Source organism: Lactuca sativa, chromosome 5, assembly GCF_002870075.4.
Source record: "Lactuca sativa cultivar Salinas chromosome 5, Lsat_Salinas_v11, whole genome shotgun sequence".
NCBI lineage: Eukaryota > Viridiplantae > Streptophyta > Magnoliopsida > Asterales > Asteraceae > Lactuca > Lactuca sativa.
Window position 1 is genome coordinate 43875809 of NC_056627.2, and position 72089 is coordinate 43947897.

The 72089-nt window shown below is 37.8% G+C and overlaps 2 protein-coding genes and 1 non-coding gene across 4 annotated transcripts; 1 reads left to right on the forward strand and 2 right to left on the reverse strand.

Annotated features, from left to right (window-relative positions):
* Positions 1–33346: 33346 nt before the first annotated feature.
* LOC111891537 (probable methyltransferase PMT2) lies at positions 33347–36464 on the reverse strand. Of its 2 annotated transcripts, none has more exons than XM_023887583.3 (7): positions 36270–36464; positions 35164–35791; positions 34889–35099; positions 34572–34809; positions 34110–34484; positions 33930–34007; positions 33347–33806 (listed from the first exon to the last, which is right to left on the reverse strand). In XM_023887583.3, the coding sequence occupies exons 2-7, from the start codon at positions 35782–35784 to the stop codon at positions 33572–33574; spliced, it is 1758 nt and encodes a 585-aa protein (XP_023743351.1). In that variant the 5' UTR covers positions 35785–35791; positions 36270–36464; the 3' UTR covers positions 33347–33571. The 2 variants fall into 2 exon arrangements, with proteins under 2 accessions (XP_023743351.1, XP_023743352.1); XM_023887584.3 differs by lacking the exon at positions 36270–36464 and adding an exon at positions 36030–36247.
* Positions 36465–36552: 88 nt separating this feature from the next.
* Positions 36553–36633, forward strand: TRNAL-CAG (transfer RNA leucine (anticodon CAG)). Its single transcript has one exon. It is a non-coding gene; the product is annotated as a tRNA-Leu (tRNA).
* Positions 36634–38726: 2093 nt separating this feature from the next.
* On the reverse strand, positions 38727–39835 carry LOC111891541 (60S ribosomal protein L34). Its single transcript, XM_023887590.3, has 4 exons — positions 39680–39835; positions 39517–39596; positions 39028–39137; positions 38727–38951 (listed from the first exon to the last, which is right to left on the reverse strand). The coding sequence occupies exons 1-4, from the start codon at positions 39756–39758 to the stop codon at positions 38858–38860; spliced, it is 363 nt and encodes a 120-aa protein (XP_023743358.1). The 5' UTR covers positions 39759–39835; the 3' UTR covers positions 38727–38857.
* Positions 39836–72089: the final 32254 nt, after the last annotated feature.

Here is a 72089-nt window from a genome sequence, read left to right on the forward strand (position 1 = left end):
GCCTGTACGCCCCGCGTACTCCGAGGCTCCAGCCTCTATTTAAAGGATCCGAAGACAGCCTTCTTTGTTGTTCATTTTCTTCTCTTCTCTCTAGTCTTTTGCATCGTTTTTCGTGCCGAAGCTATCCCGAAGCCCCGGTATTATACTCTAGCCCCGAGGCAAGTCCCGAGACCCCGAAGATCCCGAAAAGTGCGGTTCCCGAGTCGAAGCTCTGCCCGCGAGAAGTTCGATTTTCGAAGAGATCTTCCAGATCTGCTGTGGATTACTACTTTTATAAGCCGTAGTGCTGTCCGATCATCTTCTGATCAAGTGAGTGTATACTACCTTTCATAAACACAATAATAATACGAGTTTGGTTCGAATGTATTAAGTATATTGTTGTTTATAAGTGTGAGTGTGTAGTTATTTCTTCTAATACAATAATACGAAGTATTTTATATAAAAATACGTGCTATGTGTATATATTTGGTTGTGTTATGTGTGAATGAGTATTCACTCTCTTCTATCTTATAGATCTGCTTATTTCTTTATGAGATATGTGTTATGTGTGTGTGTGCCTCATATGTTATGTGATATATGTGTTGATTAAAGCATGCTATGCAGGTTTTCTTTAAACTATGTATACAAATGTATATTTTTATCTACTAATATGTTGGGTAGAACATGGGTAGACCGTTGGTGTGTAATAAACAGATGAGAGGCCTCGTTGTTGTTTGATTGAGTCATCTAGCGGAGTTTAGATGACGACCACTGGCTATTCTAGACAGTCTTGTGGAAACATTAGCAGGTTCGCCACCTGTAGGTGTTAATGAACTTGGGTGTTCATTCGCTGTACTCCATCCCCCTCATGGTTACCTTATTTGACTTATATTGCTGAGGTACCCCCGAAGCATGTGTTGTCGCCCCGATGAAATATTCTTAGACTAGGTCCCTTATGTTAGTTGTTTTAGGGACATTAAAGTGAGAATAACGGGAATGGGTAATTGGGTTATTGTTGGTTGGTGAAAATTAAATATGATATTTATTGTGGGTTGAAAACCCTATATGCTCACCAGGCTCCCAAGCCTGACCCACTCAGTTTTAAATTGTATTACAGGTAGTGGCGGAAGGGCATGAGATGGATGAACCATCAAGTTGTTTTGTTTACAAGTCTGCATATGTTTATATTTGTTATATGACTTGTAATGTATTCGTTTATGCTTATTGGTCTGTATCGGAACATGACACCCCGAGTTTTGATTATAATGAAAATACATTTCTTTTATGAAATGCTTCGGTAAACAATGTTTTATCATGTTTTGTTTTTGGGAACAAATTCCGCAACTCTTTCAAATCAAAAGGATTTACTCTGAAAATATTTAAAAGCATAAATGAAAATCGGTCTTTTCTGGCCGAGATTTTGGGGATGTCACAGTTGGTATCAGAGCATTAGTTTAAGCGAACTAGGAATTTGTTGGATTTCTAGACTTAAACTTAGAATGCTAAGTGAAGTTTTGAGATGTGTGTCTGTTGTGATTTAGACACGAGCACTAGTTTATTTTAGGAAAGTTGCCTAAAATGATTTATGTGCTAAATGTTATATGTTGCCATATATGATATTATTTGTTCGGATCTATGGTCTGTTGCCGACCGGATCTAGAAACCTTATGTGTGTAGGATTCTAAGCGTACGTCTACGATATTAGAACTAGCATATAAACGTTTCGGAGTGATAAGGATGATTTGAATATCTATCATGATTGAGGATCTAATTTCACCTTATTCGGTGTAGATCAAAATGGTGAGAACAAGAAGTGGAGTTGGAAATGCTGACGAAAACAGGAATCAACCACCAGTGATTGAGCCAATACCTGTCGTAGCAGCAGCACCTGAGCCAATAACCATGGCTGGTGTGCAATTGATGATTCAGACGATGTTGGATCGTCAGATGGATGAAACTAGACGGTTGCTTCAACAAAATCGTGAAGAACTGTCGATTCGTGTGGAAGAGCCTGAACTGAATGAAGGGCACTCGGAAGGTGGAAACTTCAGTGGGTCTGTTGGTCCAGCCAACCCACCGATAGTTAGGCAAGATAACCATGATGGAAGGAATGATGGAATGGGATGCAAGTACAAGGACTTTTTGACTTGTAAACCATCGACCTTCAATGGAAAGGAGGATCCGATTGGGGTTATGGATTGGATCTCCGAAATGGAGTTAGCCTTTATGACATGTGGCTGTAGAGGCAAGTTGCAGACTGTCTATGCCGTGCGTCAATTCCGAGGTGGAGCCGTTCGTTGGTGGAACACTCTAGGGAAGACCTTAAGCCCTAGCGAGCCACTGCAATTGTCATGGGCAGAGTTCTTGGTGCAGTTTAAGCGCAAGTTCTGCTCGGCTCAAAATCTGTTGGAGTTGGAGAACAAGTTTTTGACATTGACGAAGGGTAGCATGTCAGTAGATGAATACACCAATAACTTCACCGATAAGATGGAGTTTGCCTTGCGTATCGTTCCAGACGAGCTGACAAAGGTGGATCGGTATGCGAAGGGACTTCCATGGGAGTACGAGGTGCCGGTACGTCAGGCACTTACTCTAGAGGCAGCTATCTGGGCTGCCAAGTCTGTGGAGAACATGATAAAGGGAAGAACCACCGACAAGGTTGAGATTGGTGAGAAAAGGAAGTTTGAAGGAACATCTGGTTCCAGTAAGAAGAGCAAATTTTCGAAATTTGATTCGAAAAAGTTTGGAGGAAAAGGAGGCAAAGCGAAGTGGTGTGATAAGTGTAGGAAAAAGCACTTTGGGAAATGTAGTGAGGATGTAACCTGCTACAAGTGTGGAAAGGTTGGACATTTTGCCAATGAATGTCCGAACAACAAAAGGATGTGTTTTGGGTGTAATGAAGAGGGGCATATTTTGAAAGACTGTCCGAAGAAGAAGGAGGCAGCTAGGCCCAACATTCCACCAAAGCCGAAGGCGAGAGCCTTCCAGATGACACTTGAGGCTGCGAAAGATGAAGCTGATGTCGCTTCAGGTACCTTTCTCGTAAACGAATTACCTGCTCATATATTGTTTGATTCTGGAGCCAACTACTCCTTTATTTCGCATGAGTTTGGTAGAAAGCTAGCTTTGCCTGTTGATAGACTAAATAATGCTTTATTAGTCGAAGTAGCTAGTGGCAAGTTTGTACCTGTTAGCCATCGTATGAAAAACGTCTTGATCGACCTTAATGGGAATAAGTTTCTCGAGGAATTATTGCCTATCGAACTAAATGGTTTCGACATCGTCTTGGGAATGGATTGGCTTAGCGCCAATGATGCCGAAATTTTGTGCAAGAAGAAGATAGTTAAAGTAAACCCGCCTGGGAAAGATTCGTTTATGGTGTATGGGGACAAACGCAGAGTGAATTCTGGAATCATTTCTCTAATGAAAGCCAGAAAGTGTTTGACCAAGGGATGTACATCATATTTAGCATTCGTGATTGATGCTAAGAAGGAAAAGAAGGTGATGCAGAGCATTCCAGTGGTGTGTGATTATCCGGAAGTATTTCCCGAGGATCTTCCTGGATTACCACCTGATAGACAAGTGGAGTTCAGAATAGACTTGTTACCAGGAACCACGCCAATAGCAAAAGCACCTTATCGATTAGCACCGACGGAGATGAAGGAGCTAATGATGCAACTTCAGGAGTTATTGGACAAAGGTTTCATTAGACCTAGTTCATCGCCCTGGGGAGCTCCGGTGTTATTTGTAAAGAAGAAAGATGGAAGTATGAGAATGTGCATCGATTACAGAGAGCTGAACAAGGCAACAATAAAGAATAGATATCCGTTGCCGAGGATTGATGACCTGTTTGATCAATTGCAAGGTTCGAGCTATTTCTCGAAGATCGATCTTAGGTCAGGATATCATCAGCTGAAAGTAAGAGAGCAAGATATCGAGAAGACTGCATTCAGAACTAGATATGGACACTACGAGTTCTTGGTTATGTCGTTTGGACTAACCAATGCTCCAGCAGCGTTCATGGATTTGATGAATAGGGTTTGTAATCCTTTCCTTGATAAATCCGTGATAGTGTTCATAGACGACATTCTGGTCTACTCGAAAAGCCAGGAAGAGCATGGCAGACACTTGCGAGAAGTGTTAGAAGTTTTGAAGAAGGAGAAGCTTTATGCGAAGTTCTCCAAATGTGATTTTTGGATTCGTGAGGTCCAATTCTTGGTTCACGTGGTCAACCAAGAAGGGATAATGGTTGATCCAGCGAAGATTGAAGCTGTGACGAAGTGGGAACAACCGAAAAGTCCCACGGAGATTCGAAGCTTTTTAGGATTAGCCGGATATTACCGAAGGTTTATCCAAGGCTTTTCTTCGATTGCTACTCCATTAACAGCTTTGACCCACAAAGGAGCTACTTATGCTTGGAGTGAGAAGCATAAAGAAGCATTCGAGAAGTTAAAGAAGAAGCTATGCGAGGCACCGATACTTTCTCTACCCGATGGAGTCGAAGACTTCGCTGTTTATAGCGATGCGTCTGGTGTTGGATTGGGTTGTGTTTTGACCCAAAGAGAAAAGGTGATAGCATATGCGTCTCGACAGTTGAAAGAGCATGAAAAGAATTACCCGACTCATGATTTGGAGTTGGCAGCGGTAGTTTTCGCCCTGAAAATATGGAGGCATTACCTCTATGGCACGAAGTGCAAACTTTTCACTGATCATAAGAGTCTCCAATACCTCTTTATTCAGAAAGAATTGAATATGAGGCAACGACGCTGGCTAGAATTACTTAAAGACTACGACTGCGAGATACTTTACCACCCCGGTAAAGCTAATGTTGTTGCTGATGCTCTCAGTCGGAAAGTCAATCTTGAAAGGAAGAGGCCAAGAGCGTTGAAAATTGAAGTTGTCTCGACTATTGTGGAAAGTATAAGGAAAGCTCAAGAGGAAGCTTCTGAGAAAAATGACCGAAAGGAGGAACGTTTGGGTAAAACGTTGGTGTTTGGTACTAACGGTCATGGACTGAAGGTATTCCAAGATCGTATTTGGGTACCTAAGTCAGGAGGAATTAGGGATCTTCTGATGGAAGAAGCTCACAAGACCATGTACTCGATTCATCCGGGTAGCACTAAAATGTATAGGGACCTGAAACCCTACTACTGGTGGCCGACGATGAAGCTTGATGTTGCAAAGTATGTGGCCGAGTGTGTGACTTGTGCGAGAGTCAAGACACAACATCAGAAACCTTACGGGAGTTTAGAACCATTGCCTGTGCCTATGGGTAAGTGGGAAGACATTGCTATGGATTTTGTCACTAAACTGCCCAGAACAAAGAATGGTCACGACATGATTTGGGTGGTCGTTGATCGATTCACTAAGAGTGCGCATTTCATAGCGGCCAGGGAGAAATGGTCTATGGAAAAGCTTGCGAATTCTTACGTGAAGGATATTGTGAGGCTTCACGGTGTTCCGTTAACGATTGTATCGGATCGTGATAGCCGTTTCACCTCAAGGTTTTGGAAAAGTCTACAAGAGGAAATGGGTACCAAGTTATGTTTAAGCACAGCTTACCATCCGCAGACTGATGGTCAGAGTGAAAGAACGATACAAACACTTAAAGATATGCTGAGAGCATGTACCTTGGAATTCCTAGGTAATTGGGATGAACATTTACCGTTGGTAGAATTTTCCTATAATAATAGTTTTCACTCGAGCATTAAGATGGCACCTTATCAAGCTTTGTATGGACAAAAGTGTCGTACGCCGTCTTGCTGGCTTGAGGCTGGGGAAAAGCAGTTTATGGGACCGGAGTTGGTTCATCAAACTGCTGAAAAGTTGAAAATAATTAGGGAAAGAATGTTAGCAGCTCAAGATCGTCAAAAGAGCTATGCTGACAAGAAGCGAAGACCGATGACTTTTGAGGTTGGAGATTCGGTTTTGCTTAAAGTCTCGCCGTGGAAGGGACTTATAAGATTTGGTAAAAGGGGAAAGTTGAGTCCAAGGTTTATTGGACCGTTTAGAGTCCTTCAGAGGATTGGGAACCAAGCTTACAAGCTCGAATTACCCGAAGAACTGAATGGAATTCACAACACCTTTCATGTGTGTTATTTGAGGAAGTTCACGGGAGAAGTTCCCGATATAATTCCAATTTCTGAATTGAGAATTGATGAGAACAAAAGGTTGATTGAAGAACCAGAGGCAATTGTTGACCGAAAGACTAAGAAGTTGCGACGCAAAATGGTTGGGTTAGTGCTTGTCCGATGGAAACACACGAATGGGCCGAATCTCACCTGGGAGACGGAGAGTGACATGTTGAGTCGCTATCCGCATTTGTTTGTTGATGTGTGATTCCAGGGACGGAATCATTCTAAGGTGGAGAGAATTGTAACGCCTGTGTTTCGGGCTTGCCATTTGTAGCAATGTAATAGTCTAGGTTAACCTCTGTAACCCGTTTTGAAATAATAAGATTGTATTATTTGAGTATTGTGTGTTTTGTGCTTAATTGCTTAATTATGTGGTTTGATTAATTAAGAATAAAAAACCATTCAAGTATTACATGGTAAAATAAACTTAATATATTTGGTTAATGTTGTAGTAGTTGAAACGAGGTTTCCGAATATATATAGAACGCCCAAATCTGACTTCGTATGAGGAAGTTATGATTTATCGAAGTTCCGGCTTAGCGATATACAGCCTGTTTTACTCGATTTGAGATCGAGCGGTTGTTAGCCGAAGCAATCTAAATGAGAATCGAAGATCTCCTTGTTGGTATTGAAACGATAAAAAGTTAGGCGAGAACGGACGTCAAACGAAGAAGTTATGAATTTATAACGAAAGTTTCTGTCCCGGCCTATTAAAAATAATTAATAAAAATAAATTCAAAATTAGCCGACGGAGTCTAAACGAAAGTCGTAGAGCATGGTCTCACCTTCGCGTGGATATAAAGAACGTCGAAAACGGAGTTCGTATGAAGAAGTTATGAATTTCCGAAGTTTATTAATCATTTTATATTTATTTTTAATTCAAAATCGGAAGCATTATCCGAAGCCGAGTCACCGGTGTGATCCGGAGTACGCCCCGCGTACGAGGTTACGCTACCGCGTACTCAGCATAGTGTCGACACTTCGGATGACGCATGCAATGACGATTTCGGACGCGTACGCGCTGCGTACGCCTGTACGCCCCGCGTACTCCGAGGCTCCAGCCTCTATTTAAAGGATCCGAAGACAGCCTTCTTTGTTGTTCATTTTCTTCTCTTCTCTCTAGTCTTTTGCATCGTTTTTCGTGCCGAAGCTATCCCGAAGCCCCGGTATTATACTCTAGCCCCGAGGCAAGTCCCGAGACCCCGAAGATCCCGAAAAGTGCGGTTCCCGAGTCGAAGCTCTGCCCGCGAGAAGTTCGATTTTCGAAGAGATCTTCCAGATCTGCTGTGGATTACTACTTTTATAAGCCGTAGTGCTGTCCGATCATCTTCTGATCAAGTGAGTGTATACTACCTTTCATAAACACAATAATAATACGAGTTTGGTTCGAATGTATTAAGTATATTGTTGTTTATAAGTGTGAGTGTGTAGTTATTTCTTCTAATACAATAATACGAAGTATTTTATATAAAAATACGTGCTATGTGTATATATTTGGTTGTGTTATGTGTGAATGAGTATTCACTCTCTTCTATCTTATAGATCTGCTTATTTCTTTATGAGATATGTGTTATGTGTGTGTGTGCCTCATATGTTATGTGATATATGTGTTGATTAAAGCATGCTATGCAGGTTTTCTTTAAACTATGTATACAAATGTATATTTTTATCTACTAATATGTTGGGTAGAACATGGGTAGACCGTTGGTGTGTAATAAACAGATGAGAGGCCTCGTTGTTGTTTGATTGAGTCATCTAGCGGAGTTTAGATGACGACCACTGGCTATTCTAGACAGTCTTGTGGAAACATTAGCAGGTTCGCCACCTGTAGGTGTTAATGAACTTGGGTGTTCATTCGCTGTACTCCATCCCCCTCATGGTTACCTTATTTGACTTATATTGCTGAGGTACCCCCGAAGCATGTGTTGTCGCCCCGATGAAATATTCTTAGACTAGGTCCCTTATGTTAGTTGTTTTAGGGACATTAAAGTGAGAATAACGGGAATGGGTAATTGGGTTATTGTTGGTTGGTGAAAATTAAATATGATATTTATTGTGGGTTGAAAACCCTATATGCTCACCAGGCTCCCAAGCCTGACCCACTCAGTTTTAAATTGTATTACAGGTAGTGGCGGAAGGGCATGAGATGGATGAACCATCAAGTTGTTTTGTTTACAAGTCTGCATATGTTTATATTTGTTATATGACTTGTAATGTATTCGTTTATGCTTATTGGTCTGTATCGGAACATGACACCCCGAGTTTTGATTATAATGAAAATACATTTCTTTTATGAAATGCTTCGGTAAACAATGTTTTATCATGTTTTGTTTTTGGGAACAAATTCCGCAACTCTTTCAAATCAAAAGGATTTACTCTGAAAATATTTAAAAGCATAAATGAAAATCGGTCTTTTCTGGCCGAGATTTTGGGGATGTCACAAGAGTACATCTATAAAGTACCTGATAGTATTAAATAAAACACACAATTATATACAAAACTCACATCACTATCGACTGAGGCGTCGAAGTACAAAGTTTCATTACTTCTAGTATTTGTCCAAACAATAGAACATTGAGTTAACTAAACTAGAAACTCATCAGTAAAGGGGTTTAATCCATTTTATTAAACCAGTATAACTTAAAGGACCTTAAGTGGTTAGTTCTATAATACCGTATTTTATACCTGAGGGTTATACATATCATTAATATCCGATAGGTAGTTGGATGTGTGATTTCCGCCTTACTTCCTGTTCCTTGTTTGGTTGTGGGCTTAGGGCAGATTCACACAACTAACTATCCGTTAGATATTAGATTATATATAGCTAGTGTAAAATAAGTGATTATAGAAGAAACCATTGTGGTTACCATTTTTATTAAAGGAAATAAGAGTTATTCTTATAAGAATGTTTTCTTCAAACATAAAGGACTATTACAGTTAACTCTATGAGTACTAAAGGAATACGTCTCATTTCCTGTTCCTTGTCTGGTTGTGGAATTAAGTCAGACTCACACAACTGATTATTTGTTTACTCTAGGTTTTATAGAACTAGTATCCATTTAGCACGCATAGAAAGGACTGTAGAGCCATTTTTACCTAACTTTCATGATTTTAGAAGACATAGGATCTTCTGGAGGAACAGGCGAACTTTTCTAAAAAAACTTTCAACTTACTTTACATCATTAAAATACTTATGAACTCACCAACATTTTATGCTGATACTCTCTTTCAAAATAACTTTTATTCTCAGGAAACTAGCAGACAGGTACGCGCACTGGGATTAAGAAGATGAAGTTTAGTAGCTTCATGTCTTACTTTGTCATTTACCTTTTGATTCAATCTTTGGTGGATCACTACTTGTAAACACTTTAATATTAATCCAATAGTTGTTTGTTACTATGATTGGTATGATACATGTGTTGTGATACTAAACATGACGTCCTCTGCCCCCGAACGTTTCTGCCGTTCTGGTTTGGGGGTGTGACAGATTGGTATTTGAGCATTGTTTATAGTGAACTAAGTGTATCAACCTATAAAATATATACAACTATAAATGCAATGGGGCCGAAGTGCTATGAATAATAATATATTTTAAGAATATAACAACACTTTATAATAGTATACATAAATGCTTATACATATATACATACTAGAACAAGTATCACAAGAAGAACAAAACATAAGTATTTAAAGATTGAACACTACGGTCGAACCTGGACAGTTATGTAATCATATCTGGGATCAATATAGCCTGATCAACTATATTCATTTGAGATATGACCAAAATGTGTCTGGGAGTGATGTGAGGTTGCAACAGTCTTAAAACTTACCTAACTCTATTCAAGGGACTTCTAGATCAGAACAAAAAGTTAGAATACTATGGGAGTATTTTATGATACTATAAAACAAGCAAAAAGTTTAAAACATACCAAGTTCACTATATTAAAAATACTATAGGAGTATTATAGGCACTATAAATAACTTATGTGAGAACTTAAAAGACCCTTCTGGTAGGTCTATGATTCCAGAGTGTATACTTCCAAGGTTCTATATAATTAAGATTTTATAGACTTAGAATTTGTGATCTATGCTTCACTACCTGTTCCTTGTTTGGTTGTGGTTTTGGAGTAGGATCACTTATTCGCAGGTCTATTTAATCTTAACTTCATATACAACTTGTATACATTGCGCAATTATAGGAGGACCCAGTAAGGATCTCCCCATAATGTTACCCTTAATCTCATAGATTCTTTAGACACTTCCATTCTCGCATGACAAACCCAGATAGGTGTAACCACTCCATCATAGCAGTCAGTAGCGGAGACATGGAGAAACAATGAGAGATTTCCAAGAAGTGATCATCCAGAAAAACAAAAATGTATTACGCGTCACACTAATGAATAAATAATTACCTTACTTGACTTTGTGAGCTAGTGAATACACTACTCACACTATGTGTTAGAATTATTCCTTTGCATGAAACCAGTATCAGTCATTCGATTCACAGAAATTCATTCGAGATAGCCATTTCTTATTCATAGGGTTTATTTTAGACTGACTCCCTTTATGAATTGTTTCCGGAACCCTATGAAAGTTTAAACCAGATACACTAAGACCAGGGTTAACTTAGTTTAAATATCACTCGTACCATACCTACTTCTACCCACTACCATGGGCACATCTCAGGAATGTTGTCAGAAACATTGAGAATAGTCCAGCAAAGCATGAAACTATTTATTACATTTAAATGTTGGAATACTACTAGCGATGAACATCATTACTCATGAGATCATTCTTCGCCATGCAACAGAATCGTGTCTTCACCAGGAAGAAACCAACCAGCAGGCGAGGCACTAATTCTGCAGATAGACTCTGCTACTTTTCAGGCTGCGGTCATAGCTGCGGTCACAGCCGTCATGGCAAATTTCAATGCTAATGTCGCCAGCAGTACCGATAGTGCTAATCGCAGTAACAATCAAGGGAACCATCGGATGTCGGTTGACAAGGACACCCCAGACCACAAAATTAAGAACAAGAAGTGAAAGTCCTGGGATAACAAGGAAAAAAGGTCAGCTCAAGGTTCTAACAGGAGACAACAGCCTATGGCTACCCCTGTGGCCACAACAGCAGTCACGACATCTAGCTCTTCAGCTACCACTACAACCCTCGTCAAACAATATGCTGGAAATCTCCCAAAGTGCGACAGATGCACTTACCAACACAATGGAGCTTTTCGAGAGATGCAATGTACCAATTGCAGCAGAAAGGGGCACACTGTCCATTTATGCAGGGAGCCGACACAGCCAACTCCCCAAGTAAACTTGGCTTGATTCAAGTGCGGCAAAGCGGGACACTTTAAGAGGAATTTTCCAACAGAGAGGGAAGACACGGAAGCTCGTTTCTGCGAAAATCCAACTCAGCACATCACTTCAACCACCGATACAAGTATAGTTCAGGTATGCCATGCATGTGGTGAAATGGGACATGCTAAGAGAGACTGTCCAACAGAGAGATGTGACGGAGGAGAAGGAGGAAACTAACAACAAGACATAAAGGAGCAGTGAAGAATCCCGCTTTGAGATTTTGGTACTTCTTAGAATTAATTATTTATTTAAAACTTAATTTATAATTATATAAGATCAAAACTTGGAGAAAAATTTAAAAGTAATTATGATAACTCACTTATATGAACAAGTCACAACATTCACAAGGAACTAAAAATCCGTTCAGGGAAGCTATGATGGCTTAGTTTATACATCAGGGTTGTGTATAGCTGAGAGGTTGAAGACTTCGAGTTAGTGATTCCGCCTTAATTCATGTTCCTTGTTTGGTTGTGGATTTAGGGCAGAGCCACTCAATCGTCCGTCTTATTCATCTTAATTATACATAACTAGTATATGCAGAGCGATCATAGAGGTACCGAGAAGGATCATAATATAGAGTATCAACACTAGGTATCAAAACACTGCACTATTAGTACTCACTCATCGCGATACGACATTGTGACAGTGGTAGCATCAGGGAGAAAACAGAAAGCACTAGAACATTTTCACCGAGTACATTTTCGAACACACTCAGAACACACCATTGTATAACAAACGTTTCTTTCAAATTGACCTAACCTTTGTTTCGGTAAAGACTCCGTTCTCATCATTCGTTATGAGTTGGTGTGGTCCTCGCCATACTAAGTTCATATGTTTCCATCGCCTTGACAGTCAAATTCACGAAACCCTCGTCATTCGTAACGTCAACCCGATTTAGACCTCAGAATCATCTCGCTCATATTCCAAACCCCAAAGTACTCATGCAAGGAGTACCTTGCCCTCCGAAACCTTACCACCATATATCCAGCAAACCTTTCTGAACTACGACTCATCCAGCAGATCAAGTTCAAGCACAGAGGCTAAGGAAGAATACAACCCACCTATCACTAATAAGTGTGTATGCAAGAGTAGTATATAATTATGATTATGCAGATTTAGTATGCGCGTTTCCGCCCTATCTCCTGTTCCTTGTTTGGTTGTGGACCTGGAGCAGAGCCACACATCCGCTTGTCTTACTAATTTTAATTATATACGACTTGTATACACGAGGTAATGATAGATGGACTAGGTATGAATCCTATCAGGATTGTAAGGGCAAAGTTGCCTGGGTCTACGAGTGGGTATTCTGCCAATCAGAGGCAGCAGATTGCATTGAGCTTCATAGTCAAGCTTCCCAAGACAACAGGTAGACACGATATCATTTTGAGTGACCGTTGATGGATTAAATCTACACGCTCCTTGCAAATTGAAGAAAACGGACACAATAGTTAAGTTAATGGGATGTGTGTCCGAGGGATTATTTGGACTGCTCGGTGTTAAAGTGGTTGTTATCTCTATTCGAGATAATAGAAGCACCTTTTCGAATTTGGCAGACAATTTAGAAAATCTCTGAGGGCTAGGCTAGTCATGAGCACAACCTACCATCCATGAAGCGACAGACGGAATAATAGGACGATTCAAACATTAGGGATTGTGCGGGAAAATGCATTTGACTGACCTTGGTAAAGCTTGGGATACCCAGTTGCCAACTAGTCAGGTCCTTTACCATACTGGCATTTGGAGTTACTCCGTTCGAAAACCTCCATTGGTTGTAAGCGCAGAACCTCTCTGCACTGGACTAAGGTAGGTGTCACGCAACTAGTTAGTTGAAAAATATCAGACAACATATTCGCCGATCCAGAAACCATTCGAGGAAACTGCCAAGCAGAATGTGCGAATCTACAAACAACCTAGAACTTCTAGAACCAACCAAGAAAAATACACCTTCCATAAGAGATAAACCTTTGGAACTCTGGTATGATGATTAAGTCAAATGGGGATCACACATTAAGAGGGCATCGTGTGCTTCAGATGCATGGAATGCTAAATCCAAAGTACTCAGGACCATGTGAGGTTCTCAATAGAATCGGCCTAATAGCGTGCAGGTCCCATCTACTTAGGGAATTTGATACATTTCACCCTATCCTACCAAGTCTATAGAGATTTGAACAAGCGATTGTCTGTCGGGACTTTTTATTATTCCAATCGATTAGATCGATGTTAGCAAAAGCCTCGTCTTGGTAAAGAAATCTGTAAAAATCCAATTCAGTGAAGGAAACCCTAGGAAACCCTAGTCAGTGGAATCCAGCAAACGAAAACAAAACCGTACCTTGTAGCAAAATCCTTCTACCGCGTATTCTGAGGACCTGATATCCCTAGAGATAAGATGAATCAAATGAATCATGAGTGCCTATACCTTCCATCTCATTCATGTATATTGCTGAAGCTCTAATTTCGGGACAAAATTCCCTTTAACGGGGGGATGATGTGACAACCCGAAATTTCTATCTTGTAAAGCCATCCAATCCAACCAAAAGTCAAGCTTAAGTTCATTGCCGTCTAGCCTTGTTAAGGGTCATTCTAATGAATTTTAAGCCTAGTACATCCAAGGAATGAGTATTAGGAAGTATCTACTAAAGTTCGTGGAGTTGCAGTCGAGCCAGAAACTCCATCACAAGGAGTTCACGGACACAAAATAGAGTTTACGGCCGTAAACTCTATTTGGGCCGTAAAATCCTTCCCATAAGTATCTTTATACTTCATTTTTCTTCATATCTTCCACTTTCAAGTCAAGAGCACCCATTCTCTCTCAAGTATCATCAAGCCTTTCATCCTAGATCTTAAAAAACGTAAGTATTTCTTCCATCTTTGAGTGTTATTCTTCTTAATCATGTATCATCCTTTGATTCCATCCATAAATATAGACTCTTTTTTCTAGATCTCCATAATCATCATCTTTCACCAAGAACACACACTAGTTCTTTGGGCCATATTAACCTCTTTTAGCTTCCAAATTGTAAGTATCCTTTCCATATACTTGATCTCTATCATAAGCTCTTTATTTCTTCATTGAAACAACCAATTTACTATAAACATCATGAGTTTACGGCCATGGAATCTCCTTTGGCCGTAAACCCATGGTTTGGACAAATTTTGGCCGCAAACCCTTCTCATATCCAAGCACTAGACCTTGAACCCTAATGGATGATAGATAGGACCTTAAACCACTATCTTTTGCATAATCTTCTTCAGTTTACGGCCATAAACTCCTTTCTTGGCTGTAAACTCATCTACCTTGGCCGTAGACACCAAGTGTGTGGTCGTGAACCCTCTTTCATACAATCACATGTGATTCAACACTTCATTTCAAGTGTTTCCTAGTCCCTAAGGTTGTTTCCTTGCATATTTGTTTTTTTATTACATTAATTGTATACATATATGCCTTTATATGTCATATAGGACTCGTTTGTGTCTCGGGATTTTATTCGTTGAACTTCTCATCCTTACGCGCATATTCGTATTGAATCACCCACATAAGGTGAGTTCATACCCCTATAACCAATCTTTTAACTGTTTTTAATGGTTTTAGGGGGGATACAAGTTGAACACAATGTTAATTGTATAAATGTTTTGTTATAAACATCTTTAAAGGATTGCTTATGTATTATTAGGTGATCAAAACATTTCAAAAACTCTTTTAAAGCTATGTTACTTTATAGTTTACAAAACTCTGTTTTTTTAAAGTATAATCATAACTTAGTAGATAAAATGAGTCGTTTCTTCAAGTCAGTATCAGTTCAAGTAAACATACTAGTAAACTATAATATGTATAGTTTAGGGGTTCAGTTCATACAATAACTAGTACAGAGAAGAACATACTATAACAAGTACATGGAGGAACGTACTATAACAAGTACAGGGAGGATCATATTATAACAAGTACAGAGATGAACATACTATAACAAGTACAGGGAGGAACATACTATAACAATGATAGACGAACAATTCAAGAATTACACACTTATACGATGTTCCTAGTACTCTAGGAAGACATCGTATCCTTAAATCATTGTTTGTAACAAATTAAAGTGTTAATATATATTTCCGGGTTTGCGTTAACACCAGTACGATTACACGTACCTGGGTTAGTAGGAACAAGGTGATAAAACATAATAATATATCTTTCCGGGTTTGCGTTAACACCAATACGATTACACGTACCTGGGTTAGTAGGCACAGGGTGATAAAACATAATATTATATCTTTCCGGGTTTGCGTTAACACCAGTACGATTACACATACCTGGGTTAGCAGGCACGAGGTGATAAAATATAGTAATATATCTTTCCGGGTTTGCATTAACACCAGTACGATTACACATACCTGGGTTAGCAGGCACGAGGTGATAAAATATAATAATATATCTTTCCGGGTTTGCGTTAACACTAGTACGATTACACGTATCAGGGTTAGCAGGCACGAGGTGATAGCAATATATTGAATCGAAATTAATTATATAGAGTACATCTATAAAGTGCCTGACAGTATTAAATAAAACACACAATTATATACAAAACTCACATCACTATCGACTGAGGCGTCGAAGTACAAAGTTTCATTACTTCTAGCAGTCATCCAAACAATAGAACATTGAGTAAACTAAACTAGAAACTCATCAATAAAGGGGTTTAATCCATTTTATTAAACCAATATAACTTAAAGGACCTTAAGTGGTTAGTTCTATAATACCGTATTTTATACCTGAGGGTTATACATATCATTAATATCCGATAGGTAGTTGGATGTGTGATTTCCGCCTTACTTCCTATTCCTTGTTTGGTTGTGGGCTTAGGACATATTCACACAACTAACTATTCGTTAGATATTAGATTATATATAGCTAGTGTAAACTAAGTGATTATTGAAGAAACCATTGTGGTTACCATTTTTATTAAAGTAAATAAGAGTTATTCTTAAAAGAATGTTTTCTTCAAACATAAAGGACTATTACAGTTAACTCTATGAGTACTAAAGGAATACGCTAAGGGTTTTATACAACGACGATCTAACAAATAATGGGATGTATGACTCCCGCCTCATTTCTTGTTCCTTGTCTGGTTGTGGAATTAAGGAAGACTACACAACTGATTATTTGTTTACTCTAGGTTTTATAGAACTAGTATCCCTTTAGCACGCATAGAAAGGACTGTAGAGCCATTTTTACCTAACTTTCATGATTTCAGAAGACATAGGATCTTCTGGAGGAACACGCGAACTTTTCTAAAAAAACCTTTCAACTTACTTTACATCACTAAAATACTTATGAACTCACCAGCATTTTATGCTGATACTCTCTTTCAAAATAACTTGTATTCTAGCAGATAGGTACGTGCACTGGGATTCAAAAGATGAAGTTTAGTAGCTTCATGTATTACTTTGTCATTTACCTTTTGATTCAATCTTTGGTGGATCACTACTTGTAAAAACTTTAATATTAATGCAATGATTGTTTGTTACTAAGATTTACTGAGAATACCTGTTTTACTGATTTCTTGAGAATACAATTAGTTTTGAAAGAGTGTCAAAAATTAATTTGGTGAGTTCATAAGCTTTTGAATGAAATGTTGAAATCCTTACTTTATAAAAGTAATGTTTGTCCCAGAAAATCCAATATTTTCCTTTTAAAATGTATCGTAGTCTTAAATGCCAAGACTAATAACATCCTAGTATTTTTCAATATAAATTGTAAATCATGCAAGTTTAAATCGATATAAACTCGTTTATTTAAATGGAAATCCCGTAAATCTTATGTTTTGCTAATACCCCATGTGAGTTATTATAACCATACTATGACTTACTCGGCCTTGTATACGACGTTCTTCAGGCATCCGAATGTTAATGACATTTGTCACTCCAGACCTGCGGTCTAGCTGTTGCATGCAACTAAGGTGTGGGTTTGTCAGATCCAATATAGATCTATACACAACTATCACACTCTCCCTACAAGAGATTCTGGTTATAATCACAAGACTTTTGTTGCGCTATTTTGGAAGTAACGTGAAACGAATGTCTCACAAATTTATTTATTAACAGATTTACGTAGTGTGAAACTGAAAACTCTTTTTTGTAGAAATGTACTCTTTCATAATGTATATGAAACATAAACTATACCTATTATAGTTTATCAAAATGTTTGTTATGTATTGTAACCTCTTCTGTGTAAGTAGAATATGTAGCAAAACATAACTATGTTTACTATGACTCATCATGCATTAATTGTAATAATAAAGAGCTCTTACAATTTATTGAACATTTTTCTGTTATATATTTATATTCCAACAAAAAGCACATGCAAAAAATATGAAGTCATCAAGGATTAACACTTTGCTCAACATGTTACAAAGTGTTATGGAAGTTGAATCTGTAAATTCATTTTTACCATTTCTGCACTGATTTAGAAAAAATCACAGAAAAATCATACGGAATCAAAAACTAAATCTGTAAACTTTGAGAGTTTAGAAAATTTGTCTAGTTTGTTCATAAATTTTATTATGATTTTTAGAAGCCTCTAACTAGTGTGAAAACGCTCATATTCACAGACTGGGCCAAATTCGTAGCTACAGTGATAGACAGTTTTGTAAAAATCACCATAAATTGTAGAAAAATTGTATGGACATGTGCAAGTAGTAATTTTAAAGGTATAAACCTGAACTATTTTCATCTAATACATTTTTGAAAACTAAAAAGTTTAAGATGTTCAAAACAACTCGTGAATGAACATTAACTTTTCTATTGAAAGCTGAGGTTTGAGTTTAGTCATGTTGTTGGTGTTTAAACATGTATTCTCCCCCTAAAACTTGAAGAAAACATGAAAATGTGGGGGTATGAACTCGCCTTGAGTGCTTTCAGTAGATGGATGATGAAGAAAAGAACTTTCCAAGTCAAGAACACTTGGTAGGTGCTTGAATATTTGAAGGTTCTATGAACAAATATGATGATATTTGTGTAAGGTATCCATGTTTTGAGTGAAAGGATGTAAGATAATCAAGTGTAGGATGGAAATACTCACGAAAAGTGAGTAAGAAGCTCAATCATAGCCTTGGAGTCTCGAGTTTGAGAGAGAGAGAGAGAGAGAGAGAGAGAGAGAGAGAAAGTGAGAGAGGTGTGTTTGTTCTTCTTTGAGAAAGAGTGAATAAGGTGGGAGGAGAGATAAGAACTTCCAGACTTTGATCAAGATTATGAGCTGGAGAAAAAGGGTGAAAGGACAAATAGTTGACTAAGTATGGATGAATAGTGACTGAGTATGGCCCTGGAGTGGGTGTGGAGGATTGCTTGTGTCATAACTTAAGGGTAAAGTCAACACTCCACCTCAATATCTTACCCACTAGATTTTATTATTAAACAAATATTTCCCTTAAAATGGGTTTAAATTATGAATATAGGGTCTTATATGTCAAAATATGAGTTTGGGTGAAAATCTCACGTCAAAATCATGAAAAACGGGCTTAAAACGCGAAAATGGTCGAAAACCGGGAATTGGTGCGAATTCAGCGAAAATTTGGATTCAGGGCTGAGGGTTCGGTCCTTGATGTTGAGGACCGAAAGTGGGTTTCAGTTGTAATGAGAACCGAAAGGTGGTTCGGCCGAGGAATCTCGCAGGCAAAGTGTTAGAGGGAACCGAAAGCGAAGTAGCGAGGCGAAGGCGAAGGTCAGGTTCGGTCCTCCAAGGTTCGGGTTCGGTCCTGCGATTTTGGTCTATGTGAGGTTCGGTTCTTTAGGTTTTGGTTTTGGTAGTTTTGGCTTCGGCTCTTCGGTATTTCGGTTCTTCTGGGTTTTGGTCCTGTTGTTTCGGTTCTTCAGGTTTCGGCTCCCTGGTCTTCGGCTTTGGTCCTTTGGTTTCGCTTCTTAGGGTTTCGGCCCTATAAGGCTGTTTTTCAAGTAAACTTCCTGTTTTGTGCAGTTTTTGGCTAAGTTAAGGGTCGGGATGCCCCCAAATAATTAAAGAAAGCTGAGGGAGGTTATGAGAGAGATTTGGGAGAGAGAGAGATTGATAAAGAGAGATTGAGAGAGACTTCGTTCGTGACCTTTTTGGATGTTTAGCTTCGCAAGGTTTGTAAACCCCGTTAAGCCTCTTTATGAGTGTTATATGTCCCCGAAGGGCATGTAATAGTGTTTTTATTGAGTAGTTCCATCACTTACCCTGATTAGGGTTTAAACTTTCTGAACACATGAAACTTTCAAGTGATTACTTTGTATTGACATGGCGAGTTGTACAACTTTAAACATAAGGAAAACCCTAATATACTAAGGTTAACTAAGTTGACCGGTTTGAATTGTTGACTTTATTTGACTTTGGATAAACCAAATTTGGCGGCTGTCACACAATCGTTGAATGTCACCTGGCAAGATGGGGCTTCGGTCTCGGCATATTATACGTAGCTCAAGAAAATTTGGGACGAGATCAATGTTGTCTTGCCGACACCACGATGTTCATGCAATGGCAATAAGTGTGAAGTGGGAAAAAGGTTGGTTAAGTTAAAGGAGAAAGAACGCTTGTATGAGTTTTTGTTGGGACTAGATAATTGTTGGATTAGTGTCTAAGTCCATAACTATTTTGGTATGTACTTGACCCGATGGTGCATGGTCCTATTGGGTTGCCTTCACCAAAGCAACTTGATAGGATGAATTATGGAGAGAAAGGATTAAATATGATTTATTAATATATTATGAGAATAATATATTAAAGGAGAAATCATATTGTTTAATTAATATTAGTCAATAATTAATTGGTAATTAGTTTTGTGACTAAAAGAGATTAATTAAACTTAAGGGACTGGAATTGTAATTATAAGATAATTGCAATTTGGGCCATGGATTGCCTTACATTAAGGAGTGGACGAATTCCATGGGGAAACCCATGAGGAAATCGTCCAACGCCTTAAGGAAAGGAATCTATGGGTTGCTTAGGGCTTAAGCATCCAAATTAGGGTTTCCTTGTTAGATAACCCTAATAGCCTAACTATATATACATCCCTTATGACCCAAAAACGTGGCTAAGCATCCTTCTAGGGTTTCACACATTTTAGGGCAGCCTCCATCCTCTCTCCTCCTCATCCTCTTGCTCTTGGTGTTTGTGAACCATTAGAGGAGTGACATTTGTGACTCTAAGCTTTCTAAAGTCAATACAAGGAGGATTTGAGATTGTTATTGCTACATAACATTCAAGGTATGATCTAAACCCATTCTTATGTTAATATGATTACTTGTATGCTAGAATTAGGGTTTATAGTCTTGGATAACTTGCATGTACAATAGAGAAACCTAGATCCAAGCATTAGGGTTTGTATGAGCACATAGGATGTTCTTATGACCAAAACCCATCAGTGGTATCAAAGCCTAGATTGGTTTCTATTGTATTGATGCCTTGTATGTTGAAAAAATTCGTTTTTTGTGGTTCTGCTTGCTGAACTCGCCGAGTCCATAGATGAACTCGCCGAGTCCATAGATGAACTCGCCGAGTTCATGTTGACTCGACGAGTCCATGCCTGACTCGACGAGTCGGCTGGTCAGAATGAGGGAAAACCGGGATTTCTTGCTGTTTTTGCTTGAGGATACTTGCCTTATCATATTAGATCAATATAAATCCGATTTTTTATATATATGACTATATTCTTGATCTAATTGAAGATATTTATCAATTAATAAAATATTTGTTTCCTTATGTGATAATTGATTAATTATTTTGATTAAATTGGTAAACTGTTTTGCAAGAAATCATTAAATAAATCAAATATGGATAATTATGTGATTAAGATTATTTGTTATTTGATCCTTGTGTTATGAAAAGTTTCATATTTTCCCTTTAGGTTTTATAGTTTAAATTTGAACTCAAAAGTTTAGTTTTTGAAATTTAAATAGTTAAACCCCTGATGTTTTGAAATGTTTCAAAACTTGCCCTCAAGTTTTGGAATTTAAATTTTGATTAATAGTTTAATTTTGATGTATATTTAAATTCTAAACCCTAATGTTTGAAATGTTTCAAAACTTGCCCTCAAGTTATGGAATTTAAAAGTTGATTAAAAGGTTTAATTAGGAATGTTAAATTCTAAAACCCTAGTAATGTTTTGAGAAGTTCAAATCACATCCTTTTGGTTTTATTAATTAATTAAGGTGTATAATTAAAAGAGGTTTAATAAATCCATAAAAGTTTAGGTTTACAATTTAATTGAATTAAGAGTATAATTGTTAAATTAGACCACCTAGTATTTTAAAAGTGTAAAATACACCCTATATTATATATAACATTAAAAGTCTAACATTATATATATATATATATATATATATATATATATATATATATATATATATATATATATATAAGTAAAAGTCAGTCTTACCGTTAGTAGGCCTCATTCACGAAGCTGATCTATAAGGGGTGTTTAAGGAAATTGCCTATAAAATGGCGATTGATTGGGTATCCACTCTTACCTACCGCACTCTTGACTAGTGGAGGGTCGTTAGCCGAACGGGTAGGATATGACGAACCCTTCCAATATAAGTATAATGAATTACAAAAGTAACTAAATGTTTTACAAATTCCCAATCTTAGTTACTTAGGCAAAAGTGAATTGATGCAATTCCATGAAATTACACTTTGTGCCCTTGCGAAGACGTTAGTGGAGCGTGTGTGGTTTACCGGCACACTAAATGGTTCTAAGAAAAGGTAGCAAAGGGTGACTCAATGTTTGTCATAGTTCGGTGGAGCGTGTGTGGTTTACCGGCACATCGAATAGGTGACTGTAACATGTGGGGGCACCATGTAGTGTGCATGGTTATTCACACCCGCTTTGTGATCCTCGGCATCCCAGTTACAAACAAGAGCGGCATATCGAGATTCAAACATGCCATTGAAATGTTCAATGAATCTCATAGGATCTAGGAGTTTTCATAGATTTAAAACTTAAATTTCCTTTTTCGTTTTTCATGGTGGAAATTAGTGAATCGTCATTCACTTACCTTCAAATGTTCTGCAATTTGGGTTACGGCATCCCTCTCCCAAGTTGTAGAATATTGTGTTGGGTCCTAGCCTTAGTATCTCATTTGGGTGATTTACTAAGGACTCAATCAATCAACTAACTTGAATTTGTTTCTCCCGTTTTGTAGATGTCTAAGTTCGACAACTATGGTCTTTCCAAATCCCGTGGAACAAGCATTCCACATGAAGATGGTATTCCACGATTCGATCAAGGAACAAGAAATCATGCTTCACTTCCTCCACCTCCTCCAATTGTTCTCCCTAACCCACAAGATCAAAGAATTGAAAGGTTCAATATCACTAAAGCCCTATTGGAAATGAAACATGAAGATGGTAAGCCCGTGTGTGCCCACGTTCTAGGAATGAAATCACACATTGATAGGTTCATAATGTTGGGTGTGTCATTCCCGGATAAGTTGGCTGTAAATTGGGTTTTGCAGTCACTTCCTGAATCATATAATGAGTTCAAAAGAAAGTGTTATATGATGGATCATGACGACAACCTCATTGACCTAACTTACATGCTCATTGCTGCTGAATCAAAAATGATTTGGCGAAGCAATGGAGCGTATTTGTTGGGAAAGTCAACCGACCATGCTTCCGAGGACGTTCTAGGAGAACCGACCTGCGTTTGCTGCCAAAAGAAAGGGCGTTGGATACAAGTCCGCCCAAAGAGCCTGAAGAGTCCAGAAGATGGGAGAGTCAAAGAGTATGGCTACACTTCAGGTAAAATCCACTATCTAACTCCGTTAAGTTCCTATTCATTGATTCTTAATACATGATGTGATAAGATTGCATTTGAATGTTTTGCAGGATCGGTGAAAAGAAAGGAAGCTTGGTGAAAGAGCAAGATGAATCTAATCACAAGGAATGGATCTTGATCGCATGGACTTGAAGATTAGATTTTGAGCTTAGATAGTTATGATAGAGTTGTTAGAAATTTTCCTTTTGAAATACATAGTTTTCAATGGATTTTGCATTGTAAGGACAAATGTTTTCCGCTGCTTTTATAAATAAAATAAATTTTGTTTTGACTTATTTATTTATTTGTTTATTTCCTTGCAATGAAATTGTTATGAAAATTGGTGTTTGCATATTTCTACAACAAATGGATATGATTCTTATTTATGGTGTTTATGGAAAAGTCGAGAATTTACCAAATAAGGAGAGTTTCTCATCGCCTAAGTTTCAATTGGATAGAAATTTGGAATCATGCAACTTGGTTGCACGAAGAATGAGAAATTTCATTTTTGGAAATTAGACTAATTCATTGACAAAGTGTCAAGTGAAGGACTAGGAGATCGAGTACACAAAGTTGTGTGTTGGTCAAAGTCCACCATAAGAGTAACAAGATATTCGTCATGGTTTACTAAAATTTTAGTAAATATGATTATACTTATAAGATTAAGTGTAATTCGGAATTGATTAAAAAGGTTTAAATCAATAGCAAAACGAATAAGAAGAATCATGTAGGCAGAAAGATAAAAGTTTCTCCATTCTAAGAAGAAGGGAGAGTAGCTTTTATGCTTTATGATAGGTCTTAATGATTAAGAACTATATCTCAATTGATCCTCTAAGTGAGTCTTAGTACAATTGTATGTTTAAGAATAGGAATCAAGGATTGAAGAAATGGTTAAATCAAGAAGTCAATCATACTTCGTTCCAATAACAACTCTTAAAGTTAAGATTGTGACAATGAGTGACAAGTATCAAGAAGGTTTATAACATTCATCAAATGTAGAATATGGAAAAAGGTTTTCTTGTTCTCGCACATTTGAAATTGGTAAGCTGTGATGTCTTGGATAAGACAAAGACCAACTAGAACCTATTTATGAAGTGTTTTGATAAAAACTACACTAACTCTTGAATATTTGTTTGTCAAGAAATGTTTATTGACAAGAGAAGCTTATATGTCAAGGAGTCAGTGGGAGTCTTAATGGTCTTGAAAGGTTTCAAGAACAAATCAAATAAACCTTATCGATCATCACTAGCACACGAGTTGAGGTTTACAACCTATCGTGTTGACATTGTTTTGTTTCTGTGCCATTCCAGTTAAGTTAATTATGCATGTGAGTCCTATGAGTTCTCGTTTAAATGCATAAAAGGCAAGGACCTTGATAGGAAAGGGTGAACTGCTTAACTACTTGGAAGACATGGTGGGCAGCTGTGCTACCATAAGGCAAGAAATCAATATTAAGAAAGTTCGGTCCATATGAGTTTGAATTTGTCGTAAACTTTGGCTTTGACAAGTTCACATGGATAGGAACATATACACCATTAAAATCTAAGTGTCATAAGATTCCCTCCTTCATGAAAATGACTATGAGGAAATGATTTCACTAATAGAGATTTTAAGAAGATAGTGATAGTAAAATTGCATTCTCAAATTCAATTATGGTTACGGTATCCCTTTCCATGATTTGAATTGTGAGGTCTGGCAATTAGTCTTAATTGTTTAGACACACATATAAACTATCTAAGGCAAAGGTGTATAAGTTCAAGAAGCCTTGATAAAAGATTATCAAAGCATTAGGTATTGGAAACATGAACTTAAGAAATTCAATAAGTCTTGTTTTTCTGAAAGTTAGGCTGTTTCTGAATGCATGTCAAAGCTAGTGGGAGCATAAGTGTTATGTTTATAATAATCATCATGATAGTGGGAGCATAAATGTTATGATTGTATGATTATTAAGGAAAGTATTGCAAGTTGGCAATATTAATTATAGAAAACAAGAGTTATACTTTGCAAAGTCGCAAGAGTTGTAAAGTTGTTTTGCTATAATTAAGGGAGAGAATATTATGCTTCATTTCAAATCTAAAGGCTTAAGTTGAGAAAGTCAAAGGTACATAGTGTGTTCTCAAAATCTCGATTATGATTACGGCATTCCTCTTCACAATTCGAATTTTGAGAACATAGCAAATAAAATATTATTGCAGAAGATTGATGAAGTATCAAATCTTTATGTAAGACATTATGCATTGTGTCCCATACGCTTCGGGTATAGGATCGATTGCAATTGCTATACTATTTGACTATTCTAAAATTTTCCAAATGACTAGAGCATTTAGAGGGAAAAGGACAAGAATCGGTTTTGACTAAGATGATTAAACAACTATCAAAGGACAATCCAAAGTTCGCCGATGATTGGTCGCTTGTGAGTAGTTGGAAGTATAGTATTGGTAGATATGGAAATGTTTCCATATTGGATGGACCATATTGACATTATTATGAACAGATAAGATTCTATTAAGAATGAGTTGTCATATGGAAAATATGGAAATGTGTCCATATTGGGAATTGAATATTGAAAATCTATGTCTAGATTAGAAACTTTTATGCAAAAGGATGTTCAAAGGAATGTTCTTTGAGTGAGAGACATCATATCTAAGGAATTGTATTGTAACAATCTCCGATAGAGGACTTTGTAATTTCATTGGCAATAGTCTTTGTGACTTTGGTGCAGTGATATTACAAATGGATCGTTGCATAAAATGTTAGAATCTAGCATATTCTATAAGTGGCAAGAATTTGATATTCTTACACTTATGAAAAAGATTAGGAGTTGTGAAATGAGTATGATTGGAAATGTGTTCAATTTGATCTATTTCACAAAGTAAGAACCATAGGTAAACATTGTGTGCATGCTAGGAGCATGGGACAAGTGTAGTAATAATTCGAGTAAGAAGTTGATTACCCGAAACAACAAATAATGAGTAATCGATATGGTGATAAATAAAAGGTGTTTTATTTATGCTCAAAGGTTTGAGGCCATATGGGATTAGTATTATTCTTGTGTTTCACATTGCATGTTTTGACTTCATGGATAATTTAATTGGTTGAGAACAGTCAAATTATTCGAACAGGCCACAGTCGTTCATATGTTGGAAGTATGTATGAATAAAGACTGTCGTGAATTGGTGTGTGGATTGTCTAAAGAGCATTAGACATAAGCAAATGTTTGCTGCAACGATTATGAGTGCTTATGAATATGATTTGAGCATTGGATTAAACCTACGCACTAGTAACTTGGTGTTATAAAACATATTGTTGTGTGTGATTCGGTGAGTGAGTGCAAGCAAGCATTGAATCAAATTTTATCTGTTCCTTTTATCCAAAGAAGGATAAAAGCGATATCTTTGGGCCCCTCAATGATTTAGTAATGACAAACGTAAATGCTCGGCCGGGCTAGGGCTAATTTGATTTGTTCAATTAGTCAGTCGTCATGAATCGGAAATCGAGAAATAGTACAAAGAGAATGATTAGAAATCATGTCTTATACGATATCTAGAATGGAGGAATATATGATCCCTTATCTAAAGGACACGCGTATCTGATAGGATCAGAGTTGACAGCGGCTTTGGAAAGCTACGATTGCAGATCAGGATCTGAAGTTATACGCATAATAGTTATTAGACTTATCCAAGTGGGAGACTGTTGGATTAGTGTCTAAGTCCATAACTATTTTGGTATGTACTTGACCCAATGGTGCATGGTCCTTTTGGGTTGCCTTCACCAAAGCAACTTGATAGGATGAATTATGGAGAGAAAGGATTAAATATGATTTATTAATATATTATGAGAATAATATATTAAAGGAGAAATCATATTGTTTAATTAATATTAGTCAATAATTAATTGGTAATTAGTTTTGTGACTAAAAGAGATTAATTAAACTTAAGGGACTGGAATTGTAATTATAAGATAATTGCAATTTGGGCCATGGATTGCCTTACATTAAGGAGTGGACGAATTCCATGGGGAAACCCATGAGGAAATCGTCCAACGCCTTAAGGAAAGGAATATATGGGTTGCTTAGGGCTTAAGCATCCAAATTAGGGTTTCCTTGTTAGATAACCCTAATAGCCTAACTATATATACATCCCTTATGACCCAAAAACGTGGCTAAGCATCCTTCTAGGGTTTCACACGTTTTAGGGCAGCCTCCATCCTCTCTCCTCCTCATCCTCTTGCTCTTGGTGTTTGTGAACCATTAGAGGAGTGACATTTGTGACTCTAAGCTTTCTAAAGTCAATACAAGGAGGATTTGAGATTGTCATTGCTACATAACAATCAAGGTATGATCTAAACCCATTCTTATGTTAATATGATTACTTGTATGCTAGAATTAGGGTTTATAGTCTTGGATAACTTGCATGTACAATAGAGAAACCTAGATCCAAGCATTAGGGTTTGTATGAGCACATAGGATGTTCTTATGACCAAAACCCATCAATAATGAGTTTGCGGTTATACGAACTCAAATCCTTGCAATGAAACCAACACCTACATTGAGCAATGCTTATCACATGGTGGCAGAGGATAAGCAACAAAGAAGCGTGGCTATGGGCAGAAAAATGACAAATGAAGTAGCAGCCTTTCAGGTGAGTCAACCAAACCAAAAAGGTAACTAGTCACAAAAGAAACAGTGATAGAAAAACGACAAGGTAACCCTTGCAACCAAAAATGAGCATTGTACCTTTTGTGGTCGTGACGGTCACAATAACGAAGGTTGTTTTAAGAGGATCGGTTACCCAGAATGGTGGCTGGGAAAGACGAAGAAAGAAGGCAACAAACCAAAAGCAGCCTATGTTGAATCAGTTACGAGTCCTGTGGCGGGTTTGACTAATGAGCAATACAGTATGTTCCTGAAACTCTTTGGTGGCAACAAGGAGCAAGTCCAAGACCAGACACCACAAGCAAACATGGCAGGTACACACGATAACGATCTTGAATGGGGTGTTATGGATTTAGGGGAAACTGAGCACATGATCTCTCAACAAGAGGTGCTCGATAATGTTGTCAATGAATCAAATGAAGGACCTGTTACAGTAGCTAACGGGGAGGACGCACCTGTCAAAGGCAATGGTGATGTCCTCCTCAAGGGAGGAATTAAAATAAAAGGGGCTTTGTTTGTTCCAAATTTTAAATATAATTTGTTATCTGTTCGACGACCAACAAAGGATTGGCATTGTGCAATCACTTTCTTTCCAGATTTCTTTGTGATACAGGACTTGAAAACGAGGAGCTTGATTGGAACGGGTAATTGCATGAAGGGTTGACTTTATCGAATGGGAGTGATGCGAAAGGAAAGAAAAGCATTAGCGGTTACCTCTTGTACGTGGCACAAAATACTTGGCCATACCCCTAATGTTAAGTTGTCCCATATAAGTTTTTTTAAGCATTTTGATTTAGAACACGATGTTTGTGATTCTTGCATTCGAGCTAAATTTACAAAAGTTCCCTTTCCAAATAGTTCCATAAAAACGAATGATTTTTTTGACTTGATTCACTGTGATATTTGGGGAGTTACCGAACCCCATCATTATTACGAGCAAGCTATTTTCTTACCTTAGTAGATGATTATAGCCGATCGGTTTGGGTTTATCTAATAAAACAGAAAAATGAGGCGAGCACATGTTTGATTAACTTTAACAATATGGTAGAAAGACGACATGGAAAGAAAATTAAACGTTTTCATAGCGACAACAGAGGTGAATTCACTTCAAACCAAATGAAGGATTTTTATGCCGAAAAGGGTATAATCCTTGAGACTATGTGTCCACACACCCCACAAAAAAATGGTGTGGCAGAACGAAAGCATAGACACATCCTTGAAATAACTCGTGTCATTCGCTTTGAAGCAAATTTACCTATTAAATTCTGGGGTGAATTCATTTTAACAGCAACGTATGTCATCAACCGGATACCCACCAAGGCGTTAAACAACAAAACGCCTTACGAAGTATTACTCGGGAAAAGTCCTAGATATGATCATATGAGAATTTTTGGATGTTTGAGTTATTACTGGAACTATGATACCAAGGGTGACAAGTTCGAACCACGGGGTAGACGGGGAATTTTTGTTGGTTACCCTTGTGGGACAAAGGGATATAAGATTTATGATTTGGATTTAAAAAGGGTGATCATGTCTAGGCATGTAAAATTCATTGAAACATGCTTCCCTTTTTCCAATAAAGAAGACGATATAAATCTTGTAGCACCCAATTATAAAGAAGGAGAACAAGTGCATGAAAATTGGTGGAAAGAAGGAGCACATGCAGATACAGAAACAAACACGTGCACACATGAAGATGATCCTAATAACTTAGACTCAATGGGCCTACAAAACAATGGGGAAACTAACTGCATGCAAGAAGCAATTTCTCTTTCTAATCAAGTTGATGAGACAACTCAACATCAACCTGTGGTAGAGGGCAACCAATCACCTATTAATCAGCCACCCGAACCCACAACGAGCACTCGAAGCACACGGGTTCAAACCCAGCCGCAACGTTTCAAGGACTATTCAGTCGAGCTTCCTCCCTTGGTAAACCATACAGACCCGTCATCTAATCAAGCGACCTCTACGGTACATCCCTTAGCTCACTTTGTTTCATATAAGAATTTTAGCACTAATCACAAAGCTTTCCTTTCGGCTATTGATTCTTATCATGAGCCAAAGAATTTCAAACAAGCTTCACAGAATCCTAAATTGCGTGAGGCTATGAAAAAGGAAATTAAAGCCTTTCAAGAAAATGACACATGGACTCTTGAAAATTTGCCCGCAGGAAAGAAAGCAATCGGTTCGAAATGGGTTTACAAAGTCAAGTTTAAACCAAATGGCGAAATCGAACGATACAAGGTGCGTCTTGTCGCCAAAGGATACACTCAACTAGAAGGTGTGGATTATCATGATACTTTTGCACCGGTTGCCAAATTGGTAACTATGCGCACCCTCCTTACTTTGGCGGTAAAGCAAGACTGGATCATACACCAATTAGACGTTAACAACGCGTTCTTGCATGGAGATCTCGACGAGGAAGTTTATATGAAGATACCGCAAGGATTCACGAAAGAGGATGACAGACGTGTCTATCGTCTTCGCAAATATATGTATGGCCTTAAGCAAGCATCAAGGAATTGGTATCACAAATTTACTCGTTCACTGATTGATATGGGATACAAACAATCGATAGCGGATCCTTCGTTGTTCATTTACAAACACGGTGCAAATCAGGTAGTTGCTCTCATCTATGTCGATGATGTCATAATAGTTGGAAATAATATGACGAAGATCCAAGCCACCAAGTCGGTCCTTCATGAGCAATTCACGATTAAAGATCTTGGTTGTTTAAAATATTTTCTCGGCATTGAAGTCGCCAGGACAAAAGACGGTCTTGTGCTTAGCCAAAGAAAATACACCTTGGATATATTACGTGACATGGGTCTAGAAGGTTGTCAACCCAGTTCCTTGCCTATGGAACAATGCTTAAAACTAGATAAAGGGGACGAAGAACCTCGTGTTGATGCTGGGTAATACAGGAGATTGATAGGTCGTCTCTTATACTTACAAGCTACGAGACCCGATATCGCCTACTCAGTTAACTTACTTAGCCAATTTGTGGCTGATCCAAGACAACCACACCTTGATGCAACCATTCGGGTGGTCCGTTATCTTAAGACCACATTGGGCCAAGGAATTCTTTTGCCTAAATCTAGGGGCATGGGTCTGGTGACTTATTGTGATTCCGACTGGATGGGTTGTCCATTTTCTAGACGTTCTCGTACGGGTTATCTTCTTCTGTTAGGTGGGGCTCCCGTCTCTTGGAAGTCAAAGATACAATCAGTGGTTTCTCGATCCTCCGCCGAGGCTGTATATCGGGCAATGGCCACCACCGTTAGCGAAATCTTGTGGTTTCATTGGTTGCTCACTGAACTTGATGCTGCTCAATCTGGAGCGACTCCACTATTCTGTGACAATGAAGTTGCTCGTCATATTGCTAACAATCCAGTATTTCATGAACGTACAAAACATGTGGAAATGGATTGCCATTTTGTCCGGGAACGTGTTGAATCCAATGAAATAAAACCTGTGCACATTGAATCGAGTAACCAGATCACTGATTTGTTAACAAAACCGTTAGGCGGGTATCAACTGAAGTTCTTACTCGACAAGTTGGGCATTCCAAACCTACATACTCCAACTTGAAGGGGAATATTGGGATTAGTATTTTATTTTATTTGGTTTCCTATTTTAACCTCTTTATTTTGGTGCACCGATCTGTGCATATTGTTTCCTTATCTTGAGGTGTTCTCTTCTATGTTATCTTGTATCTCGTTTTTAACATTCATTCAGAAATAAAGAATCAATTTTGGATCTTTACTATTTTCTTCACAAGTGTCTTGCTCAATGGTAGTGTCAATTGAGTCTACAACTAGATTTTGGTAAAAACACCATCCTTAGGTAGAAAACTCTACAAAAGTGTCCGTTTATAACTTATATTATTTTTTTGAATTTTGATTGTTTAAAAGTCATAAAACTACAAATGACGTTTTAGGAAAATCATACCCCAGTGCCACAAACACAATGTTAACATCGAAGAAAATTAAGACCAAGAACACGTTATGTTCTCCTAAGGACATTTTTGTGCTAGACTTTCGCGTGGTGTTTAATTTCACATCTGGAAATTATTATATATCTCCAATCTCTAATCTTTATAAGTGCATGTTAACATGGTATTTAAATTTCTATCAAGTATGCTTAAAAAACTTTAAAATGGCATAACATCACTCTTGGTACCTATAAATGATTTATCGTAAAAAATTTAATAGAGTTATTCATTAAAATGACCATTTATTACAATTTTTTTTTTCATTCCACATAACCATACCTTTTTAAAGACATGACAAAATGATCTTCAACCCTGCGAATTATTGACTACGAATTCACGTTGTAGGTTAGAATTGAGACCGATGTCAACACTCAACAATTATAATTTTGTAATCCATTAAACACATGGAACATGATGGGACACATTAAAAACACCATGACATAATATTCTCCAAGTACTCTAAATGTAAAGATGTAATAGCAGAATATAACTGTATAAAACATGTTGCTTAATGCAGTTCTCTCGAGAAATGAAAAGATTCTCCAAATACGAGTCATAAACATAAGAAAATTAAGCAGAATTAGAATTTGATCCCCTATAAAAGACACTTACTTACATGTGTAACTAATGCTTCGACTTGTTAGTAGTCCTATCTATATACATGACAGATTCTATCTCGAATAAATCTGAGCTACCCTCACTTGTAATATCATCACCTTCACAAACTGCATTATTCACGTCGTCCTTTTCAATAGCATCCAAGGTTAAAATCGTAATTTTCTTGTCCATAATCATGTCTCCCCTGTAGTCAAAAACTCTGGGTGGATTTAGAATTGGGAACGCAAAGGGGTCTCTTTCTGTTCCATAATCTTTAACTTTAACAGACACTGCTTTCTTGGTCAAACAAGGAGTCGCACAACAGAAAAACCATTTAATAAAGGCTTTAACTTTACCTCTCTGTTTTGGCTTACTAGAATTTCTCTTCTGCTGAAAATCGTCGCCATTAAGTTTATGTTGATGGGGTTTAAGATAACAAGAAAACGAGGGTACACGGAGATCTGTAGATTTAGAATTGGCTTCAGTCGCCATAAAGAGAAGTACGATTGTTTTGACTTTTTGACTTCTTGAATTCATAGTATATGTATAATGTATGGCGTTGGGTTTTATAATTATTCACCGATTATATGATTCTGTTGCCTAATATGTAATATGTTATGTGTAGATTTGATTTCCTAACTTTTTTTTTTTTGTTATCGGTCTATTTTACGAGTGAGATCTTATCTTATCTATGTATAAAAGATGGAATTTAGGGTGTAAATAAAAAAACCGATCCAATCCGGTTGTTATCCAACCGAATATCTAGTTCTCATTCAATTGGATATATCCGATTAAATATATCTAATTATAATCCAATTATCAATAAATATATATATCCGACTATATGAAAAACTACCCATACATAAATAGCATCAAAAATTGTTGTTTACCCTTGTACATTATGTTAGTTTCGAAGCCCAAACTAAGAAAATACTTAAAACCCAATGTGTATAGTATTAAAAAGTCAATCTAAATCCCTACTACATGAAAGTCAACTGATAATAATCATAGTTGACCACCCTCCCTAATATTCATGAATTTCTCAATACCCTCAAAAATAATCATTATTATCATCTAGAAGATGGTGAGTTATTTTCACCCACAACCCAATATTGTTTGACTACAAACAGCATCTTTTCTGAAACAAGTGGGCCATCTTCATGATCCACCATTTTTGTATTCCATCTCATTCCTGAAACAATTTTTTTCACCTTCATCACTTCAATCTCATCATCACGAATTATCACACTTCCTTCAGGTCTTAAAATTCTATCCATTTCTAGAAGAATCTCTTCATAGCTACACCTACAAGAGTATGTCTCACCATTAAAAACTCCAAAAGATTACACCAAAATAACAACCTACTTACATTATATATAAAAAGAAAAGTAAAAAGAATAAAGTATGTTGCTATTTCCTACAACTTACTTGTCTTTATACAAGCTGAAAAGACCATGAGCATGAATTAGGTCATATGACCTTGGGTATGTGGAGAACGCTTCACACCTAAAAACAAACAAAAAAAGAAAACCAACTTCATTTTTTTTTTAATAATTGGATGCCATGTTAAATAAATAAATTAATTAACATTTTTTTTTTATATATTACCAGTCATGATATATGCCAATCAAACCTCTCTCATAAATGACACCAAGAGTGTCTTTCTTGGATATTGTGGGGACCACATTCATAACCCAAGATTTAGGAGATTCAATTGCTACAGCAAAACTTCCAACACCAGCATTCATATCCATAATATTACGATAACGCCCTGAGGTGATTATCTTATTTACCCTCTTGTAACCATTCAAATGTTTTTGCCATAACTTTGTGTCTTCTTTGAATGACTCATTGGAGATTCCATGTATGGAGCCACTTGAAATTCTTGGAGGAACATCATAAAGTCTTTGTGGGAATGGTGTAACTTCATTTGAATTGTTGGTTTTTGGGTAAGGGGTTACACAAGCTTCTATCTTCTTGTACCTACATGTCAGATATGTAAATCAGGTACACAGTGGCCCACTGTCTGATTTGAATATTAGAAGTTGAAAAGTTGTGGAGGTTATATACCAGATATCATTTACACTTGTGGATTCGCACGTTTTAAAACGAGACTCTCTTTCTTGACAATGATCGTTATTGACTCGCTTTCTCCAAATGACCATTTCGCCCTTCTCGTGTTTCTTCTCCCAACAAACAAGTTTAGCTATCTCCTCAATTTTCTTTTGCTCTTCTTCCAAATGGCCCGAAAGCACAAAATAGCCACCAGGTCTCAGAACTCGGTCAATTTCCATCATGTAGCTTCCATCTGTGCTCATATGATGAATTATATTATACAAGATTTTTCAAGAGTATAGTAAATTAAATATTGTTTTTTTGGCATATACCATTTTGGGCCCATGGAATCGAGCACCTAGAACAATGAGCCATGTCAAAGGATCTTGAAGGAAATGGAAGCTTTATAGTATCAAGAACACCAATAAAAGCAGGGACACCTCTTTCAAGAGCAAATTGCACTTGTGCTTCATGAGAATCTCTTGGTGAAAACGACATGGTTATAACATTTTTCTTGAACATATACGCACCAAAACTTGCAACCTATGTGAAATCATCAAATGAGAAAATGAATTGGAATATCAACTTAAGGTAATGATATACTCACCCCACATCCAATGTCTAAAGCAGTTCTAATTAGTCCATTCCCTAATGGGATAACAGATGCCATTTGATCAATATATGAATCAACCCCATGAGGAAACTGAGGTCCTCCACCAGGGAACCTAAAAACTTTTCCTTCATGTCGAATCCAACTTTGAGTATCTTTTTCTATTAAGCTCTTATGGGGTGCATTAGCAAATGGGATATAATCACGACTTTTGGGCCATGGAAATGGTGTCGCATACCCTTTTGGAGCTGGAATAAGACAGAGTAGCTTTTCAGCAGTGGGAGGACAATGTCGTTCTTTATAGTTTATAGTTCTCATTGGATCATGACAAGGTGTGTAATCAATGAATCGATCATCACATGGTTTAAAAACTTCGCTTTTTGATCGTAAATCATTAGGGTTTTTTACTCCGACGCCATGGTGAGTCTCGATGTTTAGATTTGAAATGACACTGCAATCGGCTCTTCTTGTTATTTCATGAGCTATGCTGTCTCCTTTTCCGAAACCGCTTCTTTGCCAAGCACCCAAGAGATAGAAGAAGCAACATAAACCAAATAGTACGAAGATAGAAAAAGATCTACGAGTTCTGTTGTCTCCTGTATTCCCTTTGGTTGCCATGATTGATCTGCAAAATTCGTTGACAAAATCAAAATATTGATACACAAAGTTTCTTAAACCCTATCCAGTATCCACCAATGAGTAATTTGATCGAACACTTGATAGTTATGAATCATACATGCATTACAGTGCCCTGTTACATCTCTAACAAGCCTTATCCTGTTTATATAAAAAGAAGTTGCAAAAAACAAGGTGTCTTCTAGAAATGTGAAGATTTTTTTTTTTTTGAGTGTAACAAAACTTACAGAAAAGCAAGATCGTTGGATTCGTGGTTACCAATAATTTGAGCTTTCGCATATCTTAGGTGGACTGGGCATTATAAACACAGTGAACAGAGGGTATATTTCTGAATCAAATAAAGGGAAAATTTTGGATTCATGGAATTATTTTTGGGAACAGTCGTTAAAAGCCAAGTTGAGTTATAATAAAATTCTGCTTCGCCAAAAGAATCATCATAAAAAATACGATAAAGATGAAAATCTTACTGATCTTGAAGAGAAATATATGGAAATCTATGGGGGTTTTCGTTTGATCAAAGCATGATTGGTTGGAGAAATTAGAACATCGACGGAGGAAGGGGAAGTTCCTGCGATTATGGTTATGAGTTATGATATATGATTGTGGGGAATAAAGTAATCAGAAAGGGGAAGAGAATTCAACTAATAAAAAAAAACATAATGAGGAATGCATGGATGCTTTGCTACATTTTTGTATAATAAATAAGATATTTATATTTATATATTATAATAAGGATAGTCGTACAAACATGTCAAGATGGCCGAGTTGGTCTAAGGCGCCAGTTTCAGGTACTGGTCCGAAAGGGCATGGGTTCGAATCCCATTCTTGACATAACATTTTTATTATTTTTATTATTATTATTATTTTTTTTTATAAAGAGTGAAACTAAAATAAAAACATGTCAAATATCTGTGGTCATCATAAGTTAGGCCTAAGCCATGTGCTACTCAACTTATTAAAAGTTCAACAACAACAACGTTTATTGTTGGGTTCAAAAGGATCAAGGATGACACACATAAATACTTGATGCAACACTCTAATATATCTTCTAAATTTATTTTTATTAGTGGTGTCACTATTTAAGTTATTTCAAACTCATTCTCATTTAACTTGCTAATAATCATTATTAAATATCCTCCTTAATAAATAAATGTTTTTTTTGCCGGATGTCAATTTCTCATTAGTTTCGATATTTTTCATTTTGTGGTTTTTTTTTTAAATAAATATTATCTACTTGTTAATTTTTAGTTTGTTTTAATGTTTAAAATTAAATTCATATATTTATATATGTAAAATATTAAATATCATATATATATATATATATATATATATATATATATATATATATATAATATTAAATTGTAATAAATATATTTCTTCCTTTCTTATTTTAAAATTATACATTAAAAAAATATTTTATGTTTACATTTTAATATTTAATCTTTTCGTAAATCAATCCGTATAATATACGGGTCTCACACATCTAGTGTGTGTAATATCGTTGAGTTAGAAACTCTTTGATAAATGTGGGAAATTACTAAGTAAATTATTATTATTTTCTTTTAAACTTCTAACATGTCATGAAAGTTTTCTATCATATGATCTGTTTTGGTTCCTAATCAAGCCAAACCTCATGTCCAATACTTCGTCAAATGCTGTGGATTTTTTTTTTTTTTTTTTTTTTTTTTTTTTGGTGTATAATGCTTGGCAAATTCATATCAATATTTATATTATTTTATAATAGAGATAAATATGGTTCAAATAAATGACTCATCTTTAATCAAATTAATTTAGTTTTTTTTATTCGTCGACTTTTATAAATAATGTAAATTTCTTTTATTACTTGATAATCTTTTTTAATTATTTTACCAACATACTAATAATATATTTGGATTATATTAAACATCATTACTTGTAAATTAAAATGTTAAAACACCATTATTTGTCATCGTTATGTGTTAATAACAAGTTCAACAACTTTATTTGTTATTGGAGAGGTTTAAAACTATTTTTTAATTGTGAAATTCTCAAACTATTTAAAAATAATAATAATCATTAACACTAATATAGTTAGAAATAAGAATAAATCAAAATCTAATTTTGACCAACAATAGAGGGGTGCTGAGATTGTTTCTGGAAACAATTTCATTGATTTTTTTGACTTTTTAAAAAACCAATAAATCTAAAAATATGTTTGACAAATTCAAAATGATTTTACAAAACAACTTTTGAATTACCTTCAAAAAAGAGATTTTAAAACTCTTTTTAGCTTTTTATTATTATCACATAGTCATTCATTTAACTAATTAATCTAAAAGATTGTTTGATAGTTGATTGATTAAGTTAGAGGTTTGACCGAATCAAATACTCATGAACGAAACCGTCTCTAAACTAAAAACATATTGTTTGATAATTGTTACACTTATGTTCTATCTTGTGTTGGATAAATATAGTTATTTAATAAAAATATCTTACTAAAGTAGTTGATTTCAGCATATAAGTTGAAAAAAATTAGATTTTAGCATACAATTCCAAGACTTCAGCATACATAGTTCATAATTCCAGCATCAATCTGATTTGCAAACTGATTTCACAATTGGAACTTCGCACTTGAACTTCTACAAACATACAAAGTTCATAATTTCACATTCATTTTAAACATATTTGTAACTGATTTCTTTTGAACATTACAAATTTACAATGTATTTCTAGTTCCAACCACAATGTTTCTCACATTTGCAGGATGGAATATGTTATATTCAGTAAGTTCACTTGTTGATATTTTGGTTAATGATAAGTAAAGGAAGGCTGATGATTGCTAGTTTTGATTTTCTCATCAAAACTACAAAAAACAATGAACACAAGAATCAACAAACAGCAACTTAACAAAACCATGGCAATGCAATAACAACAGAACCACCTCATTCAAATTCAAATTCAAATTCATTCAATACCTTCAACAAGAATCTTTGTTCACATCTTATAACCAATGTGTCATATCAAAATTTCTTTAAAGCACACTAATACTCAAAATATCTTTGTTTCCGAACCTGATTCAGCTCTTTCCAGCTTGCTTTTCTTTGGTCTTTTGAATCTTCAAAACCTTCTTCACAATCTTCTGCTCTTCAACTAAGAAAGCTCGAATGATCCTGCAACAAAATTCAACAATTTTGAACAAAAAATCGCAAATTTTATATGTTTTTCAAGATATGATTTTGCACAAACCTCTCACGCACTGCACCAGCAGATAGCACACCGCCATAGGCACGGTTTACTGTTCTCCTGTTCCTTGATAGCCTAGACCTTTTGTATTCGGTAGGCCTCAAATGAGGAATCTGTTGAAAGACAATTCAAACACTAAGCTGAACATTCAGTTTGAAGAAGCAAAATTAAGATTTGCAGTCGACCTAATGTATCAGAAAGGTGCAATTTTGGATGCAAATGCCAGATTGAATGGTGTTTGTAAATCATGGACTGAATACTATCAGCCCTGCGATTGGAAATTTCATATACTCTATAAAGCTTCGAATCATTCCACCATTAAACGTTGCCGAAGAAGTTATCAAGTTTACCAGAGATTTAAATCTAATACTAGCATTCGCGTATCGTAAACTACAATTACTGAGTGCGGATTCGAAATGAAACAGGATGAAGAGAGTTGCAGGTGTATGATTCAAACATTTCAATGAAAGATGTAGATAGAATATGCATTACCCCTTGGATTCTCTTGCCAGTTACAGGGCACTTAGGGCCACTGGCTCTCTTCTTTGTAGTCTGGTAAACCAACTTTCCACCTATTACCATTAACGAAAGAAATCAAAAACTATATACATTTGCGTAAACTATGATCGAGTTGCAAATTGAATGGATGGTATACCAGGGGTTTTCACGACCCTGTGCTGATTGGATTTGGTAGCATAGCTATGGCGTTTGCGGTAGGTGAGACGTTGCACCATCTTCGACTGCCGAACGAATTCTCTCTGGCGGAACGAAAGGGGTTTTAGGGTTTGCAAGCGGAAGAATTTAAACCTATCATTCACCAGTGACCTAGATCTGACGGCTCTCTATTTTTCTCCTCAACGGCTTGGATTTGTTTAGTTTATTATTAGGGAAAATGAGTTAAGAACTTAAGATCGTTATTAACTTTTTGTTCATAGTCGTTTTTTTTTTTTTTTTTATATACGATTTGATCATTAGATTTACTTAAAATGTTCAATAAATATAATTATGACTGGTAATCAAAAGTTGTTTGGTTTCTAACGTCTTTCTAACGATCGTTAACCTTGGAAGGATAATAAAATTTTAGTGTTTTACAATTGTATATGTTTAGTAACTTTTTTTTTTTTTTTTGCAAGAGTGAGCAAAATCGAACATGAAATTTGATAAAATAGAAACCATAAAAAAACCCGAAGATTTGGGTTTGAATTTTTCAAAAACCGAAAATTTCAGATTGGATTTGGTTTTCACATATAGTAAAGTTGAAAGAAACCGAACCAAACCAATTTTATAAAATGTTTATTAAAATATATATTTTACGTTTATATTATAAATAAGCTCTACATAATTATAACACATATAGCATGTTGATCAAGTGGTTAACACCCTTATCTTTGAGATTAAAGTTCGAAACCCACCATCTACATCTACTAGTTTTATTTTTCCAAATAGATAGATTGAATCTATCCCACATAGTCGAAGCAATGAAACCCTCCTTGTTTTTGGATTTCATTTGTTATATTATAGACAGAATTGCAAAAATGATCCATGTGGTAATGCATATTTTTTGGGTTTTAGTCCAAACTCTAACTTTTTTTGGTTTCGTAGTTCTTTTGAGCTAGTTTCATTGCTGATTTGGTCTCTCGATAAACTGAAAGGACTTTAATACCCTTAGGGTATTTATTTTTCATTTTTCTTTCACATTTCTAAAATTTAATAGTTATTTATTTATTTTAATAATTATTTTAATAGTGAAAAATGGGTCCACATCTCTCTCTCTCTCTCTCTCTCTCTCTCTTTGTGTGTGTGTGTGTGCAAATACAAACTAAAGAACACATATTCATATTCATGAACATAGACTCAAGAACACATACACACTTCAACTACCGTCCGCCACTACCACCGTGTCCTTCACCTCCTTTTCTGTAAATTGATTTTTCTGGTAACCTCCATCGTCTCCTTCTTCTCCACACACATAAAATCAAATCTGACGAATGATTTTAAGATGAACACCTTCAAGAAGAAAAAATCAGATCCAGTGCGTGGGTCTCCGATCTCCTCCTCAGATGACGAGCTCCTCCTGTTAAAGCAAGCCCTAACGTCGCCACCTGGTAGGTCTTCTCTTTTAGCAGAGACGAGCTCAAGGAGATGATGACTTTTAGATCTGAGAACCTCGTTTTCAGATCCGAGTATCTCGTTTGCAGATTTGGTAGCGGTGATGAGCTTAAGGCCTTTTCTTCTCCGGTGGTGGTGGCAACGACGATGATGGAACTGAAGATCTGGTTCGTCTTCTTCGGTATTTTTATGAAGATGGTGGCGATCTGGATGGATATGCTTAAACATCAATCAACCATGGTGGCGATCGGTTCTCAATCAAACTACCATTTCCACTTCTCTCCCAGTTCTATCTATAAGAAAATATAGATAGAATGGTGCTCCGATTCAATTTTCTTAATTTCCTAGAATTGAGAGAGAAAGGGGGTAGGGGAGACCGAGATCAAGATCAAAGGTTCAGTAAGCTTGATAATCAGAATCTTTGCCTGATTGTCTTCACATCAAACTCACTCTCACACACACACATACTTAGTCGCAGGTTTTGGGTGTACCCTATAAGTTTGAGATATTTGGTTTTAATTTTTGATGCATAATCGATTTGCCTGGTGGGTTCATCCCGATGACATGATTTTGAAGTGTGTGAGTTAATATATGTTGTATGAATCGAGTGTTTGAGAAGTGAGAAATCAAATTTATGATGCTAGGAACGATTATTTTCAAAAATGAAATCAGATGCTTGTTGTTGATGGACATGATTCTAGATACCTTTTTGGTTTTAGTTTGATTCTTTCTTGAAGACCGAAAAGATAAAAAGGGGTGAATACTTCTTATTTGATTTTTAATTTCTTGTTTTGTGAAAAAGGAGAGAGAGAGAGAGAGAGAGAGAGAGAGAGAGATAGATAGATAGATAGAGAGCTCTTTTATTTTTTAATTATTAAAATGAATAAATAATTATTAAAACTTAAAAAAATGAATTTTGAAATAGAAAATAAATGCCCAAGGGCATTACAGTCATTTCAGTTTACCGATGGACCAAATCCGCAACCAAACCAACTTAAAAGGACCACGAAGCCAAAAAAGTCGGAGTTTGGACTAAAACCCAAAAAAATGCATACCACAGGGACCATTTTTGCAATTTTGTCTATATTATATTTCAAACCGATGCTATCAGTTTGGGTTTGGTTTTAAGTCAAAACCGATCTATATACATCTCTATTTTTTTGTGTACATATTTTACCAATTAATTTTATATTAATGTCAAATATTGCCAAAGAATTTCTTTTACAATTTGTATAATATTTGATATTTATTCACTACATCTTCTTCCATATTTGTTTTTATCAATGTTCCTCTTTGAATTTTTTTCATACCAAAATTAGTATTTTTTTAAAAGAAATTGTTTTTACAAATATATTTTCTAACCTTTTTTATTATTCATTTTAATGAACGTAACGTTGTAAAAACTCATTTTTTTACACATTTGTTTTTATAAAATTATAAAACTAATATATATATATATATATATATATATATATATATATATATATATATATATATATATATATATATATTGTTTTGGTCAAAAATAACAAATTAGTTTTGTAGCCAAATTACTAAATTTCGTGAGATGTTTGAAATAAGGTAAATAAAAGTAAATTGCTTAAGATAAGTTGTTTAAATAAGTAATCCCAAACACCTTAGGAGTATTTGGCACGTAGCGTTTGCGAGCTTCTAGCTTTTAGCTTTTGACAAAACGCTATAGTTTAAAGAAAAAACTTTGTTTGGTAGTACGAGCGTTTAACTTTTAGTTTAAACAAAACACTTCAAATCTGACAGCTACTTCATGTAGCGTTTAACAAAACGCTACTGAGCTTTTGAAATCAATTTCCATAATTACCCTTAAAAATATATTTATATATTTATTTATTTTTAATCAATTGTCATTTTATGATAATTTTATATATTTCAAAAGTTTTCAGCTACTTTTGTTAAACACTAATATAACAAATAAAAATTACAGCTTTCTGCTACCAGTTTCCCGCTACCAACTACCTGCTACACGCTACCCGCTACCAGCTACTAGTTATTCGCTACCCGCTTCCAGTTAACAGTTACTTTTGTCAAACACGCCCCATAAGTGTTTATAATTTTTACGTAAGACATCATATAATATTTAAAAATGATTCATGAACTAAAATATAACTAAGAAATACAAAACCTCACCGGTTAATAATATTTAAAAACGATTTATGAACTAAAATAAAACTAATAAATACAAAACATCACCGGTTAATACATGTTATTGTTATTTCTTACAAGTCTTATGCTTGTATCGCTAAAAGCCCTACATCAACATAGAATAATACACCCCAAACACTTTGCTTACAAAAACCACATGAGGTAACCAAAGAATATGCAACCTTCTTGATAAAGTTTTGGTCTTCTTAACGTAAATCGTGTTTCTCTTTGGTCTAATTAGTTCACCAATCATGTTTCCTTGAACACTAACATGCTTTCTCGTCGTGATGATCTTATCCTCAAGCCCACCCACCCGCTTAATCACTTATTCATTAGGTTGTTCTTTGGTAGCAGTGTTGTGGAGCCAATCATGTTGTAAAACACCACATGCACAAAAAATAGGCAGTAGAGGCCATGTCGACAACAACAAGTCGACAATCCAGGAAGAGTCTATTCAATATTATTCAATGTCATTTGTTTTTTATGGAAGATTTCGAGATAAGTGATGAAGCAAAAGAGATATCGACAATGATAATCCATGAAGATTCCATCATAAAGTCTACTTATCAAAAGCTAGAATCAAATTATATCTTTCTTCATTGTCTCCAACCAAACAAAAAAAAATCAAGAAATATGCATACAAACAAAACACAAACGATGCGGTGGAATGATATTGGCGATACTCTTGTATCATTTTCTTGACAGATATCTCTAAATTTTTTTTATATCATGTGTAACAGTGGAAAGCAAATTTACAAAAGTAGTACACATGTACTAGTAAAATTAGAGAAATGCTTCATTTCTCCAAACATTTTGCAAGAAATAACATTTTGGATTAATTTTTTCAATCGAAACTAACCTTTTAACCTTTGGATTAGTTTGTTTAGTCGAAAATAAAAATTTTCATATATAGAATTGACACTCTTGCCGCAAAGCATAGCTTAAACCTTTATTTTATTATCATTTGTTATGTTAAAACTAAAGGTGTGTTTGGTAGTGCTTTTTTATTTTAAAAGTGTTTTTTTTGTAAAAGTGTTTATTGATTTATATATTTTTAAAAAATAAGTTTTTAAAAGTGTTTTGATTTAGTTTTTATGGTGGGAAAAACTAAAAAATCAATAAATTAGTTTTAAAAAGTGTTTGACTTTGTGTTTTAGAGGTAAAAAGAAGTAGAAAAAGCTAAAAGGCCATAAAAAAACTAGGATTTTGTAGCTTTTTGAAACTTTTTTATTTTGTCTATCCAAAAAACTGTTTGAAAAACATTTTTGAACCCAAACATTTTTTTAGTTTATTATCTTTTTGAAAAAACAATAAACTAACAACCTAAATTATGCTTATGTATTAAACCTCTAAATTATGCAGTTTTATCTTAGTAAATATAACATATTCACTTTTCATTTAGTAAATATATAATTCCTCAGTGCGTTTCTTTCCTATATTATCATTTAACCATCCATGTTCTCTTTCCTCCATTATCGTTTATTACTTAACGTCAGTGAACATTACTGTTTTCCACAATCACAAAGGTTAAAGATAATTAACATATTTGCTTCCTTATCAAAATTATTAGTTCAATATTGAATCTGCAACGTCAAAGTGTTATTCATGAATCCTTTAATTGTAATCTTTAGATAATAAAACGACGTAGTTTTATAAGGTTTACTATCTAAATTTAGGTAGGGCTGTAATAAATATTCACTTTTCATATATATATATATATATATATATATATATATATATATATATATATATATATATATAGTGAGGTTCAATATAGAACCATAAATAACAAGGAATCAATGAACCAATCGAGAGCGTCGGAAATCATAATGATCAATGATCAAGGAAATAGATGTACATTTGTACGTTGGACGCACACACACCGGATTATACAAAAAAATTCACCTCCTTACCAAAAAACTCACATCTTTTTTCTTTTAAATTTTTTAGGCCACATTTTTTATTGAAACAAACAAACAAAATATACCGTTGTTCACGATTTTTCGTCATCTTTCCATAGAGATTCATGTTGATATATAAAAAACAAACTATTTTTTTCGAATAAAACTCACTTCATTTTGTTATTTTTTTCAATATTTAAGTTTATTTTTATCAAATAAAAAACTAATTATACCAAAAAAAAATTAATTTTTTATACTTTATTAATAAACATCAACACCGATTAAAAAAAAAAAAAAAAAAAAAAAAAAAAAAAAAAAAAAACTCGATCAGTTCAGATTCATATTGTGAATCTAAATTGTAAATATTTAATTTGTAACATTCACAATGTGAATTTGACTTACTATTTCAACTCTTTAATCATTCGCAAATTAACTTAGTGGAATTTACATATGAATCGAAATATTTTCCTGTAGTTTTATAATATTTTAACGTTTTAATTACTCATAAATTAGTTTTGTAAATTCAACAAATGAATTTATCCACATTGTGAATCTGACTTACTATTATTCACACCATGAATCTAAACAGGTCCATAATGTGAATCTGAACAAGTTCACAATGTGAATCTAAACAGGTTCACAATGTGAATTTGATCTGAAATTTCGATTTTTTTAAACATCAATATGAGTCTTTGTTTACATAGTACCAAAAAATATGAATTTTGATATATTTATTAATTTTTTTCTACAAAAAAATAGACCTTAACTTTTCAACAAACAAAGAAAATGAAGTGGGTTTCTTGAAAAAAAAAATTCACTTTTTATATATCAATATGGATCTCTATGGAAAGATGATGAAAAATCACGAACAATGGTATATTTGGTTTTTTTTATAAAAGACATGGCTTAACAAAATAAACTAAAAAAAAGGAATTGAGTTTTGTTATAATCCGGTCCATGTGTGTCCATTGTAAAAGTCCACAACCCTTCATCTTGCCGTTGATCGCTTTAAATTTCGATGTTTTCGATTGGTTCTGTGGTTCATTGATTAATAATGGTTCTCCATTGAACTTATATATATATATATATATATATATATATATATATATATATATATATATATATATATATATATATATATGGCTTAAGGAATATGTGGTTGTCATGTACCTAAGCTTATATATAGAACCCTCCAAATAATGTAGTTTTGATCCATTTATATCCAAACTAATCATTATATCTCTTTTACTATTCTTCATTAATCATGTGACTTATTAAATTGATCAAGTTTATGTTCTTTTTCTTCATTCTGTCTAAGAACTTAAAGCATTAAAAGTCGTGACCATTTAATCAACCTTGCTAAATTCTAAATAAAAACTAATAGAATAAAAGATAAAAGAAGGACATGTCATAACTCAATCAAGCTTCTCATAAAATCATTGGATATAGTTTTTCAATTGAAAGACAAAACGCTTGAGTTATATTCGTTAAAAATATTGGTTTTTTATTTTCTTTATAAACTTCCATTCAGTTCGGTTTCGGAAAACTTTCCGCCGGGGCCTAACATCAAAGGCGCAGGTTGATCTCTATGGTTGAGGCTGCAAAAAGGCCCCTACTGAAGATTCAAAGGGCTAGCACTTAACTGAGAAAGGCTTGTAGACTCGTGACGCTGAACGAGACATTCGAAAACTAAAGCGCACACTAGAAAGTGCTTCGAAAGGTGTCAGCAGGTGCGCAGAGCCGGAGCCTGGCATGTTCGCCCGCTGGGCCGAGTGTTCGCCCACTTCAGAGTCTTCGCCTTTAGATAACAAAAAGTGTCCGCCCCTTAGGTCGCCAAACTACGGGCCGGCCGGAATATGTTTGGCTGTTCAATAGCCAATTCCATTTCGGTTCATTTTGGTATGCTGGGAAGATGAAGAGGTGAACTTTAGAATTCAGTTACAGAGAAATTCAGCAAGAAGCTTTCGGGTTGGAAAAGTGCCCGCCCTCTTAGGTCAAGCTGGTAAGGCCTTGTTTTTAATGAAATCCACTCTTCAAAGCTTGCCTTTATTCCCTCCTTGTCCGGGTCTTGGCTTCTTCTTCTTTTATGGGAGACAGGGGCAAGGAACCCACTCTTAGAGCAGGAAGCCCGTAACCATATTAGATTCGTAACTCGTTAAGGGAAATTCAATCTGGTCTGTCTATTTGTACGCATTGATTATTTACAATAAGAATATATATAATTGATCTTTTTCATTCCATAATTGAACTTAATTCAATGGTATTTTATTATAACAAAACTAAGAGAAAATGAAATTGGATTTGTTTTGTTTAAAACTACCTCGTTTAAAATGTTTTATACCTAAGCTTCAGTACATAACAACCACATATTCACTTTTCCTATATATATATATATATATATATATATATATATATATATATATATATATATATATATATATGTATATATATATATATATATATATATATATATATATATATATATATATGGTTAGGTCCATATGAGACAATAGTATTTTATGACACAAGGGGACCAAATCTTGACCACTCATCTTGAATAATTTAAGGCTAGAATTAAATCAGATTACACCACAAGGAGGCGGTGACATTTTTGCAATTAAATGGAACTTCAAGATTAGAATAAGGGCGCGGATGGGCAATAAGGATATTTTACTTTCTATTTCATTCAGGTCACAAAAGCACTTTATATCCTCTTCAATCTTCTTCATTATGATCGACAAAACTATGAGAACAAGATCGATGTGTAGGGACAAGGTTTGAAAACTCAAACCTTTAGTGAATGTTTAAGATCAATGTCTGCTTGCTAATAAATGTTCAAGTCAAGCCTAAAAATACCAGTCAAGTCTTAGATAATATATTCAACGAATGATCAAGTCATTAAATGAAGAATAAGAGTAAATGATCAAAGTAAAGTTAATAAATGAAGAAAAAGAAGAATCCTTGAAAGAAGTTTCAAAGAGCCAAAAGTTAAGTGAAAAGATCCGTTTTTTGACTTGTATTGAATTCTCCTTTAAATAGGAGTGAGAGTTACAGCGAATTAACTAGAATGTTTACATAGGATCGGACAATAGAAATAATTCTGACATTCTGATTATCCAAATAAAGCAAAGACTAAGTCCTATGAAACGTTACATCAATACAAGGACAATTACAATAAATGCACTAAGACAAAATAAAGTTGTTCTGGATCAGCATCCATTCCGGACATGAGAGTCATTTCGGAATGTCTTCAGTCTTCGCTTCGCCTTCTTTCCTGGTCCGGACAGTGTTCCGGATCACTCCCCAGTTAGGAACATGCACACTTCGGAATGAGTAGATAGGATTGCTAGAGGTTCACTTTCAGGTTCCAACAATCCCCCCCCCCCCTAAGTAAACTTAGAAATCCAGCAAGCTTAGTTCATTTCTTCCTTGATGAAGGTGTATGCTCTGAATAACCACTCTCAGACTTCTATGTACCATGCCAACTGACTTACAAACTTTGCCTTGACCTATTCCGGAGCATCAGACTTGGATGCCCGAGATATGAACTTCTTAAGAGCTTTGGTTGGAACTAGATGTTTGTCAAGGAATCGGAAACAGTCCTTCTTGTTTGTTTTCCTTGTGGTGTAGAGAAACCCTAGAACCGGTTCTTTAATGGGACCATCAGCAAGGACTTCAGCTTCCGGAAGAACAAAGTCAATCTTGGCAAAAAATTTAGTAATTTTTGTTTAATAATTACTAAAATCATTATATCAATATCATAAACTAAAAACCCATACGTCAATATCTCAAAACCATAACAAGGTATCATGAGAAAACTATATCAAGACTATATCAAATCATATCTATGAAAAGCTAAATCAACTCCCAGGACAAACTGAAGCTATGGTGTGTGCGATGCCATCATCCCGAGCTCTTTCCTTTAGTTGCGGAAGTACCTGAAACCAAAACTGAAACTGTAAGCACGAAGCTTAGTGAGCTCCCCCAAACTACCACATACCATACAATAACATATAAAGCGCATATTGGGTCTTGCCCACTACATCGGACCAGACACTGCATCGGACCGAAGTCCGGATACTGCGTCGGACCGGAGTCCAGAACTGACCAGGGCCTTGCCCTCTGCATCGGACCGAAGTCTGGAACTGTCTGGGACCTTGTCCCCTGCATCGGACCGAAGTCTGGAACTGACTGAACATAACATAGCATGAACACATACCAACTAACATAAACACATATACTGCAGAATGCATCGGACCGAAGTCCGGAAAACATAACACATAGACATGCTTGAATCACAAAGACATCAAGCACCCTGAACTACTGCATCAGACCGAAGTCCGGAACTAACTGCTAACTAAACGGGCCGGCATTGTGGTCGTAGACCCATTCTTGCTGGAAGGAAACTCACCTCGTAGTTTGGCTGCTGAATGAACTGCTCTAGAAACTGTCTGCTGCTGCTCCGGTATCTCCCTGGCTACAATTTCCATAAGTACACTCAATCAAATACTGATAACTATACTGAGGGTTAAATGACTATTTCACCCCTGGTCAAAATCAACCTCTTGGTCAAAGTCAACATATAGTTGACCTGAATCGTCGAGTTGGGCCGCCAACTCGCCGAGTCCCTACTCTCATTTCTCATTTCTGCTCGCTACTACTCGTTGAGTTTGGCATAGACTTGACGAGTTCTTCTTCGATACTAACACTCAGTTAATCTGCATCCGACTCGCCGAGTTGTATGAACAACTCGTCGAGTTCTCCTTCAACATATGAACACTCTAACTGTGACTTGCCGAGTTGTATGAACAACTCGCCGAGTCTATTCTCGGGATATGAAGATTGCCTTGGACTCGTCGAGTCAGGGCACTGACTCGCCGAGTCCCTCCATGAATGAGTTTGATCTCTGGCTCACTGAGTCCACCCATCACTCACAGGTTCCACTCGACATAACTCATGAAGGGGAAAAATGGGGACTCGCGAATCGACTCGCCGAGTCCAAAGAACGACTCGCCGAGTCGGTTGCATGCAACTACTATACAGTTGATTTTGCTCAAAACCAATGCATATAACTTATAGATCTGGGTTCCTAAGGCTTGATTAACACGTAAAGATTCTATCTTTACGTGTATATAGACATCCATAAAGGTTTAAACTTTAAAGGCACTTAAAAGAGTAGATATAGGGCTTCATGCAAAATGGCTCCATAAAGGTGTTAGATCTAAGTTTTTGGGACTGAAACATGGCTAGATTTGAAGGCTATTCAACCCAATGAGATCTCTCTACTATAATCAAGCCAAGAAATGGGTAAGAATGGTCTAAATGGGATTTCTAATGGAGAATCAATCATAGAAACAGAAGGGATTTGATTAATACCTTAATAAACTCTATAGTGGATGCAAGATCTTGGATCTCCTTCTTCTCCTTTGGATCTAGCTTTCTTCTTCTCTTTAAAACTTCAAGATTCACACAAGAAATGCTCAAAATACTCAAGGAATGGTTAGGGTTTGCTAAATGACACTCTGAGGGTGAAGGAGGCGAGTTTGGGGCTCTTAACATGGTTTAAATAGGGTGCAAAACCCGTGGATTTAGGGTTTCTTCCAGACTGGTGGACTCGCCGAGTCCCGAATATGGACTCATCGAGTCGCCTACTTACACATGCTCGAAATCCCGTCCCTACTCGACGAGTCGGGCTACTGACTCGTTGAGTCCCTCTTGGAAACTTGAAAAAGATAACATTTACACAACATACCATAATTAGGGCGTTACAACTCTCCCTCACTTGTCTCAGACTTCATCCTCGAAGTCTATTGCTACTGCATCTGGAAACAACTCTGGGTAGTGCTCCCTCATCTCCTCCTCTGCCTCCCACGTCCACTCAGACCCTTTCCGGTGCTGCCACTGCACCTTTACCAACTGAACCACCTTGTTCCTCAAGGTATTCGTCTTTGGATCCAAGATCGCAACCGGTCTCTCAATATAATTCAGGCTGCTATCAACCTAAATATCCTCCAAGGGCACAATTGCTGACTTGTCCACCAAACACTTCCTCAACTGGGAAACATGGAAAGTGTTGTGGATCTGGCCAAGCTCTGCCGGAAGATCCAACCGGTAAGCAACATGACCCACCCGAGCCAAAACCCTAAAAGGACCGATGAACCTGGGGCCTAATTGCCCCTTTTCTGCCGACTCTGTGTTGTCTGCAGTCTACTACGAACCCACTGGATCAACTCTGTCGTCTTGAGCACCACTTCGGTGCTCCGAATGACACGCTGACCGACCTCGCCCCAGCAAATTGGGGTCCTGCACTTCCTCCCGTAGAGCATCTCGAAAAGAGGACGGTCAATACTCGCATGGTAACTGTTGTTATACGAAAATTCCGATAATGGAAGATATGTATCCCAACTGCCACCGAAGTCTAGGAAACATGCCCGGAGCATGTCCTCAAGAGCTGAATCGTCCTCTCACTCTGCCCGTCCGTCTGAGGGTGGAAAGCGGTGCTGAAATGGAGACGATTACCCATCTCGTCGTGAAACCGCTTCCAGAATCTGGAAGTAAAATGGATGTCTCGGTCTCACACCACCGAAATAGGCACTTCATGCTGTGCCACAACCTCTCGCACATAAATATTGGCTAGCTTCTCCATCGATATGCTCTCCTGGATCGGTATAAAATGAGCACTCTTCGTCAACCGATCCACAATAACCCAAATCGAATCCACTCCACGTGCGGTCCTAGGAAGCTTAGTGATGAAATCTATGGTGATATCTTCCCATTTCCACACTGGAATGTCTAACGGCTGCATCTTGCCGTGGGGCCTCTGGTGCTCTGCCTTGACCTTCCTGCACGTCAAGCACCTCTCCACATACCAAGCGACATCCCGCTTCATGCAGGGCCACCAATAATAGGGTCGAAGATCTCTATACATCTTCGTCGCCCCTAGATGGATGGAAAAATCGAGACTTATGGGCCTCCTCCATTAATACCTACCACACACCGCCCCAGTATGGTACCCAAACTCTCCCATGAAGGGTCAAAAAACCTCGACTGTCATAGTCAAAGGAAGCTACTCGGCCCACAATCCTCTCACACTTCTACCTCTCCTCCTTGAGGCCCTCGACCTGTGCCTCTCTGATCTACTCCAACAATGGAGTAATCATTGTCATCCTCAGACATATATCCCTGATCGGGGCTACTGTCGCCTTGCGGATCAAGGTGTCGGCCACCACGTTGACCTTCCCTGGATGATAAAAGATCTCACAATCGTAATCCTTCACCACATCTAACCACCAACGCTGCCTCATGTTAAGATTCGGCTGATCCATGAGGTATCTCAAGCTCTTGTGATCAGTGTAGATGGTACAACGAACCCCATAAAGGTAATGTCTCCAAATCTTGAGGGCAAATACTACTGCCCCCAGCTCTAAATCATGCGTAGGATAGTTAGCCTCGTGAGGCTTCAACTGTCTCGAGGCGTAAGCTATCACACGGCCTCGCTGTATCAACACTGCTCCCATACCTGTGATCGAAGCATCACAGTAAATTAAGAAATCCTCTACTCCCTCTAATAGGGTAAGAATCGGTTCCTCGCACAATCTCTATCTGAGGGTCTCGAATGTTGCCTGCTGCTCAGGCCCCCAGCAAAAAACTATCGACTTTTTAGTCAGTCGGGTGTGCGACACAACTATCTTGGAGAAATCCTGGATGAATCTCCTGTAATACCCTGCCAAACCTAGGAAGCTCCGAATCTCTGATGGAGACTTCGGGATCTCCCACTGCATCATGGCCTCTATCTTAGCCGGATCTACTAGTATACCCTTCTGGTTGACGAGATGCCCAAGAAACTGCACCTCGCGCAACCAGAACTCGCACTTGGAGAACTTCGCGAAAAGCCTCTCTATCCTCAAGGTCTCTAGCACCTCCCCCAGGTGCTCTTCATGCTGCTCCTACGTATTGGAATAAACCAAGATGTCATCTATGAATACTATCACAGACCGATCCAGCATCGGCCTGCATACGCGATTCATGAGGTCCATTAATGCGCCTGGAGCGTTGGTGAGCCCAAACGGCATCACCACGAACTCATAATGGCCATAGCGGGTCCTGAAAGCAGTCTTCTGCACATCCTCATCCCTAACCCGCATCTGATGATACCCGGAGCGCAAATCAATCTTGGAGAACCAAGATGTTCCTTGAAGCTGATCAAACAAGTCATCTATCCTCGGGAGTGGGTAATGGTTCTTCACCATCACCTTATTCAACTCCCGGTAGTCTATACACATACAATGCGACCCGTCCTTCTTCTTTACGAACAAAATCGGTGCTCCCCAGGGCGAAATGCTCGACCTGATAAAACCCTTGTCCATCAGCTCTTGCAGCTGCATAGACAACTCGTGCATCTCTGGGGGAGCCAACCGATACGGTGCCTTGGCTATCGGAGCCGCACCAGGGATCAGGTCAATCCTGAACTCAACCTGTCTCTCGGGAGGTATTCCAGGCAAATCCTCTGGAAATACATCCGAGTAGTATCGCACTACCGGAACATCGTCAACCGTAGCCTTTCCCTTCTCCCGAGCATCTAAAACATAAGCAATATAACCGACGCAACCTTGCTGGAAATAGCGCATCGCTCTCGCTGCTGAACACAAAACTGGTCCGCGTTGTGGCCACTCGCCCTGAATCACTAACTCTCCCCCACTGGGAGTGCGAACCCTCACTAACTGTAGCTCACAATCTATCACCGCCCCATTGGGGCTAAGCTAATCCATGCCTACTATGACCTTATTCCCTCGCAGGGGAATAGGGACTAAGTCTACCAGAAACTGCTCATCGAACAACTGAAGGGCACATCCTCTGTGTACTCTTGCAACCCTAACGGTCCTGTCAGCTGCTATCTCAACCTCAAGTGGAAAATCTAGCTCCCCTGGAGATCTGCTAAACCTCTTGCTAAGTGCAAGAGAGACGAATGATCGGGTAGCACCTGAATCAAACAATACCGTGGCTGATATGCCATTTTTTTTTCTGAGAACGACCCTATACAAAACATATAACCATAAGAAACAATCAATAATAAATGCAGAGAGATAAGGGAAAAATACATACCCGTCACCACATCAGGAGTTGCTCGTGCCTCCTCTGCTGTCAGCTGAAAAGCCCTACTCTTCGCCACTGGCATCTCAGCTCGGCCCTGGCGGCCATCTGTGATCCTCAAGGTAGCAGGGGTAGGTGCTGACACCTTCCCTGCTGCAGCTAAACTCGGACACTAGGACTCCTTATGTCCCCTCTGATTGCAATGGAAGCAAATCAGATCAGTCGCCGCGGTGGCGGTAGTAGTAGTTGTACAATCTCTGCTCATATGCCCAGTCCGACCGTACTTATAGCAGCCGACACCCCTGCCTTGCACGCCCCATCGTGCAATCTCCCACACTTGCCACATCGACCGTGGTTCTACTGACTCCTGGATCTATGATCTGAAACTCTGGGCTTTTGCCCGAACTCCCTGTACCCGAAGCCGCCTCCGGCTTCCTCTTCCTCTCCTTCTCAAGGTTAATCTCTCTCTCTCCCGAGCCCTAGCAATCATATCATCCAACGTTTTACAGCTGGACCGGCTCACAAACTGGCGGATGTCACTCCGCAGCATCTCATGATAACAGGCCTTCTTCATTTCCTCATCAGTTGCGTACTGAGGAACGAGAACCGATGCGAACTTAGCTTTGAACCTGGCAGTAAAGTCATCCCAGGTCATAGCATCCAAAGTTGCGTCATCTCCAATGACATGTCCAACCTCCTCCCACCAATCTCGTGCCATGTCCTTCAGGAGACAAGACGCTAATTTGACCTTGTCCCCCTCGGGACACCTGCTAGTGCGGAATGCGTTGGCCACATCCGCCAACTATCTGGTTCTCGCTATAAGGTCCCGCGCCCCGTGATAATCTGGAGCTCCACATGCCCGGAACTCCTTGATAGTAAGTGTGTGCGACCCCATCATGGCCACCACCTCTGCACGAAATGTGCCTAGCTTCTCCTCCATCAACTCTAGTATGCCCTCCTTGATCGAACCAAAAATCAATGGTGTCTGCTCCAGAATGATACGGGTCACCTCTGAAGTGAAAAACTCCCTAGTCTGCTCATCCAACTGCCCGACCCCCAAGCCTAATCCTGATCCCTCCCTGGCACCTGAACTACCGACTGCTGGTCTAGGGCGTAAAACCACCATGCTGAAAACACATTACGATAAACACCAGAGCACTGATATATCTCGAGGGATCACTACTACTGCAGGCTTTCCGGTCTTGCCTCAGCCTTCCTTGGTTCAAGTACGGATCCTCTGCTTCCAATAGTATGGGCCCCTACTACCTTCCACATCTATCCGTACCTACCTCAAGGACCGCCTCGACTCCACCAAGCCACTGCTACTACTGCTGATCTCTACTACTCTCATCCTAGGATTGCCCTAGGGAAACCTCTGACTCAACCAAAACCAGTCCTCAGCCGCTGAAGGCTTCCTTGTAATACCAATTAGTCATCACCTGAATACCATCACATATGACGAGGCTCGGATAGTCCTTCGAGTAAAAGACTCGTCCCTACAACGGTTAGACTCAAACAAGAGCTGCGCAGTAGGGCCAAATCCAACACTCTAAGATTATTCAACCCTGATCACATGTGATGTAACGTATTCACCTAATGGCTAACTCCCATTACTCGAAGTACCACAAAGCACATAGCAAGTAGCATTCGGACACAGGAAACTACTCAAGAAATTCTATCCTCATAACGAGAAATTGCACTAGCATACAATGCTAAGCTCATGCTATCAGGCATAACCTAAACATGCTATCCTACTGCTGTCTACTCAATACTAGCATGCAATTCTCATAAAGTTGGAACACATATAGCAGGCACATAAGGCATCCTCCTAGATCCTCAGTCCTATACTAGCATGCTGTTCTACTGAAACTGAAATAAATAATCATAATATAAACTTGTATGGGAAATTTGGGAGTACTTACTTGAGCTCGTCTGATCGCATGCACCACACCCTTTTCTTGTTTTCAAAATTCTTTTATTTCTAAGTTCTTTTTCAAAAATCCATTTTTAAAAATGTTTTTTTTTATTTTTTTTCTTTTGAAATTATTTTATCGTGTCCTTAGTTTGAGCTCAGACATGCCCGGAAGTGTATCCGAATCCCTCAAACCAAGGCTCTGATACCAACTTGAAACGACCTAAAATACGACCCAACAATTTTTGTTTAATAATTACTAAAATCATTATATCAATATCATAAACTAAAAACCCATACGTCAATATCTCAAAACCATAACAAGGTATCACGAGAAAACTGTATCAAATCATATCTATGAAAAGCTAAATCAACTCCCAAGACAAACTGAAACTGTGGTGTGTGCGATGCCATCATCCCGGGCTTTTTCCTTTAGTTGCGGAAGTACCTGAAAGCAAAACTGAAACTGTAAGCACGAAGCTTAGTGAGCTCCCCCAAAGTACCACATACCATACAATAACATATATAGCACATACTGGGCCTTGCCCACTACATCAGACCGAAGTCCGGAAACTGCATCGGACCGGAGTCTGGAACTGACCAGGGCCTTGCCCTCTGCATCAGAACGAAGTCCGGAAACTACATCGGACCGAAGTCCGGAACTAACTGGGACCTTGTCCCCTGCATTGGACCGAAGTCCGGAACTAACTGCATCGGACCGAAGTCCGGAGCTGTCTGGGACCTTGTCCCCTGCATCGGACCGAAGTTCGAAATTGACTGAACATAGCATAACATAAACACATATCAACTAGCATAAACACATATATTGTAGACTGCATCGGACCGAAGTCTGGAAAACATAACACATAGACATGCTTGAATCACAAATACATCAAACACCCTGAACTACTGCATCAGACCGAAGTCCGGAACTAACTGCTAACTAAACGGGCCGACATTGTGGCCGTAGACCCGTTCCTGCTGGAAGGAAACTCACCTCGTAGTTTGGCTGCTGAATGAACTGCTCTAGAAACTGTCTGCTGCTGCTCCGGTATCTCCCCGGCTACAATTTCCATAAGTACACTCAATCAAATACTGATAACTATACTGAGGGTAAAATGACTATTTCAGCCCTGGTCAAAATCAACCTCTTGGTCAAAGTCAACATATAGTTGACCTGACTCGTCGAATTGGGCCGCCAACTCGCCAAGTCCCTACTCTCATTTCTCATTTCTGCTCGCTACTACTCGTCGAGTTTGGCATAGACTCGACGAGTTCCTCTTCGATACTAACACTCAGTTAATCTGCATCCGACTCGTCGAGTTGTATGAACAACTCGTCGAGTTCTCCTTCAACATATGAACACTCTAACTGTGACTTGCCGAGTTGTATGAACAACTCGCCGAGTCTGTTCTTGGGATATGAAGATTGCCTTGGACTCGCCGAGTCAGGGCACTGACTCGCCGAGTCCCTCCATGAATGAGTCTGATCTCCGACTCACTGAGTCCACCCATCACTCACTGGTTCCACTCGGCATAACTCATGAAGGGGAAAATGAGGACTCGCGACTCGACTCGCCGAGTCCGAAGAACGACTCACCGAGTCGGTTGCATGCAACTACTATAAGTTGATTCTGCTCAAAGCCAATGCATACAACTTATAGATCTGGGTTCCTAAGGCTTGATTAACATGTAAAGATTCTATCTTTACGGGTACATAGACATCCATAAAGGTTTAAAGGCACTTAAAAGAGTAGATCTAGGGCTTCATGCAAAATGGCTCCATAAAGGTGTTAGATCTAAGTTTTTGGGACTAAAACATGGCTAGATCTGAAGGCTATTCAACCCAATGAGATCTCTCTCTACTATAATCAAGCCAAGAAATGGGTAAGAATGGTCTAAATGGGATTTCTGATGGAGAATCAATCACATAAACAGAAGGGATCCGATTAATACCTCAATAAACTCTGTAGTGGATGCAAGATCTTGGATCTCCTTCTTCTCCTTTGGATCTAGCTTTCTTCTTCTCTTCAAAACTTCAAGATTCACATAAGAAATGCTCAAAATACTCAAGGAATGGTTAGGGTTTGCTAAATGACACTCTGAGGGTGAAGGAGGCGAGTTTTGGGCTCTTAACATGGTTTAACTAGGGTGCAAAACCCGTGGATTTAGGGTTTCTTCCAGACCGGCGGACTCGCCGAGTCCCGAATATGGACTCGTTTATTCGCCTACTTACACGTGCTCGGAATCTCGTCCCTACTCAACGAGCCGGGCTACTGACTTGTCGAGTCCCTCTTGAAAACTTGAAAAAGATAACATTTACACAACATACCAGAATTGGGGCATTACAGTAAAGGTGTGCAAGTTCATAATCACGTCGGCAAAATTCCGCTATGTAATCCTTCAGGAAGCTTAGAGTGGCATGGTAAGCTCCTATAATTATGTCGTCCTTCTGATTTTCTCTGAAGTAGGAAGCTAAGGTGAGGATGTCATTCGGATTCATGGAGGGAAATTCCACATCATTAACAGTCCGGGGTGTTGACTTTTTCTGGAGGATGTGAAAACGAAAGAGAGGACAGTTGAGCTCAAATTTCACAAGAATTTTTCTTCCGAAACCTTCCACTTTGGTAATCCTTTTCCTTGAACATACTTCCTTGAGAGGTTGAGCGTGTTTGGAGTAGAAGGTTTTGAGTCTCTCTCGCTCGGTCCAGATGATCACGTGCGGATCGTCAGATGGGTGAAGAGGTGGAAACTTAGTGTAGAACTTGCTGAAGGGGGAGAGAGGAAGATCCAGCTGATCGGAGTCATTGGGAGAAATGTCATACTACATGCATGAATTTATTTCTTCAGCCTTGAGAACGCCTTCTCGTCAAAGAGGAGAGATTCCCCGCATTGGGTCAGGATTATCCTTTAGGGCTTGGATCCGAATGCTATCCTCTAATGTCTGGTTGATTTCTTCCTGTGACCATCCAAGTTTTTGCTTGAGAGGAGGTCCGGAATGAAGGGCTTATTGCTTGGTAGTTATAGGCTTCTTCCCTTTGTCTATCTGAAGTGCAGTTATGACAAGCTTCATATTTTCATCAATCACAAATTCCGAAGTAGGATTTGGAAGAGGTTCTTCCGGAATTTCTTCAGGGATCCGGAGAGGAGAGCCCTGGTCGATTGGAGCAATCTTTGGTTCCGGAATGGGAGGCTGCATGGAAGGCGTGACTCAGAAGTCTTGAGCGGTTAGGAAAGATTTTTCCTTAGCCATTTGAATGCCCATCCGGAGAGAATTAGGGAGAGAGGAAGGCCAGGAAGTAGTAGACCATATTTTATTTTGTTCTGTTGTCATTTCCTTTGGAATGGTTAACTTGGGAGCTTGAAGACCAAGAACTCCCTTAGGAGCCATATCCGAAACATATTCATCTTCTTCTTCACTTCCTTCTTTTTCAAAGATCCTTAGAATTCCGGAGATGATTTGAACTTCATCTTCCGAATCTAGGTCTTCATCTTGGAATGTAAATTCCGAGGCAGGTTTCCGAGGTTTGCTTGGGCCTTCTCCCCTTCTTGCGTCGGTGGACTTCGGAACCAGTGAAAGTACCAAAGTGTTATGGAGATCATTGAATTTGGTGAAGACCTTCTGAAGCCCTGTATTGAGTTGAATAGTGATGGAATCATAGGCTTCGAATGTGGGAGCTTGCGCAACAAGGTGATCGAGTAGATGCCCTAGGATGGCTAACATCTCATCAAACTTCCGGTTCGGAACATCAACAATGTTCCAAGTTGAGCGGAGAAGCTTGATGAGGACTTGTTGAAGGATCATGTTCATTTCATCCTTTTTCTTGATCTCCTTCTCCATTCTTTGGATTTGTTTCTCATAACGATCGTGGGTCTGCTTAATCAGGTCGTTGGTAGCAGCCACCAAGTCGTCATGGACTTTGAGCATTGAAGTAATAGTGTTGAGATAGTGATCAACCAGATTATCGTACTTGGCGTCAACTTCTTCCATTATGTGCTTGAGCCGGTGGAGAGATTAACTGATCCATTTGAGTTTCTCGTTCAGCAACAGATGGTCCAGACTGTTGAGATAGAGATTGAAGAATGACATCAAGCTTGGAATCAAGTCCAGAGACTTTGTGATCCATCTTCGTATTGATCTCAGTGATAGAAGTTTCGATGGAGGACACTTTCTTCATAGTGTCTGAGACATTTGTCTGGATCTCGAGGAGAGAAAAGGGGTCAATGTAGTCACCAACAGAGGATTCCGAATCAGAATCGGAAGGTTGTAGAGGAACTTGGCGTGAAGAAGTATTGGAGGGACCCGACTTGGTTGTAGCATCGTCTTCATTTAGTTTGGAGTTGAGTTCAGCATCCGGAGTGGCTGAGGAAGAGGATACAAAGTCACAGGCTGACTTGGATATGAATGCCTTTGATTGAAAATGAAGAGAAGGCATGAAATCTGTTTTCGGAACAGTGTTTGCGTCATCATCCAGCATGACTTCTTCGGAGATCTCTTCATCCAGATTGGTGTGGAAAATGTTATGATGGGTGGTAATGGGATGTAGTTCGGAAGTAAGTTCGTTTGCAGCATCAGCATCAACATCAGTGGAAGGAACATAAGGTTTTGACTTTTAATTTTTGACTTTCTAAATTGACTTTTGACCTCAAAAAAATGACTTTGACTTTCAAGTTTGACCTTTGACTTTAAACTCTGAATTTCTCGTTTAACTTTCAAATTTCACTTTTAGCTTTTCAGTTTGACTTTTAAGTTTGACTTTTTAAATTTGAATTTTAAGGTTGACTTTTGAGGTTTATAGTCAAAGGGAATTTTTGGTAAACAATGAGTTCCGCAAACATCCCGGTCAATGAAGTTTCATGCTCTCAATCTTGTGAAGCTACGATTAAATTTCTTTGTGAACAAAATAATTTGCTAAAAAGGGAAAATGATCACCTTAAATATGAAAGATATACACTCAGGAAGGCCCGAAAACCTTTAAAAGCACAGCTAGATGCCAAAACCAAGGATTTTAGAAAACTTCAAGAAGAATACAATAATAAATGTGTGGATTATGATTATGTTAAGGAACAACTTGCTAACTTGACTACCAAACTTGATGCATTGAAAGCTAAATATAAAGATGCTGAATTCAACTTTAAGAAATTTGATGTGTTAAGTGAGGTAGTTGCATCCATGAAAGAAAAACAATTAACATTTAAAGATAATCAAACAAAAGGCCTAGGGTATCACAGTGTACCACCTCCCTTCAATGACAAATATAACCCATCCCTGGAGACTAATGAGGAAGAAATTCATGCTCAGTTTGGCTCATTCCCTGAACAAGCTTCAGTTAATAATGAACAATCTGGGCCTAATGAGAATATTAAGGTGAACGTTTTTAATGATTCTACTTATTGTGCAAGTATAGTAGCAGAAGATGAGAACAAGGAGGACACTATTGAACAAACCAATGTCTCCTTGCACTTTGAATCCGTTGCTTCTAACCCAGTTACTTCTAAACATGTTTTTGGTAAATACAGGCCACCAAAACAAGCGAAACAAAGTGCATGCTGCAACTGTGCTTGTGGGAACAATTAGAGACAAGGCAAGGGCACACCACCAGGGGCAGAAAGAAACAATTCCTACGTGAAGAAAAAGACATGTTTTCACTGTGAAACACCTAGACACATTTCCAGAAATTGTCCAAATCGCACATACGTTCCCTACTATGCACAAGGCTGGCAGAACGCACAAAGAGAGAGATTTTCCAAAAGAAACCCTTCGAGGCTACGTTCAAACAATGGTGACTGGAACGCGCAGAAGGCCAAAAATCAAAATCCCTAAGTCAAGAAGTGAATGCCGACCAAGAACTCCAATCCAAAAGATGCTCCAGTGAAACTAAGATCAGTTAGATCAAAGTCATCTCGAAGATCAGCTTTAAGTTCAAAATCAAGTGCCAAGGCACCCATCCGCTCGAACAAGAATGGGTTAAACCCAACTACAGATGGGTACCAATGGTTCAATCTCCCAAATTGTCTAATGATTCTAACTGTAACATCCCAAGATTTGGCAGGTATTCCCGAACCCTCTTCTATGATTACCTTGTCATTTTTAGTCCTTTGGGGTTGGAAGTGAAGAGCCAAGATAAGCTTAAGGGCCAAGTTTGCAAACTTGGGCCAGGGGGAGTATGGTGCGCGTACAGAAGAGTACGCTAAGCATACTAGGGTCTGCCTTAGTACATTGGGCATACACTTGTGTAAGTTGGGTGTACTAATGTCAAGGTGAAACCTTAATATTTAGGGTTTGGGGCCTATATAGGCAACATTATGAGCATTAAAACCTCCCTTACCTCAGCCTCCACATATTACATTCGTCCTCCCCATACCCTAGCCTTTCCCTTGTGTGTTTAAGATTTTTTTTTGGTGTGTTCTTGAGTGCTTTAAGAGGAAGGTATTACATAAAATAGTTGGAGAAGAAGATCAAGCTTGTACATCTGAAGTTAGCTTGTTCTCAAGAAGCTCCAGAAGGTATAAAGTTCCAAAATTTATGTATATATGCATAGATCTCACCATTTTACTTTTAGAGAATCATTTCTTGTCCCAAAAACCATAAGGTGGTGTATGATGTGATTTGGACGAAAAAGGTTGTCATTCTAGACTCTTGAGGGACCTTAAGTGATAAAAATGAGGTCCTATTAGCTGAATGTGTCCCATGCATGGAGAAGTAAGGTCTTAATGGATTAATATCAAGCATCAAGAACTTTATGGATGTCCAAAGTGATAAAGTTCATGACTTTATGGATCTTAGGCATGTTAAGTCTCTGGATCTGAAGTTTGGGCTTACGTGCTTAAGCCATTAAGCACTTAATAAGGTTTTGGCAAACTATAGAGTACACCTAATGTAAATCAAGTACGCCCAATGTACAGGGTCAACCACCCCGATGGTGGTCAATGACTGGACGAGTACCCCCCGCGTACTAGAGGAGTACGCCCCGCTACGTCCTCTATTGGGCCTTTGACAAATGGACTTTGGATTTTGGGATGTTATGGGCTAAATGGAATTGGGCCTTTGCTGGACTTTGTAAATAAGATCTTTTGGGCCTAGTAGTGATAGTGGATCATGAGGTTAGGCCCAATTAGGTGGTTGGGCCCAATTTAGTAAATTGGGCCAATAATGGGCTTTATATTTGGACTTTCAGGTCAAGGACTGGGTAGTTGGGACTTGGCCCAATAAAGAGAATGGAGATAATGAATGGTGTGGACTTTTAGTCAAGAAGGTTATTTTGGGTGCTAACTTAGTATTTATTGTGTAATAGTTTGGGATTCCCGGTGAGGCAGCAGTCATAGATTTACAATATTTTGGCACTACTTGCGAGGTGAGTCATCCTCACTATATCAATAGGTTCTAAGGCACCAAGGTCAGAACTTTATGGATTGTATCCAATTATGGCATGATATGTTATTGGTTTGCATCCTGGTAGTTAGGATGAGGTTATGTTTATGCTTAGTGACCTGATTAGGTCGGTGTCCTGGTTATAGGATGGTATTATGTGATATGCTAATATGATATGTTAGATTGGTATCCTGATAGATATGATGGTATTCTGTGGTATGGTTTGTTTGATCAGTTCGTTGTCTATAGACTGTTATGTGATTATCTGTTATATGTGTACATGTTTGTTTGGCGGTTGAGGCTTATCTGCTTTGTGTGAAAGCCAATAGACCTGGACATTCCAACCTGTTGGTTGTGGGCCGTGAGTATTCCATCACGAGGATGATTGGACTCATAGTATGTGGGCATTCCAACCAGTTGGTTGAGGGCCTAAGGTATTCCAACCCGATGGTTGACTGGACCCATAGTATGTTGTTTTTGATTATATGTATATTGTCGTGGGTATGGGTATTTTGGGGGAACTCACTAAGCTTTCGGGCTTACAGTTTCAGTTTATTGTTTCAGGTACATCAGGGGATCGCGACAAGGCGAAGGCGTGATCGTACAACTCCTCATGTTTTATTTATGTTTCTAGGAAAACTGTGATATTAGACTATTTTGAAAACAAATTTGTAATAACTACTGGTTTTAAATGTTCGAGAAACTTTTAAATTGGTTTGAATTTTATGGGTGTTACACTAACATTTCTTCATCTTCTATATGTGATAAGCATGACATGTCATGAGAGAGTACCTTGGAAATATGACAAAGGTCGACCCAGTTTCAAAATGGACTGGGTTCCAAAGACCAACTGATCCCGCTCTGTGTTGGATCAGCTATGGAGGCATATTATCATACTTCGGTTTGTTGGTAGTGGCTGTTCCAGGCACATAATAGGGGACATCTCTTAACTGTACAACATTCAAAACTTTGTTTAAGAATATGTGTCCTTTGCAGGAAAGGAAGAAAGGAAAGGATCACACATGAGGTTTGTGCTTAACGATTTGAAGAATTTTTGGATCTGTTATAGAGATCGAAATATGTGTGCTGTTCTCAGACCTTCTGGATGCAAATTCAATCGGTGACTTACAGTTTGAATTTTCTTCTCGATTCTCATGAGTTTATCTTAAATTGATTCATTTTGAAGACAATCTTTTATTTTCTTATAGTTTTTTGTTTGTAGGTATTGTTTGGGAAGTGATATGAAGTATAGTGCTAAAGGGAAATTTATGATTCGTGTAATGCACTGAAGCCGAATTGTCAAGACTTTGTGTTCAATGTGCTGGTAGACACAAAGGATACAAAAGGACTAGACATTTATTGACAAATGAAAGGACTTGAGAATATGAACTTAGATAGTTTCATTTGGACTGACAATACGAAGCTCGGGTAGATTGAGTAGTGAGATAAACATGGGAACATGCAGGATACACTAAAAGTCATATGTATCTAGAAGTGTGGTTCAACATTTCATCGATGTATGGACTTATGTCCTTAATTCCGATACTGATAGGACAACTGGGGGGTTCTGATAAAGTAGGTCTATAGGAAATTATTTTCTTGCTTTCTATCTGTTAGTCATATGTTGCCTCCTTTGTGTGATTAGAACATATCCGACCTGGAATGCAACATATGCAATTCTATCTCTATGCATCTCCTTATTTATGCAATTATTTATGTCTGTTAGCCATATGCTGCCCCTTCTGTGTGATCGGAAGATACGACTTGGGATACAACATATGCACCCTACTATCTCTCTAACCCTCTATCTATGTTAATGATTGAATACTCACCTAAAGTAAGGAGTTCTTTGGAAGTTCTTGATTACCGGGGTATGTCGGAAAGCGGGGAACATGTTCTAATACATCTAAATTTGAACCATTTAATAGGTTGTATGTAGACCTCGCTGCTTAATTTAAGTGGACAACAATATTTTTGGTCGTCGTCAGCTAAATGGTACGTCCATTTAGGAATAAGATCACAATGACTTGTCACTTGTAATCTGTCGAATTTGTCAATATCCTTTGTGTTTAAATGGACCACAATACCGGTGATTGACCAGATCTAGACATGCAGGCGTGTGCTGATAAACGATATTGAATTGCCTGACAACTTTGATCCCAAATATTCTTTGTTTTTGTTAAATTTGTTCATAGTTTTCCTCTATGCACATATTTAGGGGGAGAATTAAAAATTAAAAGAAAAATCAAAGAAAAAAAATTAGAAAATTATAAAAATCCAAAAATAGTGTTGTTTCTATTTTTTATTTCATTTTTCAGAAAAAATATGAAAAATCCAAAAATATTGTGTGTTAAGTTTTCTTTTAGTTTTGTTTTTATCTCAAATTTCTTTGTCTTGAAAAGTGAATTCAGATGTAGATGAGACTCATGGAGATTGTATCGAGAATTTTTTAGCCAAGGCTTCATCCGTGATCATTGAAGAATTCACATTCGAAGGAACAAGAAATGAAGATTATTCTTTGAACATTTAATCTCTCAACCCCAGAAGCAAGGTGAAGTTATACTTGAAGATTATGTGACAGATTGCATTGAAGCCTCATCAATCAATTTGCTACTATATATGTACCTGCTGAAGTGATCCAAAAGATTCGTTCTCTCTGATATTCTCTCTGAAGATTCTCAAGTTGAAAGCGCCAATTTTCAAGAATCCCTACATGAAGCCTCCACACCCAACGTACGTTCAATGTCAAATTTTAAAGAAGCCCAAATTTTCAAGATGAAGTCACTCACATAGAAGATTCATTTGTTCATCTTGAAGTTGTGAAAAAATAGAAGACAAAAAGCTGAAGCCAAGCTCCAAATGAAGATTGACAAGAAAATCCAGCTACATTTTTAGGGGGAGTTTGTTGGGTCAAAGAAAAGAAAGCTATAAATGTAACACCGTAAAAATTAAAACAAATTTTCTCATTTTCAAAACACATTTTTCATTCACAAATTATTAATAAAATCTCATTGTATCATATCTTTGCTCCACAAAACATTTCCCAAGTTTGAAATACATAAAAACTCCAGGTGTGTGTACGAATCATGCCGGCGCCTTCCCGCGCTCCTCACTAGTACCTGAAACACATAAATCAAAACACTGTAAGCACGAAGCTTAGTAAGTTCCCCAAAATACCACTCTAACACATATTAGCCACTCAAGGCTACAACTCTGCTGACCCTCTAGTTAGTGTGTCTCAGTGGGACCCTCCAGTCCCAACTCTATGTGGGCTCTCTAGCCCTAACTCTATGGACCCACTGGTCCTATCTCTGGTAATTCTAAATCATGCATATCACATATCACAATAGCACACATAAGTAGCATAAAAATACACTAGCACATAACTCAGCAGTATACTAGCACATAACTCTGTTACCACTCTAGGTAAGTATAGTGAGAAGACTCACCTCGAATGTCTCGCTAAATCTCTGACTCGGTAGAAATATGGTCTAGCCTCTGCCTAATCACATAAAGTAAATACTCTTATAAATATAACTCTCTAGACTAGACTCAACCCTCTCTTGGCATCCTCAGAAGGGTAGAAGACCATTTAACCCCTCTCTAGACACAAAGACCCCATTGTTGACCAAACCCTCAAAGTCAACAAAGTCAATGGTCAAACTTTGACCCGACTCGCCGAGTACACTTGGGTGACTCGGCGAGTCTACGCGTGTCCACTATCCCTCTAGTCTCGCATGACACGTCGAGTCTTTCCCCTGCTCGACGGGTTACACCTGACATGAATCGCGGGGCCACCCCGACTCAACTCGCTGAGTCCCAATATGAACTTGGCGAGTTCCTCCTTGCACACCAGTCCTCTAATTCCCTCTGACTCACTGAGTGATTCCCTCAACTCAGCAAGAACTCACTGAGTGAACTATGGGGAAGCCCTAACCCTACTCGCTGAGTCTGCTCTTGGTACTCGGCGAGTTCATGCCATGCTTGAGCTCAAATGACCTCCTGAGGTTAGATCCGTTCCTCTAACTCATAAATCTATCCTCCTTAAGCAATATAAACACATAAAGTTTGGATCTTGATGCCCATGCAAAGATCCAATGGCTCTATTTGAAGAAATGGCCACAATATGCCACCCTAAGCTCATACTACCCAATGATACCCCATAAAGATCAAGGGGCTTAGGTCTCTGGACCTCTTTGGATCCAGATCCCCAGCCTCAACACAAGAAGGGACCAATTGCACTAACAATCACACTCTAAATGGGCTAGAAACCCTAACTCTCAAGGATTAACACCCAAAACTGAAGAAGGATCGAAAATATACCTCAATATGAAGTTCTTAGGCTCTGAAATCCATAGAATAGTGCCTTCTTCAGCTTCCTCTTGCCTTGGTCACCTTCTTCTTGCAAAAACACCCACACAAGGATCAAAAATGGCCTCTCATCCCTCACAAACGCTCTAGATCGCTTAGGGTTTCACTCAGGGGTCTGGTAGCCGCAATTGGTGGCTATAAGCCCCTTTAAATAGGCCTCAAACCCCGAGGATTAGGATTTCATTAAACAACGTGTACTCGCCGAGTCCACAAGTCGAATCGTCGAGTCCGGTCATTAACCCAGATGGAAAATCGTGACACTACTCGGCGAGTCTAAGCGTCAAATCGCCGAGTCCCTCCCAAAATCTCCAAAAATAAATGAATAATTAATGTACTTGGAAATCCGAATGTTACAATTCTCCCCCACTAGAATCATACTTCGCCCTTGAAGTCTCCTTCCACAAATAACTCTGGATACTGCTCGCGCATCTCAAACTCGGCTCCCAAGTCATCTCGGAACCCTTCCGATGTTGCCACTAGACCTGAACCAATGACACCTCCTTGTTTCTCAAAGTCTTGATCCTCCTATCACGAATCGCGATCGGCCTCTCAACATAGTTCAAGCTCGCATCCACCTGATTGTCCTCTAATGGAACCACTCCCAACTCATCAGCGATGCACTTCCTCAGTTGAGACATGTGGAAGGTATCGTGAATCTGACTCAACTCCGCAGGTAGCTCCTAGCGGTACGCTACCCTGCCCACCCTGGCGATCACCCTGAAAGGACCAATATACTGAGGCCCCAACTTGCCTCTCTTCCTGAATCGGATCACTCCTTTCCAAGGAGATACTTTTAGGAGTACGAAGTCACCAACTTGGAACTCGAGCTCCGAGCGACGCCTGTCTGCATAGCTCTTCTGATGACTCTGAGCCGTCAGTAACCTCTGCCGGACCTGCTGAATCTGCTCAGTCGTCTGAAGTACTATTGTTGGGTTTTGAGCATTCTAACAATCCTAAGTGTACATGAAACCCTAAATACCTTGTATATTTGTTTTCTCTATTATACATGCAATTATGAACATCCAAGGTATTATCCTAATCTAGCATACAAAATAATGAACATAACAAGATAAAATACATACCTCTTTGATGTAGAATGTCTTCATGAAGCTTGAGTGCCTAGTGCCTCAAGTGTGACACCTCAAATGGTTCACACAACACCAAATACACTTGGAATAACTTGAGAGAAACTTGAACACTCCTAAAATCGGCTAGCCCTTTCTTATTATTCATAATGGTCAATTTTTCCCAAAGAATATGATCTTATATAGTTGTTACAATTAGGGTAAACCCTAATTGTCATGGCCTTCCATTTACTTGGATCCATGGGTTCAAATACACCATGGAGCATCCATGGACCATCCTATGGGTTTTAGCCCAACCTGATTATCCATGGAGCATTAGCCCACTATATAAGTATGGATGATTTACACAATCAACCCATATATTTAATTAGTCTTCTTTTGATCACTTAATTAATTATAGATTAATTCTTGATCAATACTAATTAAATAATCCTATTAATATATTAGAACTTATAATATATTAATCAACCTTAAGTGTTATTTCTCTCATTATAGTCTATCCAAGTGCATGATGCCATGCAACCCAAATGGACCATGTCGGGTCGGGTCAAGTCTTACCAATTATAGTTATGGACTTAGACATTAATCCAACAGTCTCCCACTTGGATAAGTCTAAAACTATTATTGCAAGTATGACTTCAAGAACCAACTGGCAATCGTAGCTCTCAAAAGCTTCTGTCGAACTTTGACCTTGCCGATGAACTCTGACCTTTGTCAATGACTTGTCCATTAGATAAGTGATCATATATTCCTCCATTTTGGATATCGTATGGACTGAGACATGGATTATCAATCATTCTCTCTATCCATTTGTTGTTTCCTGATTTCTGATTCATGATGACTGACTGATTGAACAAATCAAATCAGTCCTGGCTTGGCCAAGCACTCACATGTGTCATCATTAAATCATCGAGGGGCCCACATATATCGCTTTTATCCCGAAGGTAAAAGGAATAGATAAACTTCGACTCATATGGCTTGTTCTGCTACTTGTTGAATCATACACAAAGGCACGTTTTATAACATCGAGTTACCAATGCGTTTTCGTGCAATCAATGTACTATCAACTCATAGTAACAACTCATATCTCTAGGTTTGAAGAATATAAGATATTATCGTCTCATGATCACTCGTGATAAAATCCATGAAGTGATTCAAATGAGCGTGGGTTGAATCCAATACTCAGAACTTATGAGCACTCATGAGTGTTGTAGCACAACTTTGTCCACCAACTTGGACCTCTACAAGCCAACCCATGACAGTCTTGATTCATATCTACTTCCAACATATGACCAACTGTGGATGGTTTGAATAACTTTGTCATTCCGGAAGAATAACCTAGTTATTATGGAAGTCAAAACATGCAAAGTGAAACACAAGAATAAATGAATCTAATATGGTCTCAGAACTTATGAATATAAATAAAACACCTTTTATTTATCACCATATGATTGCACATTATTCATTGTATACTGTTTCAGCTATCAACTTTATTCTTGAATTTAAAACAATAGTTGTCCCATGCTCCAAGCATGTACACTATGTTTTCTAAACACTAGTCATGCCATACACCAAGTATGAATACTATGTTTGTCTATGACCCTTACTTTATGAAATAAACCAATTGACCAAACTTTCAATGACTCTAATTTCACACTCCCGAATTCTTATAGCAAATGCAGGAATTCCAAATTCATGCCATTTTACCTAAATCTGTTAGATTCTCAACTTATATGCAATGATTCTCTTGTAATGATTATGCACAAAGTCACAAAGATTTTACAACAAACATTACAGAGCATTCAAAAGGAGATCAACTCCTTGGAAACATCCTTCTTGCGTTAAGTTTCCTAATCTTATACATATTTATTGAACAACTTCCACCTATGGGATCATTTCCATATTCCCCTTTTGACTATCACTTCTGAACAAGAGTTGCCTCTTTTCAGAATATGTCAATATGGTCCTTCCAACAATTAACACTATACTTCCAACTGTCCCTGAGCAACCAATCTTTGGTAAACCTTAGATTGTCCTCAACAATTGCTTAATCCTTTTAGTCATATCCAATTCTAGACCTTTTCCATTCTTAATGCCCCAGGCATCTGGAAAATTTTAGACAGGATGAATATAGCACATGTAGTCGATCCTATATCCGAAGCATATGGGACACGATTCATGATGTCTCTCCTAAAAGTCTAAACCAGTCTTTTGCTATAATATTTTCATTTCTATTTGCCAAGTTCTCATAATTCAGATTATGAAAAGGGATGCCGTAATCATAATCGAATTTTAGAACGCAAATAATGAACCCATATATAGAATTTCCTTATGTTGAGTCATTCCAACATGAAATTCATATATATTCTTGAATAAATTTGATTAAAATCTCAATCTATGCTTCTAGAATTGAAATGGAGTATAATTTCCTCTCCCTTAATTATAGCAAATCAACTTTTTCCCAATTAAAAACTTTTGTTTTCTATAATTAACATTGCTAACTTGCAACCTTTATCATAATTATCATGCTCCCACTAACATGATGATTATTAGCATAACACTTATGCTCCCACTAGCTTTGACATATACTCAGAAATCAGCTGAACTTCTAGAAAAAACAATACTTTATTGACTTTCTTACCAAAGTTCAGATTTCTGATACTAGATTGCTTTGATAAAACTTTATCAAAATCATACACCTTGCCTTAGATAGCTCACAGGTGTGTCTAAACAGTTATGAAAAGGGATGCCGTAATCATAATGTTTAGACCTTTTGTCATTCCCACAACTGCTATCTACTCAAAATCTACTTAGTGAAAGAGTTTCATTACCATCATTTTCATGAATCGAAGATAAACCTTATGACACTTAGATTTTATGGTGTAAGTGTTCCTATCCATGTGAATTTGTCAAAACCATAATCAACAAGACTAGGTTAGTGACAAATCCTAACTCATATGGATTGAACTTGTGCAATCTTTACTTCTTGCCACCTGGCAGCTCAAGGGCCTGCCATTGCTTCCAAGTAGCTATGCAAACAATTGAGAA

Coding starts and splice junctions, on each gene's coding strand:
- LOC111891537 (XM_023887583.3), bottom strand. CDS start 35,784: ATGGCAACCAAAGGGAATACAGGAGACAACAGAACTCGTAGATCTTTT. Junction 34,810..34,888: donor GATTCCATGGGCCCAAAATG/GTATATGCCAAA, acceptor ATATGAGCACAG/ATGGAAGCTACATGATGGAA. Junction 34,485..34,571: donor ACAAGTGTAAATGATATCTG/GTATATAACCTC, acceptor TCTGACATGTAG/GTACAAGAAGATAGAAGCTT.
- LOC111891541 (XM_023887590.3), bottom strand. CDS start 39,758: ATGGTGCAACGTCTCACCTACCGCAAACGCCATAGCTATGCTACCAAA. Junction 39,597..39,679: donor CAGGGTCGTGAAAACCCCTG/GTATACCATCCA, acceptor TAATGGTAATAG/GTGGAAAGTTGGTTTACCAG. Junction 38,952..39,027: donor GCTGGTGCAGTGCGTGAGAG/GTTTGTGCAAAA, acceptor ATTTTGTTGCAG/GATCATTCGAGCTTTCTTAG.